Genomic DNA, 68,444 nt, shown 5'->3' with positions numbered 1-68,444 from the left:
ATTCCCATCATACTGTGGCGGATTGTTACAACTTTGGGTTGCTGCGTCAAGTAAATCTGACGAATTTGTGTTGTTGCGTCAAGTGAGTCTGACGACTTTAGGTTGCTGTGGGTAGATGGCGCCACAACAGCTGCATGAAGGTTGAAAGTTCATCATCCGAGGTCACCAATGTGGCGGATTCGCGATAAGCGAGGACAGAACCTGGGGCATTTTGATTCGCAGCCCAGTAACATGACCACAATACAAAAGCAACTGCTCGTGTAGCGGACCTGTTAACTGGCTTATAAGCTTTCACCACAATACTTTTGGTTTGATTCGAACTGTTAATTAATTGGATAATTGGTTTAGTTAAAACTGAATCGAATTTCACACCAGCCGGTGGTCTGTTTGATATATTATTTTAACGAGTCTCTCTTTTCTTCCTTTAGGAATAGGATTAGTGTTAAATAATTTCTATTGTACTTTTCGCCGGTTAGTGTGAAAAATGTGAACGAAATTATATTGAAGATATTCCAATTGTATCAAATTTTACATCAATCGGCCTATTTGGTACAAAAAAAATTAATTCGCACTCAATCTTTACGATCTGGTATAGGTTGATTCAACTTTAAAATTCCTTTAATTTACCAATGTGAAACAAGTCCATGTCAAAACTGCTTTAGCTATTCAAATATGATGAGATGAATTTTATTCTGACAGTTCATTCTAAAATGGTTTCAGTATTTAATTTATAGAGATACAAATATATTTCTAGTTGTAAAAAAGCTCTAAATGAAGTTTTGAGTAATATATTGCCTAAAACACAAACACATACTCTAAATTCTTACCGAATTTCCAGGCACTATTAATCATATTTATGCCGGGTTTACATTCGGCCAGTTTTCCAGAACTTATAATATATATAAGTTCGGAAGTAGGCAGCGCATGCGTAGAAAGGCGGAGAAATGCTGCTCGGTCTATGGCAAGTAATTGTCCCGACGGGACAACTACAAGCCGCTGTATTGAATTTTTTCTTATTGTGCATGCGTTTGTAGAATTTGGCTTTTTTTTTTTTTTTTTTTGGCTTGAAAAAATTGATCACTTATCGTAGATTAATTCCGACATTTTTTGCTCTTTCTGATACGAAGTTGTGCTTTAAAAAAAAAAAATTATTTGCCATTTCCTTTCTAAAGTTTTCCGAATTTAGGTATGTTGACCATTTTTTAAAATTTTATCATGTTTTTTTTTTGCGTATCTATCAATTTTAATTCGTTACGCAGTGAAGAAGAAAAATTCAGGGACACGAAAACCATAATTTATAGCCAAGCAAGGAATACCTGCATTTATCTTATGAAATTGTGGCAAACATAAATGAATCCCTTCCTACGCATGCGTTGCATACTTGCTGTCTTATAACTGGTCGAGTGTAAACCCGGCATTATTATAATAATTTTGACACTTTTTTTTCTGAAAAAATGTTTCACTCTCTAGGACTAAAATCCGCCGAGATGATTAGAATTCTTGAGAACAATCTTTAGCTACATCATAATTATATCTTTGGCCTCATAATTATTTAAATTTTAAATTAGCGGCATTCTTAGCAATTACAAACAGAAGATAAAAATTAATTAAGACATATTTTAACACATTGTAATGGCATTAGACAAAATAATTATTATATTTATGATACCATGTATTTCTAGTATATTTATCAACTAAACTAATTAATGCCAGGTTACAGGCAGCGCATGTGTAGAAAGGGATTGATTTACGTTTGCCACAATTTCATAATATAGATTAAGGTCTACCATGTTCGGCTATAAATTGCCGTTTTGGCGTTGCTGAATTTTACTTTTCACCGCGTATCGTATTAAAATGATGGATATTTATACAAAGAAACATGGTAAAATAAAAAATAAATAAAGATCAACATAGCTAAATTTGAAAAACTATAGGGGAAAAAAAGGGCAAATAAATGTAAAAAAGAAAAAACACACACATACACACAACCTCGCATCAGAAAGAACAAAAAGAAAAAAATATCGGAATTAATCTATTATAAGTGATCAATTATTTTACTCCAAAAATAATTTTTAATAATTTGATTGTCAATAGAAATAATAATTATATTTTTGACTTGATTAGATAAGTTTCATCAAAGGAGTTCTAACTGGGCAATTGATCATTTTCTATAAATTTTCAAAGAAAATTTAATTTCACATTTTTTTTATTTTATTTTTTTTTAGTTATCTGTTCTCTTGTTTTTACCCTAGTTTATAAAAATGTTGAAGTTGAAAAATAAAAAAAATAATGAAAATGAAAGTGAAAATGTAAAATAGTAATGCTATATAGTTGTTATTTTCGCATTCATTAAAAATTTCCTAGTACAGTATTTTTGCTAATTTTTATTTATCAATTATCTTTTGTTTTTACCTTATTTTCAAGCTCGTGAAAATTTTTCTGACATACTTGAAGCTCTGCTGACATCTCTATTCCGATGTCTGTTGGCTGTACCTTTATCTCTTCACAAATCATGTAGCAGAAAAGAAATAAGTTTATTTCTGCACATGCGCAATTGCAGGAATATGGTTCTCATATAAAGAATGGTATATTAGACGGGTTTTTTTTTTCTCTCTTTTTAGAGAGACATATTATGTTCCCCTGAATTTTCCTAACAGATACAAGTATCTTTAATCAGAATTGCATTAAATTGTTGATGGATTTAAATGCTAAATGTAAAATTAAATAAATTATTATATTATTGGGTGATCTATAATTTGCCAGTGTCTATCAGAGCCTGACTAAGGCAGGAGCATACGGGGCTGTTGCCCCGGGATCCCACATCAGAGGGAGGTCCCTAAATCGAATAGAAAAGTTTATTTTACGTTTCCTTCTTTAATGAACTTTTTTTTAAATAAAATATAAGTATAGTGAAAAGCCCGTCACTTTTATGTTAGCTTCTTTATTAATCTATCGTATGAACACAAAAAAAAAAATCTATATTTCGTAAATCCATGGCTTTCTATGGCGGAATTCAGCTAAATTTTCGAAATTACGATGGACAAATATATCTATAATGAGGTGAAAAATTTAAATACCTCCATAAAGTTCGGTTTTTCATTACTGAAGTAATGAAGCAGGGGGGGGGGCGAAGAAGTTTTTGTACCGGGCCCCAATTATGTTAAGTCGGGCCCTGATGTCTATATGCATGGCATGCTCTTGTATATGCTCAAAATTCAGAAATTAATTGGATACAAACATTCTGCTTAATGCATATTATGAATACTAATTGGTAACTAATCACAAGTATTTTAACGTAAGAATATTAAATATATTAATACTATTTTTTTAAACTTAACGCTTCTGTATATTCAAATCCATTCAATTATCCTGGAGTTTTATAAATCCACAGAATAAATGAGAATTTATAAAGTTTTGAGATTACTTTAGAGTCTACAAAACACAATAATATAGATCAAAATTGTATAGCAATAGAATAAATATCTTTCAATGATAAACAAATTTTTAAATGTTTCTGGAAAAAGAGAAAAATATCTTGCTGTATCGTGTCAGCTAAAAATAAGCAGTATGATGCTGCCATCTACAGTATAAAGGAAGAAACTAGATATTTTAAAAATTAATTCTGACATAGTTTTTTAATGCTTGAAGAAGTAGAGAAGAAAGGACAAATGGCAATTGAAATTATAATATGTTTTATACATCATCCTAAACATTATTCACAAATCATATAACAAATGAATATATATATATATATATATATATAAGGTAAATAAGCTTCAAATGAGTTATCAATTCACGGTTACACCATAATTTAGTTTTAAAAAAATTTTATGAATATTTTGCTTCCTTTTAACACGGGGTATCTATATATTTTCTCTGCCCCCATCACAACCAATTCAAAATTCTTTACAATGCTTATTAAATACGATTTTTATGCGAATTTCCTCAGTACATTAAAACATATTACATAATTACAATAATATTATTATTAAAGACATTTAATGATTATAATAATAATTTAACAATGATAATAAAATGTTACACTTTATTTTAATCTACAGTACATCTAACAAATAAAAAAGAGTTTGAGATTTTTTACTCTCAAGTTTGGAACATTATAACATAATAATATTTTAAACTTGATCTTGATTCATTTATTTTTATTTTATTTTCTATATTTACTCTCAATTATATGGCAGCAATAGAAGTGGACAGAAAAATACACGTAGAATCGTTGCAACGCCCTAGGGAGGACAAATATAGCGGATTGAATTGAGCGAGGATAGAACCTGTGACTTTGTGGTTCGCAGCCGAGTAACAAGACCACAAGACAAAAGCATTTACCAATGTTTCGTCGCTGTTATCTGGATTATAAGCTTTTTACCACAGCACCATTATCTGAGGGGGCAAAATTTAAGAATCAATTGGATCCATTTAAAAGAAAAAACATTTTTTTAAACTCTTATTATCCTTAAAATGATAATGTTTCAAATCAAACATTGCAGAACACACCGAATAATGTCCTTTTTACAACTTGGGAATCAATTCGACATAGATTTCTGAAAACAAAATTATAATTAGTTTTGCATTACAGAGATCTGTGGATAAAACTCTGTCTTAGAAAAGGAAAGCATGTTAATTTTCAGTCCAAAGATTTGTAGCTCAGTGTGGAGTGGACATCTACTTGATCCTTCTCAGAAATTTTTAAAGAATGGGTGATAATTTACTAATTAACACCATAGAATGTCTCAGATTTTCTCACAGTAAACATGGAGAAAAAATGTCACAACTTCTACATTTATAATTATCAATTTCTCCTGAATGGCACGATAAGTAATTTAGAGTTAAAATGAATTTCCAATTTTCAAATAAAAAAAAAAGGGCAACGAAATGAAAAGAATATTTCTAATTGTTTGTTATAATATGCGGGAAGTCTTCAAGATTATCTAGACTGGCACATCATTTAGTATATTTAGTGACCCCCTTTTTTGTTGAGTTTTTTAGTTTTAGTTATATTATGGCTATTTTGGGACGGACCTCGTAATTTTGAACCGCAGTCAGATGACGAGGACGACACCTGAGCTGGCACCCCCTCCCTCTCCACACCACACCACACCACACTAGCGGGAGGACGTTTGGCATGACGAATTCAACCTGCAACAGACCCCCTTACACGACGGTTCTTCAGTGGAATCGAGTCTCGAACCTGAAACACCACGGCTCACAAGCCGAGACCTTACCATTAGGCCACCGCGGCCCTCCCTTTTTTGTTGGAAGTGTAAGTTAGGGTTACGTAAAAATAAAATAATCGAATTTCCAGAACAATCACAGAATCAGATTGAGTGCTTATGCTCATTTGTAGGGTACTTTTTTTTTTTTTTTTTGTATAAGATACCGATGATAATTGAAATAGGCGCCTTTGACCAATAGACGACAAGAACTTATAAGTGGTACGTAAACCAGCGGACTAGTATAATAACACAATATAGTAAGTTTTGTACCTCGTAGTTCTAAATATATATACATATATATATATTCTAGAAACCTTTTGGTTTCAAAATTTAAAACTGGTCTAAAATAGCAGATTTTGGTGACAAGTCCAAATATCAAATTTTCCTTATTTAGATTTTGCGTTTTTCAGTTATCGAGTTTAAGAATGAATTGACATATCAACAGATAATTAATTACACAGATATATTTGGTCCAAAAATTTACAGACATTTATATTTCTGGTCATAACGCTATATGCCACATTTTATCGATATAATTTATTTCATTTCTGAGTCATTATGGACGAATAGATTGTAAACTTTTCGCCGATGCAGGGAAAAAACACTACATCAAGCTTGTCTATTTTAGCTATCATCCACAAACGGATACATAAAATTATTAAAATAAGGCTTTCTGATTCAGACGTCTCATACACAGAACACAAAGTCTCATATCGTATTTTTGACGCCTGCAATACCTTCTTTTTATATACAAAAAAAGAAAGAAAAAAATGCTTAAATGAGAAATATAATCACTTAGTGAACATACCAATACGGCGAGTCACATTTAACGCACATGCCACACTGTCGGTCTATTCAATTCTCTTTTTCTTGCTAAATAAATTATTTTTCTCCACATATTAAAAATTATTTTTATTTAACATTCATCTAAGCAAATTTACGGTTCAATATTCATTTAATAACTTGTTTCTTTCCTTGTCTTTGTTTCTTTCATAATAAATCATTTTTTATCATTAAAACTGATTGAGACAATTTTTTAAGTTAATGATTTAAAGATACTTTTTAAACTGTAAATTCTATCCCATTTCAGATTCGCAAATATTTTGACAATATACAAATCTTTAATAATAGCAAACAAACAAAAAATTAAGCTATAATCAACTTAACATTTTATTAAATGGCTTGAAAACTTTTTTTCATGCATCAGTAAAAAACAATTTTAGTTTTTATTATACTGAAAAACATAATCTAGGAAATACAGCCCCAACTGTATTTGCAAGAAATCTCAAACATAGAGAGTCGTTCGCGATTATTACCTTAAAACCGGCGAAACACCAAATCATTTTCTGAAAATTGTCCTAATTCTATAGACGCAGAAAATCGTCATTGTTTTCCCTTTTTACAATAACGGCTGTTTTACGACGATTCAAACGTTGGACTGTCGATGTTCAATGGATGATGGAGAAAAATATATTGTAGAGGGCTTTTTCGTCTCTTACTCCAGTATTAGCAGGATTTAGTTTAATTATATGAATGTCCCGTTTTAAAGCAATACTAAGGTTATTTTGGTTTTCAGGGTATTTGATCTCGCAATTTCGGACCGAACTCAGATGATAACCTAAGCTAGCACTCCCATCTCCACACTACATCAACGGGAGGACGTTTGGCCCATTTGGATTTAACGAGCACCAGATTCGCTTATACGGCGATTCTTCGTAGGAATCGGGTCTCGAAACTAGAACCCTTCAGTCCCGAAGTACTAGCAGGGAGCAAGGTATGTTAAGTCATGACTCAGCATGATTCTTACCGCCATTTTTTTTAAAGACTTTAACAATTTTATTGAAATTATATATTATCTTTCACATTCAAATCAGCTAAAATGCAAGTAATTGAAATATTTAGTGCTCTAAATATAAAGGGAACTGTAACTTTCCAGCATAAAATGCCTATCTATATTTACTTTCAAATTCAGCTTTTCTTTTAGAAATAGCAAACAACAAGCTAATAATTGAAAAAAAACTGAAATATGAAAATCTTAATTTTTTTTTTTTTTTTTTTTTTTTTGTCACATCTCAATACAATCCACGGATAAACTTTCTTAAAAGAATGTTTGAAAGTAAAATATACTCAAGAAATAAGATCAACTAATAAATCTTAAGGTTCAAGTATTAAAATATAATAAAATAAATAATACAATAAGACTCTTGACAATGGATAGTTTATTACTATAAACACTAAGTCGCTATAATAGCATTGATATGTCAACATAATGTAATACAGCTACTTATCCCTAAATAAGAATTCAACATAGAATTTAAAAAATGAAACAATCAGCACAAACAACACCCTTCTCTGATAAGAACAATAACGAAAAAATAGATAAATTAAAACATGGCTTGTAAATTTTTATAATCACTACAATGTTTTTCAATTATGTTGCAAAGCAATTATAATAAATTCATATATTCTTAAAGAATGGTTATTTTTAACATTTTTTTTCACATAAATAGAATGCAATGGAACTTCAATAACACACTTTCAAATATCATAACAATTTTAAAATGTCAAAGTTCTAAGCAAATATAAGAAGATATGACAAAAAATAAATAAATAAACATTTAAAATAAATACAGTTCGATTTTTAATAAACTCAAAGTGCACATAATAAATATTTCTTAATTTAAATCACATTCATCTCAATATATAAACAAATTATTGTAATAACACAGTTTAAAATTCTCATAAAATAATTCAAAAAAAAAAAAAAAAAAAAAAAAAAAAACATCCCTTTGGGAAGAAAAAAAAAAAAAAAAAAAAAGAAGAAGAAGTTGGGATGGCTTTTCAGAATATTCAATTTTTTTTTTATAACAGAGGAATAATAAATTTAAATCTAATTATATTTTTACCTTAAAAGAAGTAGAATTCTTTAAAAAAATTAAAGTACATACAATTCTTCATCCAATTTTAAAATGTAAATTTATAATATTCAGCCAATTATGCTAACATATTTAAATAAATTACTATTGGTAAAACATATAAATTATATCAAACTTAACATAGTCAATAGAATTAAGGATGAGCAAAAATATTACTCATACCCTATAAAAGCAGAGAATAAGTGAAATTGAAGTTCCATTCAAAGCATTTTCATTATTATAAATAAAACAAAGTAATAAATAATACTTTTAATCCAATGATATAAATAATTTTAATAAGCATTCACATCACAGTAAAAAAAAAAAAAGGCATCTATTAAAAGAAAAAAATGCCTAATATGGCTTATTTTGTTTTGCACAGAAACACGAAAAATGTACGTCTACATATCATTTACGACATCTAATTCTGAAATAGAATTACACAATAATTTTCGTGCCACTTATCTGCACATTTGGATAAGTGTGGAGAAGAGTTATTTTCACTAATATTTAGAAAGAGAGAAAAAAATACAACTTCACAATCCCCTATATTTTATTCCTTCTTCCATAAAATGGCATAGAAAAACCAGACGAAGTTTAATAATAGGAAAAATGACTTAGTTTCTCCTATGTAAAAGCAATTTATACATCCGTATAAAAGACAGTGAAATTTACATATGAGATACGAGAACACTTTAAAAATACTATAAAACTGTTCACTTAGAACAATGGTATCTAATAGATTTATGTACACACGAATAAGTCAACGATTGTACACAAGCTCAAATATTATTGCACTACTACAGCAAAATTTTCATTTGAACCTGGGGAAAATAATAAAAACCTACGGCCGACTAACATTAGCTTTTACCAATAAAAGAAAATCACAATCCCAAAAAGCACCAGTACCATTTAAACATCAAATCGCTTTTACCACACATAGCTTTTGATTTAACAAAAAGGTATACATGATATCTGAGAATTTTTGATCACATTACAAAATTATGTAAAAGAATAATTAGAAATAATCACATTTCTTCAATGTTACATATTACTGCCATGACTTATAAAGCTTCATTTTGCAACAAAAATCCGATAGATGACCTATCTATACAGTTTAAAGATGATTAAATCAGAAAATTTCATTTAGTATTCACATTATTTGATTTTCAAAGTTCCTTAGATTTTTTTTTAAATGTTGCATTATGGGCAGATTGTATTTATCAGAAGCCTAGCATTATTTGCATAGTTTAAAAGGACATATCAGAGATAATAATATTCAATTTATAATTCCTAAAGTACTATTAACATTACCAGTCCTAGTGTAAATGATTAAAAATATTTTATTCTATAATTCATAGTTTTTGTTTTACATAATTTTGTAATTTGTCAAAATTTTCTCAAATACCCTGCATTTTGACTAGTTTTTACATGCTTGGAATTCAGGAAGCAGTTTGCCAGTAAGGGAAAGTAAAAAAACAATAATTCTGAAAGACTTTTAATAATCACAGAAATCAACTATTCTTTAGACATAAAACTAAATAAATGGCAGTTCATTTTTTCAAAAAATATATATCAATGACATTCAAGTTAAAATTATAATTGTCACCAATCTTTTAAATAAATAATTTTCTCATGCTTAGTAACAATAAACTGTAGAGTGAAATAAAACAAACAAAAAATAAATTGCACATTTGCAGACATACAAATTTTGCATCAAATAAAATTATTAGCAGTATCAAAAAGTTTATAGAGAAGAATTTTAAATCAGATACAAAATTTGTTCCTGTATGGATTACATAAATTGGCACAGTTTTGTATATAGTGCACAAATAGACATTATTTTCAGACAAATGGAAGATCAATTTTTAGTTATATAGAAATGTAATATTTTAACTAAAAAATCAAAAAGTGGTGATAAGAATGATCAAAATGATAACTAAAAAAAAATCGAGAAAGTGAAAAAAAATATAATATACAATTTAATTTTTACTTTTAAAACTTCATATAAGCTTGTATAGTCAATACACAGCTAAAAGGGGTTTATTTCTGCAACTTAAATAATATACAAAAATTATTTTTTCATATAAATTTCAAAATGCTATTGTGATTTTTGCTAAAATAAAAAATATAAAAAATGATATAATCACAATTTTAAATTTGAAAAAAGAAGTTCTGCTAGTCAACAAAGAACTAACTTTCAATGACTTAGAAATTAATCAATTTAAAATATAGCAATTAGAGCAAATTGAAATACACTTAAAAACATTTGCAAGAGTTTATGAATTAATTTTCTTCATTAAAAGATAACATTCAACAAAGTCTCATCGAGAAACAAAATGTTTTAAAAAATTTAATATGGAATCTAATGATGTTAGTGAAAAATTTCTTTTAAAAAAATCACTAATACAAACATCAAAATTAAAAATATCAAGAGACCATAATAAATAACTTATGGTTTAAAAAATTTTTTAAAATTAAATCTCGGAATCTAATTATGTTAGTAGGAAAATTTTGAAAAAATTTCACCAATACAAGCATTAAAATTAAAAATATCAAGAGACCATAATAAATAACTTATAGTTTAAAAAATAAATACTCATAAATATCATTATACTTTAGATAAAATAAAATAAATTTGTAAGAAATATATTTTTAACAGATATTCAAAAAATGAAACAAATACATATTTGTTTATGGTCTGCATATGTTTAGTGACTTTCAATCAAGATATAAATTAATAAAATAATCACATTTAATTGTTTATGAACAATGCAAATAATACAAGCTTTGAAACATTATTAACATTTCAAGCATTTTGAAAATGACATTTTTAAAAAGAAGTTTTTTAAAGGTTGCATTAATAAATAGTGAGTAATATTTTTCAAAACTAATATTAATATAGTTTTCTCAGATAATTTTATAACACACAAACAACAATGCATATAAATATGATTTTTTTAAATATTTATGAATTATCATCACAAACATTTTTAAAAAATTCACAGATGGTAATTGCCATTTTAAAAATACTTTGAAAATAGTAGAAGAGAAATTAAATTTATCTTCAAACATAAAATACTAAGTAAGCAAATTATAGTAAAACAATATCACAACCATATCATATATAATGAAGCCTTGATCTATTTTTTTCTTGACAGCTACTAGAAGCAAATTTATTTATTTAAATTCTATCTTCACTAAAAATTTTGTTTTAACAAATAGAATATAAAAAATAAAATAAAGAATGCTTCTTTTATCTTTTCCTTTTCATAATTTATTAATAGGATAAATTATATACACAATTTGGAACTACAATAAAAAAAAAGACTTAAAATGTCCATATTTTTAAAGGAAGTGTATCGTAGAATTTTGTATGTATGTTTTGTATGTAATTTGTTCCACATATTCCATAAAACTTAAACATATTTTTCCAAGTACTAAGATGAAATCGGCATTTAAAAAAAATAGAAATGGTAAAAATTAAATAGTGTAATTTCTTCTTTTAGCATTTTCTATATTTATAGATAAAAGCAAAAAATGAATGAAAACCCACCCAATAACCACAAACCAAATATAATTGCCAGATTCTATGGCAAGAAAACTAAGCTTCTTCCTACCTAAAGGAATATAAAAAATATATTTTTAAAAAAGCATTAATAAAGATAGTTTTTTTTTCAGACATAAAGATAGTTTGTTTATGGTAAGTTTTACAAAACATAGTTAAGATTTCAAAAACATAAGTTATTTCACTGACATGAATATTTATGAGCTTGTATTCAATTTCAAAGGTGACATTAATTTTGTTTTATCTATATTCAACACATTTTTGAAAAAGCAATAGATCAAGGTTGTCAAACATGGCAAAACAATGGAAACAAAAAAGTATCTCTTATTTCTCCATTTGGAAGACAAAATTCTTTTTAGGTTTCATATCACTAAAAATAATATAATGTAGCACTGGAAGTGGACAAGATTTCTGCATCATCTATTTAATATGGTGGGAACAAAATCTGATGAAAATAAAGTATGCACAATCAGCATGGACACAAAGCCAGTTGAAGTGAATATGGTCACTCAGCCTTTATGCACTAAATGGATACATTGCAAGTTTTAAAAAATACACAAGCCATAGAAAATGAGACACCAAATTTATCTGGTCCACTGAAATATGTTCATTTCTCTGCTTCCTTTCATCAATGTGAATGGTTATGACAAGGCAGTGCTTTAATCTGAAAGTAAATAAATAAAATAAAATAAAAATAAATAAATTTAAATATTAAGTCCAATAATAACATTGATTTGAAACATATACACATTCAGCAAACTATCATGAAAAAGCACAAAAGTGGTAGAAGTAAGGTTAAATAGGTATATTTCCTTTAATGTGCTTTATTATGCTAAAATTTTAAATTTCTTATAATTGTTAAATAATTAGTTTAGTAAGATCAAAACAACATTTTGAATGTTGTAAACACCTAGTGATTTTGTAAAAGGTTAATTGAAAAAAACAACACTTTAATTGGTCTTTCTTCTAATTTTCTAAACCATACAAACAAGAGGATATGTGATTCTGACAGATTTGATATGCATCAGATATGACAGATCACAGATGGAATTTAAACTTGGAACTTTGCAGCTCCATAACTAAAATCCTTCTATTATGAGTATACTATTTTAATTAATAATCTATTGCAGATTATTAATTAAAAAGACATGAATATATTTGCATTTCTGACAGTTTAACTAATCACTTTACATTGAAGCATCCATAATTAATAAGAATTCTATGTTTTTATACAGATTTAAAAATGATTCTAAACTCTTTTGATATGAATATTTTTTTTTAAATTAACTTTTCACTTATACATCATTTATTTCATGTTACTCTGTAAATACATTTTTCTATTTAAAAAAAATCGCTGCATATTTGAAAAATATATAAAAATAATATTTTATCTGTAAAAATATTTTCTTGTTTTTATTCATTCAAGGAAGAAATGCACATCATATATCCCCTCTGGCTATTCATACCAGTTACAGTTAGTTGCTTCATAAATTAGATTAAAACCAGATTAAAACAGAGCAATAAGTTAAAAACTATTTTTTCAACTACTACTTTATTTAATGCCAAATAAAAACTTGCATATTTATGATAGTCATGATACTCAGAAACCATATCAGCATTTCCCTCATCAGTTAATAAATAATAAAGATTTAATCAATAGGTTACCACATGTCACCCATAATTTATAAACATAGCATCATATGTAACAAAACATTAAAATTATATATTTTTAATATACTTGAAAAAAAATAATGCTTTATCAATTCTGATTGCTAAAACTATACTGCACAAGGAATATGCAAACGACCAATATTATAAAATACTTTTAAAAATAATACACTCTATAAATGATAATTAAAAAAATATTCAATCAAGTCTATCAGACAAAATGCTTGGTAGAACTGTATGCATTTTTAGTAAATACAGTTAAGACACTTTTTTCCCCTTCGCTTTTAGTAACATAATATTCCGAAAAATTCTATGATTTGAATATTTTTTAAATAATATTCGAATAGTTATTACTTTTATATTTGCAAAATAATACACAGAAAAATACTGAAATAGAATAAATGCTTCCAATTAATAACTTTTTAAGAGAAATATATATTTATGCTTCAGAAAACTGGCATCAATTATCATCAAGATATTACTTTCCCACAATATACTTCCATATCTTTTTCAAAAATAATTCATCAACACCTAATATCTACAGTAATGGATTTCTGTTTAAGCAGCTGCTTGAGCCATTAGGCAGGTAAATCAAGTAAAAATGTTACTCTAGTTATCAAACAGATAATTAAGATAATATTAACAAACAAGTATTAATGGTCAGGATTAATACATTTCATTAAGTTTATTTAATTATTACATTAGGTTTTCACAAAGATTAAGAAATGTAAAAGAAAAACTAGAATAAATCATTAACATTGCTGAACTAATTTATCAGTTTATTAAATGAATGACCTTATAATGTGATTTGTTTAATGCAGAATAACGAAAAAATTTCTCCTTGAATATCCATAAACCTAATGTTCTAAAAAAATTGGATAAAAAGAATTACCTCACTATGAATCTAACTTGGCAAGTTCACTTGTGTAAATCCCAATGCTTTCCATGTCATGAAGAACAAAAAATATTTGTTTTAAAGAGCTGGACAGGATGTTTACAAAATAATTTGAGATTCCTTTGAGGATGATCTGAGCAGCTTGTTGCTTAGGAAAGGCAGAGCTAGCAAAATAATAAAAATATATTAAAATATTAAATTATATAACTGATATAAATTAACTAATGAAACACAATAGTTTTGTTATCTAACATTTTAGGTAACAAACACTGTAAAATTAATTAAAAAAAATCATAAATTGAAAAATATAATTTGTACAGTTCCCAGGTAGAGATATATTTTATTTGTGATTGTGCAACACATGAGTAGTGGGAAATTTAGGTAATTATACTTCTAAAGCAGCAAATAATGTTGCAAATCTTTCATAAGATTTAGAACATCTTTTTCTCCTTTAATCATATCATTTGTGTTTTAGTATATGAATAATATTTGCATTTTTCTCCAGCAGTTAAAAGAAAAAGTTCATTCAATTGATAGGAATGAGTTTGATGAACATACAAATGAAATTTGTAACTTTGAAACAGCTCAAGAATGAATTGAGTCTCATTAAAGCAGCCTTGAAATATAATGAATTATGAAAAATCACACATTTTCAAAAATCTAACAGTCAATCATTTTAATGGTGGTATAATTTTATTTTACAAGAATAACTTTCATGATTAATTTACAATTAATAAATTTTTTTATTTTGTAATATTTTATCATCAAAGACAATAGAGGCAAGACACAATAGAGGGGTTATTAACGGGACATATTACTCAAAAATGTTCAAAATACATACTTTTATTTTATTACACTTATTTCCCTGCCCTTAACCTATTACTTATCATGTCAAAACTTCTAAACTGTATTTTAATATTTAAGACTTTTATTTATAATAAAAAATGAAATACCTGCATAAATGAGAACATCAAAGGACTTTTATCCATATTAGATTTTCCATCATCATCATATTTTTAAAACGTTCAGACTTTTATCCAATTTAAGATAGAGCTTTCAATTAATTTGCACTTGGTTGTCATTATGTATATGATAAAAATGTGCATACGATAAGCATTCAGTAACTTAGTTTTTTTTTTTTAATTCACAAAATGAGACATTCTTTGATTATTCTCTAAATATTATAGTAAATATGTTATATTAATTATAAATAATATCAATTTTCAAATCCATGTACAATTTTGTATAGTATTATACAAGTAAATTTGCAGATCCAACTTTAAGTAAAATTACTCGTATCAAATACTCATTTTAAAAAGTAGAGTGAGAAATTTTAAAGAGTGAAATGAAAAAGGTTAAATTTTGACAAAAGAAACAGATCGAAATAATTTTTTTTAATGTTTCTCCTTAAGCAGCACATATTCTTTTTGTTTCACCTCTAAGTTCAGCATTTTCATTTATTGGCATCAACAATCCTTATTTAAATAATTAAAATTCCACAGTACTAATGAGAGCTTTAAATCGAAAGAAGTTTCCTTTGTTAACAGTAGAGAAACTATTTTGATATATAAGAATATTGAAATATCTATTTTTCAAATATAAGGTATTTAGATTAGTGTTTTAAACACTGCTATAATTTTACATGTTTATAGTATAAATAGGAAAAAAAGTTGAATCTCATATGAAAATCAATTTCCGGATTTATACATAAAATTTCAATAAAACTGAATTTTTTTAAAAAAAATATCCAATAAGTTTTAGAGATTTACTGTCAAATGGTCCTATATCAGTTATTAAGCAGAAGATGACTAACGCACAAAAACATATATTCACTAAAAAATAAAATAAATTAGACAGATGTTTAAAATAATAGTAAATGCCCAATAAAAATGTTAAAATAATAAAAGACAAATCATATAACAGTAGCAACATAAAAAAATATTTACTTCACTCTCTGATCAATATTTCATCTTACATAAATTTCATGTTAAAAAATCAATTATACTATGATAAACTAAAATAAAATCATTATCATTAATGCCACTGTTTTAATCTTGCAACTGCCTAAGAATATCTAAATGCATTAGAAAGAAAAAGAAAAATACCTTCCAGAACTTATTGAAGGAATAGCAATGGATTTTAAGTTCTTTTCATCAGCTAAAGACAATACATTTTTAACAGCCTTTTCCATCATTTCTGTAGCATTAGATGATCCATAGGGTGGTATATGACAATGAATGACATACTTAGCAGGAAAGTTATGTCCAGGTGAAATCACAGCTGCAAAATAAATAAAAATTTCAATAAACTTAACTAAACAATTTTTATATCAATATCAAAAATAAATCTTGATGAATATGATTTATAAAATAGTGGTGCATGATATTAAAAATTGTTTCAATCCAAACATTATAATTTAAAATTTTAGCATAAAGATAACAGATGAAGGAAATCAATAAAAGTAAATAATCTTCTTATTTAACATCATTGCAAAACTCTTCAGATGCCAAATTCAAACTACGGACTATGTTTTGATGTATAAATTGTTGTTAATATGATAAATCTAATCCAACAATATTCTATGAAACTTTCAAAAATTAAAATTTAATAATCCAAAAATTAAACATAAAAGTTAGAAAAAAATAATAGCATCAAGTAAATCCTCTACATACATTATAAATTTCAATCAAATCACAACTCATTTTGATGATTTTACATTTACAAACTACCATTTAACTTCAATTGAGGACAATTCATTAAAAATATTTAGAAATTCTTGATTATTTTTCTCTTTTATGAAGGAGTTAAAAAGAAAATTAACTATAATTTCTTATAGGTCAATTGTATTTATCACATTCCTTTTTTTGTACAATTGCATGAAACATTAATGCAGAAGATGTTTCCTATTGCAACATAACTTGTATTTACTATTTCTATAAATCACAAAAAGCTCAAATTTTTATATACTATGTCCCCTCTCATCATTGCCTAATATCTAATTACTAATATATATATTATTAAAAAAAATCAATTTTTTTTTCAACTAAAATTGACTTAGTTCTGAAGTTTGGATACCACTATTAATTTAGACAATTTTTCCTCACAAACACATTTAATGTTTTTAAACAACATAAAATATAATTCTTTATATATTTAAAAAATCTTTCCAATTGAAAGTTATACTTATTTCTTAAACTTTAGAAATTAGCTAATACAGCCAGACAAGTTTTGTGTGTGCATATTATTAAATTACTATTCAATAATAAGCTAATAAAAAAGATGTCCGAAATCAAGCAACACATAAGAAAATAAACAGTTATTTTGGTAGTTCAGCAATCTTAACATCTCAACACCAATTCTACTTAAATTACAATGCACTGTAAATACACACTGCCATTTAATCACCAACTTATACAAAACTGTAGGACTGTTTGTTAATCCTACAGTTCTCTCTGCCTCTATATTCTCCTCCCATTTTGGTTATTTAAAATTCTTATTTCAGACAATATTAATATTTATGGAACAAAAATTTTAAAAAAAATAATGATATTTTAATTAATCCGAAATAAAAAACATTAATTTAAAATTGTATCTAATATTAATTACATTTGAATAAAATATTAATAACATTTGAAACAAATTACTGCGAAATATTCTAAATATCATTCTGACTCCAACTGGAGTTGCGATTCAATAAATTAAAGCCAGATTTAGGCTAAAATATAGTAGTTTAAAGGAATAGAACTTTTTAACGAATATCAATACCTGCCTTTACATTTAAAAATCTCAAATAGAAAATATACAGAAAAATAATATAATAAATTAAAATGTGACAAATAAATGTTACTTAAAATGGATGTACAAAGCAAAATTTGACAAGTATTCTTTTCTAAATGCTAATCAAGATAATAATAGGACATAAACATAATAAATTAAATAATTTACCACTAGCAACATCAAGCTGTCCATTGCAAGTTAAAATATCTTTGATTTCTAGCTGAAATTCTTTTCCACCAGCCTTTTCTAATGCTTGACCTAAAATAAAAGGGTGTATGAATGAAATGAGCATACATTTTAATAGTTCAAAACTACATGAGAAAAAAAATATTACAACTATTTTATAGCATTCGAATTATGCTAGATATTAAATATATAACAGTTAAAGTTTCACAAAAAAAAAGTAACTAAAAAATTCAGCATGCAATTTTTATGCAATTGCTACTCATCCAACATTAATATTGACTATAAATATTTATAATAACAAAAATTATACTAAAATTTAGTCTTTTCCTCATAATAAATGATAGTTTAAGCTTTTTAAAAACTGCTAACATAAAACTTTTTTTTTTTGCTTTGATTTTTTATCAGACATGAATAGAAAATGTTTTCAATGCCATATTGCATCAATTTTTTTCCTCCTAAAATCAGTAATGTAAAAACTGCTGAATCTTTTAAATAGATAAGGATGAAATTCAACATTACTAAATATCTGAATTAAAATTTGTAAATAAATTATAACAAACATTATAAAAAATGTCTAAAAACACTTACTATTCAAAGAAACAATATGCAATTTTTTTAAATTATTACTATTTACTAAGGGGAAAAAAATTATTATATTTGTAAAGTAGCACTACTAAATTTACTCCTACTTTTTCCCTGTATTCAATTCTATATATAGGTATATTATTAACAAGCAGGTGAAAGAATCAAAACTCATCACGACAAAATTACGAACAAGAAACTATAGACAAAATATGATAAATTTTCTAATCTTACACAAATTTATCTATAACATTAACATAATTTTAAAAAAATATTACATCATATGTGATAAGAAAAAAATACAGCATGAAATTTTCAGTTTTCAGATTAAGTCTAAGTTGAAGAAACAACCCAAAATACAAGGGATAGGTTTCATAATTCTGAATTTATTATCCAATTAGATAACAGAAATATCAGCTATATCCTACTTTTTAAGGATCTGCAACAAACATGTCAAATTAGAACCCCACAAAAATTTATTTGAATTTCAGCCAATACAACAATAATATATATAAAGAAAAGTTCAACAGATGAAAATATTTCCAGATTTAAAATCTTTTGAAAAATACTGTTTTTAATTCCCTCCGTAAATTCATTCTTTTATGAAAGTATGTTGAATCAGTAACATTTTTAATTTTCAAAAAATTCTGTGATGTACAAAAAGCATGCAAATATTTTTTGCTTAAGTTTTAATACATGCTTAAATTCTTACATTGATTACTCAGAAATGATTTAACAGCTAAGGTATAACAAACAAAATTCAAACACCCCACACATTATCACTGCAAAGGAGATACACTGAAGAAGGGAAAAATAAAAAAATAACAGCAAAAAGATGTCAAAGGTTAAAAAAATAGCCTTTTATTACTGTACTAGTTATTTTTATATTTACTTTCAATTAAAAGAAAACCTTGCAGTATTCTTATAGATATGACTAATAATTTTTTTTTAATAAAAATTTTCAAACTTTTTTCTGATCACTGTTGGTTTTCAGCATATCTAGTCCATAACTATTCAAAGAATAGATCAAAAAAAAATTTTTTTTTTTTTTGAAGCTAACAAATTTTAAACAAAAGTCAAATTTCAACTTTAATAAAATTTAAGATAAAAGCCAAAATTTCACTCAATATGAAGTCAATAATTTTTTTTTTCCATGGTTTAGTAAAATTTGTCTCAATGAGTTTTGACTGTTTATATATAGATAGAGATAAATAGAGACTATGTTATGGTTCATGCATAATGAGGCATACTAACCCACATCACTGTTCATATGTAATGATGCATTTGTAGGATGAAGAACAGCATCAGCTGTTACATTGATGATATCACCTTGTATCACAGTTAACTATAATAAAAATACTACAAGTTCATTCACAGACAAAAGTATACACATTTTTATCAATGAACACTTTGTGTGTGTGTGTGTGTGTGTAAGTATGAGTGAACAAATATAAGGAAAAAAGATGAATGAGCTTTAAAGAACTTTAAATAAACAGTATTATGCTCTGTATTGAATAAGCAGATTTCCTGTAAGAATGAAAATGTATCACTACTCCTTTACAATATAGGCATATCTTTAAAAATTAAATAATATGCATATTATGAATTTCAGAATGACACTAGTATTAAATGCTGGTAAAAAATGCAAATTGAGAAAGATAAGAAAACATTTTTAATTTCAAAGAGATATTCATAACTAATGTAGATGGAAGGTGATGCAATTTTTATTTAGTCTTCATATTAATAAATAAAATAAAAAAACAAAAAAGATTTTTTTTTATCAAGTTCAGAAATTACATGTAAGGATAGAAATACATATTTTCTCTTTATAATGACTAGTAATGCAGAAGTTTTTTCTTTCTAATGAATTAATTATTTAAAACAGCACAGTACAACATCCATCCAGTTTTCATTATTCTTTTAAACAATAACTTATAAATTGCAAAAAATTTGTCTCTCAGGACACTATATAAAAAATATCAAGCAAATTTCTAAAAGCTTATGAATAATTAGGATATGTAATATGATAATAGAAGAATAAGAAAACTAGAAGCTGTGATAATCCATGTAAATCTGACATTCAGTGCAAGCAAAAATTATGCTTGTAATTAGACAGTAGAATGCAAATTCTGAAAAAAATAAATTACATTAACATGTTTAATCTAGCATTCATGCAGTAAAAAAAAAATAAGGAAAAAAAAGTAATATTTAAAATTACAAATAAATATCTTGTAGGGAAAAAAAATTTAAATCATTTCCCAAATATTATGTATAGGAAGTTATATATATGCATACATAATATAATTACATGCATACACACATTGAGTGAATGTGAATGGTTTCATGATATACAAGATGAAAAAAATACCTTTTGTCCAAGGAAAAGCTTTTTTTCAGAGAGTACTGTAATTCCACCACTTTCTTTACTAAGAGAATTAGGGAGATCTTTGCTGGCCTATCAGAATAAGTTTAACTAATCAGTAATTATAACAAAAATGTTTCAGCACCATATAAGATCACTTTTCGACAAAACAGCCAAAAGTAGCTCAAATTTATATTTGTGACCATAATCATAAAAGCAAATCAAGATTAATAAATAAATATATCAGGTTATATCATGCAAACTGATAATACGATAATTGGCAATAAGAAATAAATGAAAATGTCCTATTTAAGCATATATATTTTATAACTTAAACATATTACTAAGTTAAAATTAAATATGAAAATATTTTCATCAGCCCTTACATTACAGATGCAAAATTGAAATAACTTAATAAATTAATACTAAATGAAATACCACACCTTTCCTTTTCCCTTTCCTTTTGCGGCAGCAGCAGCTGCAGCTTTTCGGGGAATCTTCTTTGGGCCTGTATAAACTGGCTTAGCTTTTTTAGTTGTTGTTAGAGGGGCGGGAGAAGGTGGACCTGATCTAGGTGAAGGCATAGTCACAAAGCGGCCCTTTTTCTTTGCCAATAATTCTGGTTCAATTCTGGGCAAAACACCACCTGAAGCAATAGTGACATTTTTCAGCAACTGAAAAAACAAAATAAAAAATATATTAATATCTTTGTTATATACATTAACTCTTTATCAACAGGATTTTCCTTTGTCTAAATATGGTTGCTCACAAATATCAAGCTAAGTTTATAGTTATTCACACAATTATAATTCATTTTTATAATAAAACAATGATATTTATTTTATTCATCATATAGTATCTGTCAATGGAAAAACAATTAATAAAAACATATATATGCAGAATCTCTCTGAGTGTAAATTATGGGCATTATTACATGGGATATAACTAATAAGTAATTTATAAATAAAACTTATGCTAGATATAGTATTATCACAAGTAAAGCTCAATTTCTAGTTACTCAGTTTGAACTTGCATTGTTCTGCAGATTAAATTTAAAACATTTAGATTCTAATTCTTCTGAAAACAGCATAAAAAAACACATTTTGTCGTAAGTTAATAACAAAATGTTTTACAACAATTTCTCTAATATTGCACTTTTTTAAATTTAGCCACTGTAAAGGAATGCTATTAATGTGTTTCTTAGGTATTTCCCTTTCTTCTTCTTCTTTTTTTTCTTTTTTTTTTTGCTTCATAAGTACTAAATTTTAATAATTATTTACCCAGAAACTTACTTTTTTCTCAATATATTATCTAATATAATCTCAGTCAGTGTCGAATTATAATTTCTTTTCTTGCTGAATAATTGACTACAATTCAGATATTAATTTGATACAAAGTTAGTACTGGTGTTAATATGCATCTATTTAATATTACAGACAGGTAATAATAACTAAAAAAGTTTTAAATGAGTAATATTACATCAATTGCAGACAAATTCTATCAAATATTCGCTTTTAAAAAACAAATTTAATAAAATAATTTAACTTATTTTTTCATATATTTTAAATAAGTATAGTAATTTTATGAGATACTAGCTGTGTTTTTGCAATAATTTTTTGGCCAATAATAATAAGAGTATTTAATCTGGTCATGTCAGCTAACTTTAAAGAAATACATCTTATCACACGAGAAGAAAGTACTATTTTAATTTACACTTGAACAGTAAATATGTAGCTTTCTGGTTGATTAGTAATGTCTGAAATGTGGTGATTAAAATTAGTGAAATCAATCCATTTGTTAAACTTGGAGGGGGGGGGGAGCTTGTTTTATTTTATGATAACTCTCAAAGATTTAGGATGATGAGGCTGCAGTCCATTGATGATGCTCTCACATTAAATTAGAAAAATTGAAATTGGAACAATACTGGAGTTTAGGAACTATTCAAATTTTTTCCCCCATAGGAAATACACAATTAGAGACTCCTTTAGAAATTTCTTTCAAAAATGGAAGTAGTAATAAGACAATCATTGGTATTATATATATATATGGGTCATGAGCTTTCATATAAAATAAAAGTTTTCAAGATCAGTATAAGTAATCCGGCTGAGGAACTCTGCAGCATTTTTTCCCATACAATATTTCTCGTGAAAATGAAGCGTGATGAAGAGAGGACACAAATTTAAGAAACACGCTTTCAAATGAAATAAAAACTGTCAAATTTAGATCAGTGATTAGAGACTTGTGATTGGTTCTTTGATATTTGCTGCTTTTGTTTTTTAAATACACAGATACAACAATGATCAATATGTTAAATTTTTAAGCAAAATGATCATGCAAATATGAAATATATATCTCATTACAAATTAAATATGAAATGAATTCACTAATTTTCAGTAGAAAATAGTTAAATATCTCAACTATTTTAAAGTGGACTATAATCCCTTAAGTAGTAGATCATTGGCAGAAATAAATCTCGAGCTCTTGGCTTTAAGACAGAATAATTCAAAGGAGCGATCTTTCTGTTTGCTGCAGTTTACTTGTATAATTGCTAACATAAATGTTGTACTGGAATTCCTCCACATAAAAAATATGGATCTCAAACAGGTAATAAACACTCCAGGTGTTCAGATTATTATTTTCAGATCTTGTACACAAGTGATTTGTGCTATATTGAAGGAAACCTAGCATGCATTTTGAATGTTATTTTGTACACTGATTGGAAAAAAATAAGGCACAGAATACCCATTTTAGAAACAAAATCAGACATAAAATTTCATCCATCTAATTTAATGCATTTTAAAAGTTATCATGTTCACAGATACACAAACATAATTCCAGAGATGAGCTTTTAAGACTTAGAACAAAAAATTTATCAAAATCTCAGAGTAGAATTTTTTTGTCTCTAATAAAAATACTATTCCCTCCTTTTGCAGATAAAAATTATGGTCTTGAGTAAAGCAATGAAGACAATAAATATCCAGATTTTTGTTTTTAAAATCCTGGCATGTGAATGTGTTCCTCTTTTTTTACTTCATATGTAAGAAATGATAAAGTAAAATTAAGGTAACAATCAAAAGAGTCATTTAAGAATAATAAATCAATAAGAGAGAATTAATTAAAGAATTAATGTATGGCAAATATAGTTAATTATAATGAACCAAAAGAGGTGTCATTACTGAAGTGAATATTTAAAATATTTAATTTGTCATTAATAATTAATTTATTCATTTCAACCAAGAATAATTACAAATGGCAAGATTATTTTTTAAAATTATCCTTCAATACCTGATCTTTTAAAAATTGACTTGACTTTCATTTCTTTAAAAAAATTGTAATTTGTTTTAAGTATGATTTAAAGCTAAGAAAAAATTTATTGCTAGTTGGTAACCTTAAGCTTTAATTGTATTAATATATATAAACTATGATAAATATAGACTGAAATACCTTATACCTGAAGTACCTTTCAAGCAACAACTTTTAATTCAATATTGCAGAGTAAAATGTAGAAAAATTTTCAACCATAGAAACAAAAAAAAAAAACAAAAAAACCAGAAAAAACCAGAAAAAAGGCAGTCATAAATGAAAAATCTCTATTTTTCATCAGCACTTACGCTTCCATGTAAATGCTATAAATTGATGTAATAACATTTCAAAAACTACTGCTACAATAGATATTAGACCTCCAATATTAAGCTTATAGTAATTTAGAAGACAAAATTGGATATATTACTTAAAGGCAACACTCGGCATTTGAGAGTTACAGTTGTAGTTAGGAATTGAGATTAAAGATTCCTTTTACATTGAACTCAAAGTTTTCAAATACAAGACGAAAATTATGCATAAAAAAATTAAAGAAATTATGGTCTAATTATATTTTGATTCTGAAATATGCTGTTGCATAAAATTGATAAAATAAATAATCTGGCCAAATTAGCAATATTAATGAAAACTGAAAATGCAATAACAACTGAAGACACTAGTAATAAATTAGAATTTCATAATCCAGATGCTCTGTTTTAAAACCAAGTAAAACAAAACAAAAAGAAAAGAAAATGTAGTATAAAAAAATTGATATACCGAGAAAACTTAAAATAAATAACCAATCTAAATGGGTGAAGTATGAAAAAAACTGGCAGTTTCGATACTGTAGATATTATTCATTCAATGTAATAATGATTACATTATAAAAATACTGGTTGTTTTTAAAAACTAAATAACAAAAGGTTAAACGTATAATATCATAAGTTTTTCTTTTTAAAAAATATAACAATATGTTGCTCAAAAAACAAAAGAATATAATTTGTATTATCACATTTAAAAACATATTTTAAAAATATATTATTAAATTGGTTAATTAATTTTAAAAAGTTTAATTATCATACCAAGTGAAGTTCTTCATCATTGGCCACAGCCAAAAGAATATGACGGGGAGTGACTCTACCCTTTTTGTTATCTCTTGCAGCATTACCAGCCAGTTCAAGGATTTCAGCTAATCAAAAAGAAAGGTTGATGACTGAAGCAAAATGAAAGACTGCACAAGCACATTTACTTGTTAAAGTAAATATGCTTCTTGCACATTTAATGTGAAAAGGAAATGTTTTCAAAAAGGAAAGAAAATGAAAATACAAAGATGAATTTATAAGAACATATATCACAAATTTTCCTATTGATCCAAGTTAATACATAAATATGTTCCAGATTTACTATGATAAATAATTATATTAACAAGACTATATCGCCAATGAAATACAAAATATTTCAACAATATGGTATTATATGATTTATATCCTAAATAAAGAATAAAGCCATGATAATCAGAAAAAAAAAAAACTGAATAAAAATAAATTTTATAAAATAAATATATTCCATTGTATATAAGAAAAAAAAATTATTCATTTTCTTTAAAATTCAGTTTAAACTGATATACTGTTTACTTTAGATTTTAAACCAGTATTTACAAGGAAGAAATATTATTAATATTGAATAGAAAATTGTAATAATTTTTTTGCAATTTTGAGCTGTACATCCAAATTTTCATAAAATATAACAATATTTTTCATAAAAATTGTAATGCATCTATCTATATTTGTAAAAGCTGAATTTTCAGTAAACAAATAAAAAAAAATTAATTGAATAAAAAAAATTTCTACTGATAAAAAAAATTATTTCTGTTTTAAACTAAATATGTAACCAAAATTGAATACTTTTCTCCACATTTAATTATTAATAACATTATGTAAATTTTTAACATTGTTTATTTATACACTTTGCCTGTTTTTATTAAGCACAAATTTTCAAATGTATATAAAAAAGATATTTTAAGCTGCAAAGTAAGAATAAATTTTTTTTCATAAAATTTAACGTTAAAATAAAAAATTTTAGCATTAAAAATATTTTGCAAAATTTATTTGCGAAAGAAACATTAAATTTAAAATGGTATAGTTATTAACTCGATAAAAAATATTTTTATCAGTTTTTCTTAGTTGAATCCCTGGAAATAATTTCATGGAAGAAATCTGAAGGGGATCAACAATTGCATTTGAAAACAAAACTATGTAAACATATTTAAATATCAGAAAAAAATCATTAAAATAACATCAAAAAATTCTTTCATTTATTCTTCAATAGATAATTTGATATTAAGTTTTAAAAATATATCACGACGAAGTATAGAATGATTATCACCAACCAGTAAGGTACTCAATTACGGCTGCCATATAAACCGGCGCTCCAGCGCCTATTCGTTGATGATGAGTTCCATTTCTCAAATAACGATGAAATCGACCAACTGGAAATAAAACCCCAGCTTTAGCAGATCTAGACGTTGCTTTGCTCCTTTTTTTACCCCCTCGACCCGACATTTTAATTTTGGAAATGAACAGAAACAGAAACCTTCCTCAGCAGACAACTACCAAAAAAACCACATATAGTTTTCGAGTGAAATATGGTTACAGAGAGAAATAGACCATATGAACAAATTTCACAACAAACTGGTAGTTGGGGAAATTTCTTATTTATAACATCTCATTAAAGAAAATGTAAAACAATATGATGAGGATCAAATAATATTCGAATATAAAAATACATGTTTCATCAACAGAAAGATCACTGATTTTTGAGACATTAGCAAATAGTCTTGATTTAAAAGAAATGATATTTGTACTGTAAGTTTCAATAAAATATTTTTTTATTCTAGTATTTAAAATTTTAAATATTATTTTTTGCATCAAAAGGTTCTACTAATTTGAAGAATAATTATGATAATACAGAGAATGATATTTTGTATCTGTTAACTTTGACTGTTAGAAATGTTTGTCAACAAATGTAGAAAGTGCTTTTTTGAAAATATTTGTTTGGAACAAGCAGCGTTGTGAAATTTTAAGATCCTAAAAATGCCATTTCAGTTAGGAAGTGATGCTATTAGAAGAACTATTCCCTATTTAAAGCGAGGGAAATTATTACTTAGAAAGAATGTAAAAATTATGACTATTTTCTACAATGATGAAGGAGCTCATCATCAAGGAGCTAAGTATGATGTTTGGAATTATTAATGCATTGAGTTGAAGATCATCACTTTATTAATGTTTTTTTTTATTTTATAGAATTTTTACTTTAAATTATAATTTATTTTGTGAATATATAGTACAATATGCAAATCGCGAAATCAAATGTGGAATTAGAAACCAAATTGAACTATTTAATCTCTTGAAATGCTGATGAATTCTTTTTCATCGGCAAATATCATGGTGAATTAAAAATTCAATTTCAGTTAACTGTAAGAAGAAATTATCTTTAGTTCAACTGTTCAAAATGAAACTGAGAAGAAAGTAAGCTATAAGCTAGAAAAGTAAACAAAAAACTGAAGTAAAAAATATTTTAACATTTTTATTGTTCTTTCCTTTATTTAAATATTTTTTTAGTCCCTTTTTTAGTAATTTTAAAGAATTTTTAGTGTGCTATATATGTTACAACTTGTATATGTTTTTCATGAAAAATTTGAAACGTTACAATTGGAAATAAAATTATTCTATATATTCAACTGTATTGATTGAAAATTTAAATTATAAGTAATAAATTGTATGGAATATCTCTCAATTAATTGCATAGCATAGTTACCAAGTTGAGTAACCAAAGAACTAGTGAATGCTCCATGAAACTATGATTTGAGAAATTTTTTCCTCCCTTTTCGGATTAAAACAAAAAAACTTTTTATGAAGACTGTATGCCAGTTTGCCATTCTTCAGATCTGTTAATGGAGTTTTCCCTTGTTGTATATGTGTAAATGTTATGAATTGTGTAATATGAAATAATGTATTACAGAGAACCATGTTCTAATCAAGATATTTTACTTATGAATTCAGTAGGAAATGTCTTCTTTGGTATATAGATGCTATAATTTTCTTTTATGTTAATAAAAAATTTTATCATTTACTAAAATCATCATTTTACATCATTTACTAAAATTACTTTTATGATTTATTGGATAATTTTTGTTATATTATATATAAAACAGTAAGCTATCTTTAATATCAGATGTAATGCTTGTATTATTTATTTGTAAAACTTTGATTATAGGGATTTTGTATATTGGAACTTCCCTCAGGTGCAATACAAAAACCCAGATGTTCAAGTCCTTTTTTATAAAAATAAGTTTCCAACTCCATTCATTCGATGCTGGCTTGGTAAATTTCTTATTTGTTTATTATTATTTGTTGATAGTTTTGTTGTACTTTAAATAAAGGGCAATTAGTTGTTATTTTAATTTTAGTAGAAATGGATTAATTCATAAATTTTAAGGTGAATTTTTTTTTTTTTTTTTTTTTTTTTTTTTTTGCTACGGGAAGGGTGGTGATGATTAAAAGCTGGGAGAATTGGAGAAAAATTAGTCATTTGTGGGAAGCCATTTTATCTTTTTTAACTATGGATGAAATGTATGAATTATTGTTGTTTCTGATTCACTTCCCTGTAAATGCTTTAATCTCTTAAATTTGTTAACCAGACATCATTTTGTGACATTTCTGCATTTTGGATTAATTTGATGACTAATCTAATAAATGCATCCATATTTTCAATTTATTGTCAATTCTCAGTATTTTCAATTTGATCAAGACAATAGTAAGGAATAGAATTTTGAATTACCTGTTTGCATTAATTGACAAGTATTGTTAGGATAATTAATTGAAAATAAAGATTATATAAATTTTTATATTATTCATTGATATATTACATTAAACAGCAGTATTGTTCATTGACCTTAGAATTGTCCTAATTGCAAATGCTTTTTTTTTTTTTTTTTAAGAAATAGAAAATAATAATCCTTATTACATAGGAATTATATTTTCTTTCCACATCTAAAAATAAGCTATGGCAAAGAAATATGGCATTTCTTTCTAAATATATTATTAGTTTTAAATCAATTACTGCTTCAGGTTAAGCTTCAGAAGAAACTTTTCTTCTTTATTACTAGAAATTTTGTATTCTAATCATGCTACTATTTTATTTTATTTAAATTGTCAGTATTTTCTGTTGTTATGATATGTATTAATTTATTAGAATTTGCTGAAAATATTTTTTCTTTCCTTTTAATCTTAAAATTAAATAACAGTTTGAAAGAAAATATAAGAAAGTAATACTAATTTCCTTTTATTCAATGCTAACCTACATAATACTATTGTGTGACTGTGCATGTGTGTGTTTCTTTTTTAATTAGATTATAAAATTTTTATAGAAATTCATGTTAAAAGTTTTATTTATTTATATTTATTTCACCTCAGTTAGTTACTAAATGTGGCTCTCTTATTACAGATACAGGAGAAGATGTGTTGATAGATGTGTTTAATAAATCTAATGTTGAAATTATGAATCACCTTGTTAAAATTTTAGGTCTGCCTGAGTAAGTATTGAACATAGTTTGGTTGATTTCATTTTATTTAATTTACTAAATATTTAATTTGCTGAATTTGTTTTTTTAAAGTGTTATTTCAAATGAGAATTGTATTTTTGTATGTGTACATGGCAAAATATTAAAGTAACTGTAAAGTTGTTTACTTATGAATATGAAGATACTTAACTGAGAATAAAAACAAAGATTTAAAGAATTCTGAAGTGAAACTAAGGGGTTGATATTTCTCTTCTCAATAAATAGCTGTTGAAATTTAAAATAAAGGCAAAGTAATGAAACTAAGAAGTTTTTATAAACTATTGTTCTAATCTATAACTATTGTTCTAAACTATAACTGTTGTTCTAACTACTGAACTATAGAAACTAAATATTGTTCTTTTTTGTATAAAATCACTAATATAAATGTTATGCATTTATTTTTTTTATCTTTTTAAGTAATTTATCAGCAACTTTTAATATTGTATTGTCTTAACTTATTTGTAGAAAATTTTGACATAATAAAGCTGAAGACAAATAATTGTTATGAAAGTTCTACTCAAAGTTATAACTTCACTCTATAATATATGAAGAGAGATAGCTGGACACAAGGGGATTATCTGTGTGAAGACACATTATTATTATTTCCTTTGTTTTATGTCTAAATATTTTATCTCCATCACCATTTCTCCCAGTTCATTTATTTTCTAACTTTTGTGGTCTTCAAATTTTTATTCTCTACGTAGACTATACAGATATTAAACAGTATCTTTGTTTTTAAGAATAGAAAAAAATCAAATGATTAAATATTTGATGAAAAAAATAAAAAACAGTTTGGATTTCAGGAGAAATAATGAAATGTATTGTTAAAAGTTATGTAAAGAAGTATTTTTAAAAAGTTGTCAAAATTCCAAAAAATAAAATAAACTGGTACTAATGAAAAGACATTTTTTTTTAATAATGTAAAAAATCATTGTCGTGCAATAATATTGTTAGAAATCATCATGGATAAATTCCAATTTCTCCCTTAATTTTTAATTAATTGAAATTTAAAAAATCACTTTGAGATGCATGTTCCCAAAATTCAGAGTATATTTGCATTATTAAACAATCTCACTTCCACAACATTCCCCATACATTCTGATTTATTATTAGTAAAGATAAATATATTGACTGTCATATAAACATATTGGCTAAAAAAATTGCATGAATTAAATTTCTGTTCAACTTTGCTCCTTGTACATTTATTTCACTTTTAATTACAGCCACAATAATCTGTATTTACATCTTACAATTTGATATCATTATTTATGATGTAATATTTTTATTGATATAAAAAACAAAGATTCAAATTGTTTTTCTGTGTTTTAAAAACTCTAAAGAATAATTTTTTTTCTAATGGTTATAATTAAAATTTTAATACTTAAATTAGATTGTTAAATATTTTAAATATATAGCTGTATGCTGAAGGTAAACTATGTGTTAAAAAAAGACGGAGAAGGAATATTAAACATATTGGCCAGAAAAAAAGTATTAAAAATGAACTCATTTATTTAAAACCTTATAATGATTTTAAAAAATATAACTGATGATAAAATAATTGCTATATTTATAAGAAGTTAATAGTGTTGGTCAATTTTCTAAATTTTTTTCTGATAGAAAATTGTAAATAGTTTTCCTCTGAAACAAATTGAAAAAGAAAATACAGATTTATTGCATTTTCAATTCAATTTTTCAGTTCTCTTAGAAAATTGAGTATGTATCTCTTAATGGTGTTATCGTAATTTTAACACAAAAAAATATTGTATTGAATATGTAGATTTCTGAAAATATTAATATAAAATTTAATTTATTGATCATTAAAATACATGCTTGATAAATATAAATGATTTTTAATTCCTCATGAAACCATAGTTTTATTTTAAGAGTAACATATGAAATGTGAAAAAAATGTATTGCATGTGTAAAAAAGTTTAAATTGCAGTTAAATACTCAAGTTTTATTTTTTCAAACCAATTATCAATCTATTTTAGTATAATTTATCATCATCATTATATCTTCCATTATATAAAATACATTATTCTCTATGTTATTAATCTTTTCACTAATTCGGATGGAAATATTTACTTAATATAATTATCTAGTAATATAATTATTACTAAAAATGTTAAAATATTAACTTTTCTAGTAATGAATGTGTCATAAATTATCATTGAAAATTCATATACAGTTTTTTCTTTTAGTCCTAAAATACAGTTGTAAATTATTTTGTTATGCTAGTAATATATTCATGATACTTTTAAAAGTTATAAGCAAATAACAACAACAACAAAAAAACCTCCTTCCAATTTATTATATCAAATACCCATAAATTTAAAGGAATTATTAGCAAATCATTTTATTTTAGTTTTCAAGCTGTTACAAAAATCATATTCTATCTGATAGGTTTGCTTGTTGAAATTGTGACTTTTCTGCATCTGCACCAACTCATATGATTGGACCATGCATCTTTGTAAAATGAGCATAATTATTCCTACTATTACAACGTATAAATAATTTCTCAACAAATCAAGTCAGATTGAATTCTTATTTAGTATATTTTCATTAAAAAAAATGGATAATTTTGTAATCTCCCAAATGGTTACTTTGATATTTTTTTGTTGTGATATTCTTTTAATTTTTTGTAATGTTCTTCTTTATCCAAAATTTTATTAAGTTCTAATATACTCTTTTGTGATTATTTTTCCCTCCTTCCCCTTTCTAGGTATTTTAAATATTTAATTTTTGATATATATAATAATCATTGTAAATTTACAGTATTTCCTATACAATTACTTTCTATTTTGTAAATAACCATTAAAGTAGAGCAGATATTTTGGATTCAAGCTTTACTGTAATGCTAAAATATATCTTTCAAAGATATTCATTATTATTTTATTTTTTCAGTGTACAAGAAGCTACAGAAAAGAAAGAGGAACTTGAAAATTTATGTAAATTTGGAAGTGGTTACCCAAGGCATTGTATGTGTGAAATACCTGGTCAAGTCCCATGTCCTCAAGTTGTACCTTTACCTAAAGAAATGACTGGAAAATATAAATCAGAAAACAAATTGCATCCTCCTAGAGGTCAAGTGAGATATTAAATGAACATAATTTATATACCTAAGTTTATTGCTGTTTCAATAGGGGATGAATACAGTGTATTTTTTAGTGATAAGTGAATAATTAAAAGTTTTAGAAAAAATTACTGTCTCTTTTATTGTAATATAATCTTATCACACCACTTTTTCCAAAATCATTATGTAGTATAAAGGCATTAAAATTGCTTCCATTAAATAAAAACAAATTATACATCATCTGAATTATAAAACTTTTTATTATATGATTTAGAAATGGTTATGGGGAAGAAAAAGAAAAGAAAAGAAAAGAAAAAAAAAAAGATGTGCAAATAGTAAAATAAATAAAAAATGATTGTATGCAAAATACAAAATGATTTGTGCAAAATAATAAAATAAATAAAAGTTATTATAATTTTTTTATTTTTATCATTTTGATTGACTGAACTATATCTATTATTTAATGACTATAAAGATAATATTTATTGATGAATCAAGTGATAGAATGATATTATATGATGAATTCAGGTTTCTAAATTTATTATTTACATTGAATATATGTTTGGGGGAAATTATCATTTGCTCTGCCTTTAGAATTCTTGAGGAATTTTTGCTTCATTCTTCTTCAAAGCATCTTTTCTTGATAATCCTATTTCAGATTTTTGTTTTCTGATAAATTCCTATTAAGAAAAACAATTATTATTAATTTATGAAATAATAATTATTATTTGTTAGCATTGATTAGAATAATAATAATATATTTACTAGTATGTTGTGTTTTTGCTTTAATATAATTCAGATATAAATATCATTAAATTGATTTGCTTAAAAGAAGATCCACTTATGTTTTAAGGTAAAGCATGACTGAAGAATTAAGGTAAGAGGAAGGAGATCATCTTGCATATTCTCACTATTAATATTCTACAAAAACTGATGTGTTTTATAGCAAAGAATTAGTGTATTACATTAAAACTAGCTAATGGAGGCAGGCTTTCCTCACAGGAGAACAAAAACATGGCTCAGTTTCTCCCAAAATTCCCCCAGAAAGGCAACCTGTATCTGTATATAGTATTTCAATCAGACTTCTACTCTAGACAATATAGAGGTGTTCCCAGGTAATTTTGTTCTGAAAAGGCAGCCACATTTACCCTTTATCTTGACTTATGGACATGGCTAATTGTGATAGACTAGGTGCAATTAATCAGTAAACAATCAACAAGCTATATATTTATGAAAGTTTGTATTAGAAACCCTAATTATTTACAATTAAAAAATATATTTACCATAATAACTGTTGCTGTAATATGTATGAACAAGTAATGATCTTAAAATAATCTCTTATTTCTTTTAATATCATACCTTAAATTCTACTATCTGGGGGCACGGCAGTGCCCCCACCAAGTCGAGCAATTTTTTTTACAAGTTATGTTTTTGATGGTATTTAAACTGACTTATGATAAACTCACTTATGATTTTTAAGTTTTGCTATCATAAAAATTATTAGATTTGAACAAAAATTTTGATATAATTATTGAGTTCAAAATTTCCACTGTTCTGTTGAAAAGTTGAACAGTGGTATGCAAAAAACACTAAACAAACATATTAAAATAAAAAACCATCTAGAAGAGAAGAGTAATTATAATACATCATGTACTTGAATTTTTTTCCCTGTTATTACTAGTTGTAGAGTTTTTACCTAATTTATTAAAAAAGATGTTAATATGAGTTAATGTTTAAGAAAATAATATATATCATCAGTATTAATTGGAAAAATTGTTTTAACTGTAGCTTCACCCATCTATGCAGGAAATTGGGAACCTGTGTCCAAAGCAAAGAATTATAGTTCTATAAAATTTTTCATGGTTAATTATTCTGAATTCAATTTATGCAATCAATCTACTTTTCTACTAAGAGATAAGATAAAAATAAAGATTACATTTGAGATAATAATAATTATTATAATTTTTTATTAATTGAATATGATATAATTAATTGATCCCATCACATTGTGACAGTAAAAATGGAAATAATTTAGATAATAATTTGGTGTCAGTTTGTAGAGATCTGCAAATGGTTTTGGAACTGCATAACAATAACAATTAAATGAAAAATAGATAATTGTGATATTAAATTACATAAAAGGAAAAGAATGAAAACAACATCAAAAATGAAATGCATAAATGCAAATAATGGTTATTAAAAAATATGTTATAAACAAAATGTTATTGATGTGGCAAAACTAAAGAAATTATAATTTTTAAATTATTTTCTTCTTTTTAATCTGGAGATAAATTCTGCCTCACTTGCTATTGTTGGTGCATAATCAAAAGTTAATTCACTGATAATTCCATTCAAATTTAATTGATGATGAAATCCTAAAAAATATTGAAATAGTGTTTTGCCATCAAGAATACACAAGTTTACAATGAATTCTCTATTACATTAAAAAAATGAATGGAAAATCAGTAACAATATTCCGTTTCCACAAACATTTCTTAAACCAATTTTAATATATTTAAAAGGCAAATCATAATTATAAAATTTTAGTTACAGTACAAAATATGGTACAATCGCCAAATTGAATTTTTTGTTTTAGGTGATAACTTGCTGAATGTTATTCTTTAATCAATATTTGGCAGAAAGTGGCAAAAAATCTGTATTGTATTCTTTAACAATACAATACAGATTTTACAGTATTCTTTAACTAAAATTTTTCATTTTTCCTAACTTATTGTTCTGTTTCTCTGGAAATTCAGTTGTTCCTTTATTTATTAAGTCATTTTATATGATGAGATAATGTGTCATTAAAAATAATTTTTATCTTGTAAGTTTTCTTAATTCTATAATATGTAATTAAATATATTATTTTTTATTTATTATAATTAAATATGATTGTAGAAAATTTATAATTATAAAAACTACACTGTATTAGTGACTTCTGTATGTTGTATCACTTAAAAGGAGATCAATTTACCTTTTTTTTTTTTTTTTTTTTTTTTTTCTCTCCCTCTCTGTTCTATTTCAGTCGCAATGAAATTTAAATATTTCGCCCATTTAAATATTTTTATATTTGGCTTCAAAAATTGTCAAATTAAACTATTTCTTCTTTTGAGTATTTTTATCTTCTCTCTCTCAAAAAAATAAATAAATGTTTTTTGGTTTGTGAGATTAATTTTGTATGATAAAGATTATCTGAATTCTGAGGAAACTTGAATAATTTATGAAAATTTAAATTATTATATATGAAGTAGATTAAATAATATTTCTGTACATTTGTCTCCTAAACTGTTTTATTTCCAACCATGAATCTGTAGGAACAGGTTGTGAGTAACTCAACTCATCATCGCAAGTCATTGTGGTTAACACGTAACTAAATATTATAAATAATTGTTTTGTTCTGTATTTGTTTAATTGTTCATGTTTGTTTGCATAATTATTTTAAATATTGTTTTGTGTTAAATGAAACTTTTTCTGCTGTTGCATCTGGCAGCGAGGATTATGTTGTTATTAAAATAGGAGTGAGATAGTCGCTGTCACTTGGAATTGACGTAGTCTGTGTTTTGATTTTATTTTTTTTAAAACACTTTCAGTCGTTGGTAGTAATCTTCTAAAATAAGAAAAATGTATATTTTATGTCGTATCGCGCGTTTACAATCTGCACTTTAAAACGCAGAGTCATACGCCGATAAATCAAAAATATTTATTCAGAAGTTTGTTACCTTTCTTCAGGAAGTATATTCCACACATATAATACAGAAATTTGTCAAAAACTAAACTCTCAGCTTTATGATTTCTATCCAGATCCCTCAGTTGTGCTGTAAAAGTAGAAAAGAAATCTGCTTATATGACTTATCTAATTTTTATAAAATTTTACTATTTATGTAAAGGTGGGTTTACACTCGGCCAGTTATAAGACGGCCAATAGGCAGAGCATGTGTAAAAAGCTTGAAAAATGCGTTTCGGTCCATGGCAAGTACTTGTCTCGATGGGATAATAACATTACTGTATTGTATTGTATTTGTTTTCCTTCCTTGCTACGCATGCATTTGTAGAATTTGACGGGTTTTTTTTTTTTTCCCCTTTTTGGCGCGAAAAAATTGATCACTTATCATAGGTTAATTTTGACATTTTTTTGCTCTTTGTTTTTTGAGTTGAGTTGAGTTGTGTTAGTTTTTTTAGGGCACAAAAACCATCTTTGCCTAAGCTGCGCCACATTCTTGAGATTAAAATATTTGTATCAATTTATAATAAAATCAAAACATGGAATATTTACAAGATCCCCTTTGCTTTTTCTAATGCGATGTTGTGTGTGCGTTTCATTTTATTTGTCATTTTTTTTCGATAATTTTTCAAATTTCGGTATGTTGACCTTTTTATTTAATTTTACCATGTTTCATTGTGTAAATATCCATCATTTTAATACGATACGCAGTGAAAAAAAAATTCTTTGATGCCAAAACGGCAATTTATAGCCAAGCATGGAATGCCTGAAACTTTCTTATGAAATTGTGACAAACATGAATCAGTTCTTCTCTGCTTATGCATTGTCTTACTGGCCAAGTGTAAACCCACCTTAAAGTTAAACAAACTTTCATATTAGTGATTTGGAAGAGCTTTTTGGAGAGGATAATTTTTTGAATATCTAGAAAGGCTGGATGGATTTTCCTTGAGATCATATAAAGTATATAATTTAATTTACAATGAAATTCAGTCATGAAGGTATTGAGGCAAATAACCAGAAGTCGATAAAAAGAAATGATTTAAGTTTATCTGTTTGCTCAGAAAACTGATAATGATTGGCGATTATCATCGGCAGATTTCTTTGCTTTGCGAAATACTTGCGTGCATTTTTGTAAGAGCATATATTCGGGTCGATGTAAAATAAAAAAAAAAATGCATAAATTTTGTTTATAATATGAAAAGTTTTTAACCAAATAAAACGGAATTTACTGGAATATTTGGCTATATACATCCTATTCAAATTTAAAGCAATCATTTTGAATATTCGAGGGAATATAAGTTTTTGTAGTAAACAGTGTATAACTACGCATCTACAAACCATAGTATGTATACTATAACTATGGAGCCAGATATGTAGGGTAGCTTATACAAAAATTCCAAATTCAATACTATTAGAACTCAGAACGGTGGCCTGGTGGTAAGGTCTCGGATTCGGAACCAGAGGGCTTCAGGTTCGAGACCCGATTCCACCGAAGAACCGTCATGTAAGTGGGTCTGGTGCGCGTTAAATCCGTCGGGATCAAACGGCCTCTCGCTGGTGTAGTATGGAAGTTTGGAGAGATGCCTGTCTCTCTGTAGCGGCGATATTTCAAAAACGCTTTGATCTAGACGAATGAAATTTGTTATACAGGTTTTATACCAAATTTGTAAATTTCTATCAACTTTTCTGCGAAATCCGTTCGAAGGAAGTCTGTCTATCCGCTGTTCGAATATAATTTACCACGATTACTACAAAACGAAAAGAGCTAGATAGATGAAATTCGAGACATAGATTAAATATCTTTGATGTAGACACTTGTCAAATTTTGAGCCAAATCCAACAAGTGATTGTTTGAACCAAACAACAATAGATTGACCGTTTGTCAGTCTATATTTTTAGAAACATGCAAAAGCGTTAACTCAAAGTCGCAAGGATTTAAATGTATCAAATTTGATATGTGATTTTCTGGCTTTGAATGTTGTTTGGTATGAAATTTTTGTTTCAAATGATTGAAAAAAAAATCATCTAAAACACAAATTCGATTTTCGGATACTTTTGATCTCATGCCAGGGAATAATTACCAAATAATTTGCCTAGTATGGCAGGATCGATTCAGTCAAGATGCTAAATTCACTTCAAAAGTCAATATTTCGAAACTATTGGACGCCAATACTATGCAAGGCGTTCTCTAGTATAAAACCTTTATTGGAGAGTATTCGAAAAAGTTTTGAAGTGACCATTAAAGCTGATTTTTATTTGGAACTTCAAGTAGCTGTATAAAGGTTACAAATTAAACTCTGAATATCTCCAGCATACTTTTAAATTATATTCATTACTTATATTATCGTGAGACGGAAAACTTACCTTTTCTTGTTCCACTTTGTTAATCTTCGGACTTGGTTATTCGAGAGATAGTTTGTGGCTGAAAAGTCATTAGTAGCAAGATATTTATCCTGTAGAGATTCATATTTTTAGAAGTGTTTGCTTAATATGGAAATATTGTTCCCAAAAGTTATTAAGCAAATATTGTTCTGCTTTAGGTTATAAATAAGAAATTTATTCTAAAAATAGTCTAAAAAATATCACATCTTTAAAGTCAGGAATATCAAATGGATAAATCGTGCATATTTGATACAAATGAAAGACTATTTACACATTCTCCATTAAAGCAATGTCACTATTTCGTCGCTGTGGGTTAAAGTCTTCTATTTTATCATATTCTTCATTTTCTAAGCAACTTTTTCGGGGCATCGCATATCTCAGTTTTTCCCAAAACCATCGTTCGCCCCAAACCAGATATGTTCTCTTGGATATGACGTGTCTTATCTCAGTGTCTATGCCGTCCAATGATGTAGATTTGTCGGCCAAAATCACAATTAGTTTATTCTTTTTATCACCTGATACTTCAAAAATGGCTGCTCGAAGCTCTAGTCGGAACCATGGGCTTGCAATGAAATTATTCGAAAGTATCACGATAGTTCTTTTGCTACTTTGGACAGAATTCATAATGTTGTCACTTATGAATCTTCCAGGAAGCCAGTTTCTTTCGTGAATACAGAGTTGAAAATGAGGTTCCTTTTCTTCTAGTTCTTTGAGTAACTCTAACATAATATCTCGGTCACAGCTACTGTATGCGACGAATGCGTCAAATACTTTATCATCATCACTGTCGTTTTCTTCAAAACAACATTGGAATACTTCATCGCAGTGAATATACAGAAAGGACAAAATCAGTTGCCTCTGTTTATAATAGAAAAGAAGTAATGCTATCAGAAATATAAAGCCTGCACATAAAGATAGAACTGTGACTGTTGGGTCAAAACCTAATACAATAGGTATTGAACATAACATTGAATCTGGAATGGTATACAGTGGAAGCACAGTTATTGTTCCATTATTTTCAATCTCACAGACAATATCATCAATGTCTTTTACAAAAGCCTTATTATCTTTCAGGAATTTTTTCAACATTCTATTTGAACAATTGCACTTTCTGAAATTATCGGCAAAGTAAAATTGAAAATCACTCTGATTAGTAATAAAGTCCGTTAGAGACTTTGGTAAGTTTTTGATTTCGTTACCTTTTAGAGACAAGTAGTGAAGATTTTCAGGAACTTTCCAGTCTTCTAAGGTGGTAATCTTATTATAATCTACGTGAATTTCTGTCAAATTTTGCCAGCTTGGGTTATTCAATGAGTTCATATTTTTCAGATGGTTTTTATTAAAATACAAAACATACGTTTGATTTGGCGCTTCTGGGGGAACTTCGTTCATTTTAGTGCCAGAGCAGTTGACGAATGTTTTATTATCTTTAGCCCGAATACCACAAGTGCACGGTAAAGGACAATTTGCTTCGATAGAACAGCTAAACTCATCTTCTTGTAAACGAATGACTGGTTTATTCTGTAGATGAACTGGTTTAGAACAAGTTACATTTTCTTGATTTAGGAAGGTATCCAATATTATTCCTGTTGTCTGCTTCAAATACGTATAAAAGGGATACAATTCACAATCACAAATCAGAGGATTGTGAGATATGTCCACAAAATTTTTGGACATGCCATTAAAAAGACATCCAGCCATTGTTCTGTCTGTTCTGATTCTGCTTTCATCAGCCATTAAGGCGGTCATGTTTAATCTTGATATTTCATTGTATTGAAATGAAAATGTAACAGTTTGTTTGACGCTAGGAATACAAGGCGGAAGCTCTAAAACTGTAATGTGATTATAATTCATTTCCAGAACTTCTAGTGTCACTAGTTTAGGCCACTGAACATCGAATAATGATATAGAATTGTTTGAAAGGTACAGTCTCCTTATATTTACATATACAGAACCAAGATGAACGATGTCGATTTCATTTTTAGACAGATCGAAGATTTCGAGGTCATTAAAATTACTAACATGATCGTCAGAAAGATACTGGATTTTATTTTCACTAACATTTAGATAAGCTAAACTAGGAGCTTCTTTGCTTAGTTCTCGATTTAATGACAGAATTTTGTTTTGATACAAATGCAAGCTCGCTAAGTATGATTTGTTTTTGAAGTCAGGTATTGCATTCAATTTATTGCAAAATAAACGAACATGTTTTAAAAGTGCTTGTCTTTCGAAGGTCTTTGCAGGAATTGTTTCAATTTCATTGGTATTGAAATCAACGGCGGTTAATTTAATTGCTCTGCGAAATAGATTTTGCGGTATTTTAGTCAGATTACATTCATAACATAAGAATTGTTCTAAATTAATTAAATTATGAAGAAGTCGTTCTGGAAGAACACAAAGAGGGTTAGCACTCAAATCTAAAGATTTCAGCATGGCATTGGAAGCAAATGCATTTTCATGAATAGATACAAGCTTATTATTCGTCAAATATAAGAACATAATGTTGGTAAGTTCGGAAAAAGTATCGTTTGCGATTTCACTGATTTCATTGAATGATAGATTCAGAGTCTTCAAATCATGCAGGTGTAAAAACGAGAGATTTGACAGAAATTCTATTCTATTTTGGGATAAATCTAACGTTTCTAAAAAGGTCAAATTCGAAAATATTTGATCAGGTAACATGTCAATGTTGTCTTTTCTCAAAGATAAGTATTTGATTTGTTTAGAATTGCCAAAATCCAGTTCAGAAATGTTTAGTAAATAATTATCGAAGAAATTTACTTCCGTAAGAAAAGGAAACTCGTTTAATATTCTGAACACAGAAGAGTCTTCCGAATTATTTATTCCAAGCTTTTTAACACTAGTTTCATTAATAAATTCAGAAACTTGTTCCAAACAATTCTGATTCATGCAATGTTCCGAAAATATGAATGGATCTAATAAAATAAAATTTTTGTACGCACTTTCACAAATGAAAAATACAGATTCCGATGTAAAATTCGCCGAGAGAAAATTTTTAAAAATGGATTCACTGTCATTTTGAACTTCATATCCTTCCAGCCAGAAAATCTTCATGTAATAGAAAGTTTTATCTAATGGATCGTCTGCACTCGTACACTGCAGTCTTGCCACAGAATTTTCGTACTGAAACTGGCAGTCGAACGATGTAGTTTGAAGAATATCTTTGTCACATTCTTGTTGAGATGATTTGTTTACGAAGTGTATTAATATAATCCATATTAACAAGTTGGTCATGATGTGAAAAATATGAGCCAAGAATCATTCTTTGAATCTAAAAAGGAGAAAAAAGATTTGTATCAATAGTAAATTATTGAGATAATCAGAGGTGTTTTTCATGTTTATTCAATACTTCATACGTTCGCAAAAAGTATAAAAAAAAAAATTTAAAAAAAATGAAAATAATCAATGAACTAGTTATCCATTATTATAAAGCACATAAAATAAAAAAATATATATATAAAAGGTTATATAAAATTGAATGTGGTGTATAAATTTAAAATCATAACTCACATTAGTCATCACGTCATTATGAACCACAATGAAATTAATATTTTAATAAAGGAATTGAGCTTTAAATAAATTTTATGGAATTTCATAACATTCGATCGAATGTTTTTCGCTGTATAGCAATTTTTCGTATTTCTATCTATTGCACTCTACGGGTGAAACGGCTGTAATCAACGTGAAAGGCAATAACATTTGAATAAAATGCAAGAAATTTAAGAATTTCCAAAACGAAAGAAACAGTCTGAAAATAGTTTTCTTAAATTACTTAAATTAGGTAACACTTTCTTACATTTACATTACATTAAAATTTCATTTACTTTCTAATCTCTATCTCTAATAATAGTGACTGTGTGTATGTATGTGCGTGTGCTGGTACTCTGCAGGTCAGAATGTTTGATCTACTGTTACAAAATTTGTCATACATGTACCTTGGAGAAAGGGATCGTACAATTTGAAACGATATTTTCTAAATTTTAATTCATTAAAAATTACGCTGAATTTTGCCGTGTTTCCGCTGTAATTTCCGAAAATATTATTGCAAAAAATTAATTTTGTACTGATTCAGAATTTAAAAAACTAGTTTTTTCTTTAAAGATACCTATTTAAAAATCGTTTTAACCAATTTAATAAGGTTTCTCTGAATTTTAGGAATTTTTTATTAATTATTTATTTGTCTATTTTTCAACAATAAATGACATTGTGCCTTGAAATTAAAACCATTTTCTTTATTTTGAGAAATATTCAATCCCGTATTTTTTCTTTCGTTATTGAAAGCTAAAGAAGAAGGATTCTGTTTAATATCTGTGTAATTTATAGGATGAATATGAAACTGGAGTTTTACAATACCACAGAATTTAAAAGATAGATGAACCACACATTTACAATTTTTAATAACGCTTCACATGGGAGTGGCATGTGATCATAACGCTATTAAAACATATTAAGCTACATAGAGCTATAATAGTCCCATAATCGAATGGAACTGATCTCCATTAGAAAAGGTCACATACAAAATGTACAGCACTAAGTTAAAATAAGATAGGCTTTAATGTTCGGAAGGTTGTCAGAATCATGATCATGAAGTTATACTAAATGATTTAATTGGAATTGATTATAACCAATATCTCCAACGAATTAACTGGTTGCCAAAGGCGAGTATTAAAAAAAAAAAAAAGTGAAATCATAGTACCGCGAAAGTTAGAAAATAGATAAACCTAATAGCTACATTTTTTATATCATTATAATGGTTTAAAATTAGTTTCACTCTATTATTAATGTTATTAAGCTTCTTAAAATAATGTGTCTCTACTGTATTTAATAATTCGATTAAAATAATTTTGAGAGCTGGAATCATGAAATTTAAAACATAACATTTAATGAGAATTAAACACAATCAGTATTCTTGGAGAACCAGCTACTTGGTAAAGATGGTAATAAGATAATAAATAAGAATGCCTCTCAACGAATATTTTATTAATTCAAGATAAATATCATTAAATCTTAGAATGCGCTTATTAAGATTTAAATTTTTCGAACTCTCACAGGAACAATATGATATTCAGTTTTTCAAAAGACCTCTCATCGAAGTAAAACTGAACCTCTATATATCAAGCTTGAAGAATATTGGGGAAAAAAATCCAATAAATAAAAATTTCAATATATTAAAATGCATGCTGAAAATTTTTCAGCTTTTACTTTTCAAAGGCAATTACGTATAATTAATATTTTTAGAGTTAAAGAAGGTTTAAAAGAATTTAACTACCAAAGAAATTTGTTTTTAAATATGTACTGGTAATAATGGTTTTTTGAGACTCGCCACTTTTTCATATCGTTTTTTTTTTTTTTTTTTTCCATCTAGGTTTCTTTGTACTTTTTTTATATATATATATATAAAGCTGAGTTACTTCTTCACAATTAAAGTTTCAGTTAGTGTCCTTATTTTCTATAAGCTAAAAGCTAAACTGAATCGAAAGTAAGCCAGAGGGAATGATTCCCCTAATATTTGCTCACACATTCTCTTAGAAAGGTACTTGTATATAGTATCATTAATCTACGCCATTAGCGAACACTGGTTTCGAAAGAGCCTATTAAAGTACAAACTTTTTATAGGTTTTCTTTTCTTTTTCTTTCTTTTTTTATTATTTATTGCTGGGATACAGTTAATTCACAAATGCCAAAATATCGAACTTGTATTTTGGACGCCTTTTTTCCCGCCCGATTGAAACCAAAATTTGGCACAGAATTACAGTCATACCTGGTTTTGTATTTTGATACGGTCTTTTTTTATGCAGTATATGAATTCTAACGTTGTTGACATTATGACATTGATGTAATGTTTTCTATCATTGTGTATATGTACACTAATACAATATGTATGGCATGCAATATATTTACATATCAGTTCAACTAATTCCAATATTTCAAAATAAAATAAATATATTCCAAAAATAAATGATTCTTATACCTTCAAGTGAGGAAAATGAGTTCGGACCAGTGAATCACAAGAATAAGCGTATTTTAGATTACTGCGTGTAATGTTGAATTTTGTGCATTTTGAAATTTCTCCATGTTTAAAACGAGAAATTAAACTAAAAAAAAATGTTTCCATGTGTAATTTAATTATTTATTTTATTTGGAAAGCACTTTCTCGTCATTTCGCATATCTGCAACAGATTTTTTAAGTAAGAATTTTTTTAATGCGATCTTCCTTTATTGTATATATTTTTTTGTAATATTATGTAAAAAATTATTTGTTATAGTTGTTTATGAGGTAGCGAAATATTTTTATACTGTCCTTATCTACCGCACAATAACAGATTTGACCGTACAATTGTAGTCACAAATTCGGATACCAATTTTCATTTAAGTCGCTGCGCTTTTGAGTTATCGCGTTATGTGCATATGAAAGTACGGACCGAAAGACTCTCAATTCCTTGACGATTTGATATATTAAATCTTTGTCCCGTTAACTTTGATAAAAATAGCATAAAGAGAGACTTCCTCTGAATGGATTTCTCCCAAAATTTGATAGAATTGATTTGATTTACAAGTTTAGTATAAAGACCATATACCAAATTTCATCCGTCTAGCTGTTTTGAGTAAACTGTTACTAAGTAACTGTTTACTCAAACTAGGAAACTGTTAAAGGAAACTAGTAAACTGTTTTGAGTTATTTTATTCACAAATTGATAGACAGACATAACTACGAAAATATGCTTTTTCGATTCAAGCAGGCTTGAAACGCGAAGATTTCTTGAAATCAAGAATTCGCATTTTTTGACGATTACAATACTTCCCTTTTGTATATTTCATATGCTAGAAAATTAAAAGTTTAAAAAAGTCTATACCTAAAATATCGAAGGAACTTTTAAAATGAACGATTCATTTAAAATTTAACAAGATTTAGTAAAAATATTGATGATATTGATACAAACTTTAAACTGTTGAACTCGTTCGAACTTAATAGATTATTTGATTAAAAAAAGTTTGGAAAGGGGAAGAAATTTATTTCATTAGATATCACTTATTTGATATTTTTTTTTTTTTTTTTTTAAGTTTGGTTAAATTTGCGGAAGCAGAAGTTCGTTTTTGTCTCCTCAAAAGTTATATGCCAAATTTCAGCAACAAAAGACGAAACAAAACATTAAAGAAAATGTAGCTATATATTTTTAAATTATTCTAAATAAATGTATATCTAAAAATGCATGTATATATCCTGTGTTTCTATTATTTTTAGTTTCTCGTAAGAGGAAGCATCAGAATCACCAAAAAATTCGAACTCGAGATTTTGATAAATCGCCATGCTTTAGAACTGAGCCCGAAAAACACAGCATGTCTGTGACAAAGAGAACTCAAAAACGCTTTGAGCTAGACGGATGAAATTTTGTATATGGTCTTTGCAGCAAATTTGCAGATTTCTGCCAAATCTTAAGCAAAAGTCCGTTTAGAGAAAGTCTATCTGTCCGGCGATTCGAATATAGGTTAATACGATAATAACAATACGAAGAGAACTAGCTGGATGAAATTCGGCATACTGGTTTAATATCTATAAAGTAGTCACCTATCAAATTTTGAGCTAAATTCAATTAGGGAATGGCCGTCTATCAATACCATTTTTACTGAATTTATCGCATAATCCTTGGAGAATTTTTTGGCGATTGACTGGCACACATTTAATAGTAATCGAAAATCGAATTTGTTTTTCAGACGCGTTTTTTTCAACCGACTGAAATAGAAATTTGACCCAAGTCACAAAGCGTGTATTCACACGCTTGTAGCACAAAAACTCGTACCAAATTTGATATATTAAAGTCAATAGGTTTTTAAATTATCACATTTAGATGTTTCAAAAAGTACAGATCTATAGATGGTCAACCTCTTGTTGGATTTGGCTCGAAATTTGAAGATGAAAAACTAAACTATGGATGTTAAATATTTGTATCGAATTTTATTCATCTTTTCTTGTCATGTTGCATTTATCGTGTTATCTTACATTCGCACAGGGGAGAGACAAGAACAGACTTCGCTTAAATTTTTATATAAATCTAAAAATTTGGTGTAACGATCGCATACCAAATTTCATCCATCTAGCTCTAAGCGCTTTTGAGTTATCTTTGTCACAGACAGACAGATGAGCATTTTCCAAAATTGCGTTTCTCGAACTCGTGGACGTCCGGGTCACCAATAAGGTGGATTGTCGATGCGCGAGGATAGAACCTGAGACCTTGTGATTCTTAGTCCAGTAACATGACCATGATACAAAAGCAACTGCCTGGGCAGCGTAGTTGTTAACTGGCTTATAAGCTTTCATCACAGAGTCTAAAGCGTGAAAAATCGTCAAAATCTCGAGTTCCAGTTTATTTGACGACTACAATTCTGTCTCTATACTACATTTAAAAGAAAGTAAAAATTTAAATATGCGCTTCATCTATTTTCTAAATTTCACGATATTGTAAACCCACTTATTTATTTGTTTCGTAATTTACACAGATATTAAATATAATCCTACTGCTTTAGCTTTCAACAATGGAAGAAAATCAAGCTTATATATTTGATGGAGCAATTAAATATTAGATAAAAAATGAAAACTTTTTAAATTTCAGGGCTATGTAATCTATTGTTAGAAATATGGTAAAAAATATTTTTAATAATTGCCAAAATCCACGAAGAATTCGCAACGAAATATAAATTTAAAATGAATATTTGAGGTTTTCGCGAATTAGCTACATCATAGTAACACCTACATAATTATTTGACTGCGTACATTTTTCTTAAAATACACGTGCTGTCATTTTCATGTCTTATCTAAAAATAATTTTAGTTGTTTTGAAATCTGCCATTTTGTTGTGCTCTACGATTTTTAGTTGCTATTCATCTCATAGCATTTTGAGGTCAAAGTTATTAGTTATTTTATATCCAACTGCAACAATTATGAACCATTACTTGCAAATATGAATGGTTCTATAAAATGATACACCTTGCGTTAATGCGAATTCCTTGAGAATCTGTTCTATTTTCTTATAGATATATCTTCATCAATCATGAATCAGAAAAATCTTTTTGACATTTGGATTGGGCAATACTCTTAACTCAAGATTCCCGCGCTTGAATTATTCTTTCTTGTGTTAAGTAATAGGCAATAGATAGGAACTTAAAAGAGTATGATTAGATTCATGTGAGTGTTTGCACTGATTCATCGTAATTAATTTAAATGAAAGTTTAATTTGTATATCATTAAGGGAAGGACAAAGTTGTGATGAAACTTCTTCTCGTTAATAAAAATTCAGTAGAATTAGAAAAGGCCTTGAGGAACTACAGAGATTTGTGAAGATGCTAATTTAGAGAGAAAAAAATTTAACAACTAATTTAGTCTAAAATGTTGTCAAAAGTGATATATACCGCGAAGCCAAAAAAAATCTTTGAGAATTGCTTTGATATTGCATTAAAAATTAATTTTGAATCTAATAATAGTTTTTGTATGATACCAAGTCACCTGGCAACGACTGCTGTATCTTGAGGTTTAAATTGTCGACGTCCACATTTTTGCTGCCAAAATGGCTCTTTCTGCCAGCCACGCATGATTTATGTATTGTGTGCGTATATCGGGAAATATGCGGTCAATGAGAGCATTTTGCTCATTTCCAACTGTCATTGATTCCAACGACAGTGTAGAAATTAATGAGCAATTTTATGCATCCAGTATTTTCATAGACAATAACTTTTCCATCGTCGATATCTTACGATTGGTCCGAGAATGTGTCAATAGACGGATCTTGTAGCATTTGGACGTGCATGTTTATTTTCATCTGGACTTTTTCAACATTACGCCACAGTGGCAATGATTTCAAGCAAGCGTTGATCTTATCAACGTACGTTGAACGTGGAATGTCGGGATAAGGACACCCTAATTACTTATCGTTATGAAATATACTTTACGACATATTCTCATACCTACCAAAAACACATAAAAAATTTCATAAAAATCGGTCGAGCCGTTTCGGAGGATTACGAACACAAACACCGTGACACGAGATTTTTATATATTAGATGAAGCACAGACGTTTATTTGTGTTAAATTTGATTGTCCTGTCTACGAGTTGAATAGTAATTGTGTTTAATTACTAGTAAAGTTTTTATTATTAAAAGTGAGAAGAAATATTCAACAGTGGTTGCATATTATCGTCAAAGATAGTAATGTTGTAACAAGAAATCTTTAGAATATCGGCATCAAAAAGATTATAGTGAAACCATCTCTGAGGAAAGCTACTCCATGTAATTTCGTGGGACGCGATAATGCTTTTAACTTTTAAAACTTTCATAAATTTAAAATTTAAATTTCGAAAATTATTTTAAATATGACGCAGAAAAAGCCTACTGGCAAAAGTTCTTTTTGATCTACCTATTAGATAATTTTAGAATATTTGTTAACTCCACATTTCTAAGCAAATTTTCAACCGGTTATTTATTTTAATCTCAAGCTAATATATTCAAATATAAATTAAAAAATATACAGATAATTATATAAAAAAATTCTTAACAAATGTATAAAATTTAGTTTATTATATGAAGACAATAATTTAAAAGCAATTCTTTAAATTTTACTTCTGTTTAAATTTTTATTCTATCTTTTTTTGAATAAATTTTGCTTTTTTAATAAAATAGTTTTTTCCAAGTTTGAAAGCATGGAACAGTACATTATAAAGTTTCTGAGCTTTCAACTTTGACAAAAAAGAATGGAAATGCATTTATTGCCTTAGGAATATTTTTTACATGACAAAAATTTAAGGAACGGACTTAATCGTAAATTCTTTATCATTCAAAAGAAAGTAATTCAATTTTGTCACAATTAATGTGTAAAATAATTAAACTTTTCCATATTTGCATTTAGCATTCATTTATTTCTGAAGTTTGAATCTTAGAAAGAGCCTTGTGACAATATCCTGAATTTAAAACAAGAGTGCCACTGTTTCGAAATGTGATGCTATTCAAAATCCAGCATGTTTGCTCGTAAAATCCACAGGAGAAAGTATCAAACCGAGGCATGAATTTATAAAGTAGGTTACCGAATCAGGTGTAGTTCTTTTATTTAACAAAGGTTCAAAATTACGACCTCTGTTTTAAAACACGTCCTGTGCAATTCTAATTCTGTAAAATTTCGTAGCTTTAATTTTCCTACTCTAAAAGAGATGCTATTCTAATTAAGAGTAATCTACCTCATTGTATAGGAAAGCGATATCAATCTTTCACTTGAAATTTCGATGAAGAAATAACACTTTAAAAATAGCATTCTAAGTTCAGTCTTAGATTTTTATATTATTTAAAGATTTTCATTAATAAACAAACCAGGTATTTATATAATATTTTCTTCTTTTATTGAAAGAAATTATTAATTGTTCATGAATCGTTTGCTTTTAAGCTTTTCTTTTAAGTTATTCCAGAATTTGAATTTATAAATGAATTTATAAATCAAATATTTTAATTTGTGATGTATTTTAATGTTTTCGTATTGCTCTCTGATTTGAAAGTACCGGATATTTCGATGATAAACAAACCAACTATTTAAATAACCTTTTATTGTCTTCCTGACGGAAATTGTTAAATATTTATGAATCGTCTGCTTTGAAATTTTTCTTTTTGTATTCTTCTAAAATTTTAAATAAGTTATGGCAACTGTGACTCGCATTGTTTTTGTTCATGATATGTTTTGATGTTGTTTGTGTTTATTAACGAGAGAACTTTTATTTATAACTTTTAAATACAATACTTTTAAATACAAGAACTTTTAAATACAATAAAATTAGGACTTATATATTTATATAGCTTATAAAACTTAAATAATAGATATTTTGGTTGAAAATAAATCAGATACTTATATAATAAATACATGGAGTATCGAAAAAAAATTTGTTAAAAGTAAATAGTATCAAATTTGAAAAGTGTCATCTGAGAGATTCATACGTAGAAATTAAAATGTTTTCCATATAAATCATAGTAATATTTTCTCCTACAAAATATATCGTATGAATGGGATTCAAATTTACAGATAAAACAATTTTACCTAGAAGGGATTTTTAGATGAACGTAGACAAATTTACAATTCAATTTGAATAATATTACTAAGGCGGAAAACAGCTTTAGGGTATATCAGAAAGAATTTAATCTATGCAATTTGGATATATCTGTAAAAATTATGCTTGGACAAAAAAAAAAAAAAAATCATTTCATTGAAATTTCTTCAGCAAAATACTCAAACTTACACTCATGATGAAAAATAAGTTTAAATTTAATTAGAATTAAAGTATGCTTATTTAAAGTAATGCAGAGAACAGATTCAGAACTCATGGGAACACCCAAAAAAAATTCCAAAAGTGGATAGCAAGAATAGATGTATAAGCAACAACCAAGAACATAATTCATTCGTTATCTCTAAGAGACTGTTACATTTTTTTGTTGACTTTCTACTTGTTAAATCACTTGATCTAGAACCATAAACTTTGGAAAAAATAAGCTTTGGAGTTTAAAAATGGGCACTTCAGAGATTTTTTTTTTGAAATTTTAATTAGAATTTGAAGTAATTAAAAATTATTTAAGATTTTCGAGGTTTCCAACACTAGCTTCCAAATATATTATTACATAAAAATGATTTTTACTCTATTCTAGAATTTTAAAAAACAGTGATATTTATTTACTGATATCTATTTAATTGCCGTCTAATTTACATAGTTCTAAAATAGAAAGAAAACGATAGCTTTCGCCAGACGAATCTTTTTTCCCCCATTTCTTTTGTTTTTTTACATCATGCATCTTTTCATATTCTAAAATGTATACCTGCGAGATTAGGGCATTGTTATGAGCATTTTTCCCTTCTTTACACTATTCTAAAAGACAATAACTTCCAATTCTAACCATCTATATTTTTCCATTTCTAGAAAATACAAAATTTACGAACGACTCTATACAATATACGATAGTATGACGAATAAAAAAAAAGTCCCTCCAAATCAATATGGCATCTCTCAAACGAATAAAAATCTTTTATCTGAATGATTCTTTTTTTTTTATGCAACGAATTACGTTGCAAAAACATTTACTCTACACGCTGTTCCATTCATAAAAACACCTGCAAGGCCATAAACCATAAATCAGATCGAAAATGTGGGATACGAAGTATTAAAAAATTGGTCGAAAATTGCAATAAAGAAATATATTTTCATAGCTTTTTAGCCGAAAATAATGAAATATTAATACAAAAATATCAGGGGGAGGGGGAGGATGTTCTATTTACTATTAATAAATTTTCAAACGGTAACATATATGAAAAGAAAAAAATATAGGTGTTCTAATAAAGGCTTAATAACATGAAGCCGGTCCTTGAATGCTTTTGACTATTTAGAAGACTTCCGGAACAATTTGAAAATCAATTTTTTTAAACACTTCTTGGTAATAAAGTGTATGCAAAATCGAAATAAACTAGAGGGATGAAATTTGGAATATTTCTTAATCGCTAGCATTAAAAATGAATGTGGATATTTGGTTCAATGTCGTCATGGAAAGAAGCGATGCTCTTAAAATAATATTTAATTTCTTCATTATATTTTGAAACAATAAAAAACAACAACAGAGGTCATTTTTACAACGATTATTTTGTTGTTGTTTCTTATGGCACTTGCCATGGGCAAGCCCGCGGTTACGAAGACAGCGATTTAAGCCGGTGGGAGAGCGTCTCTTGTTTGTTCAGTAGCACTAACTAGGCGAAACAAGAGTACGACTTTGCTACTCACGCATCACTCATTCGCTTGCACAACCCCTTTTTACAGGGGGGCACATTCACACATCTCACAGATAGAACAGGGGAAGAACAACTATGCCCAAATCGAGATTCGAACCCAGGACGCCTAGATCACAGGGAAGATGCGCTACCCCTCTCCAGGACGCCTGCGCGATTACTTTAGATTGCATTCAGTAATTCATCACTAAAAAACATAAAGTAGAACGTGTGTGTATCGTTGAATATTTTGGTATGCATGTGGACAGGACAGATAATTGTAATTTAGATCTAACAAATCGAGTACAGTTATATTTTGTAAAATGGAAATGTCCACATTGGAGCGAGTCTTTTGAAATTTAAGAGCTAGTTTTAAAGTATATTTGAGAAAGTAAAGTTCGCAAACTTTTAAAATATCAGAATTTTATTCTTATTTATTATAATTAATATTTTAATTAATAAAAATTAAGCAAACTTTTGAAGGTTTCTTTTTTCACAGTAACTTCTAAAAATTTAGCTGTTCAAAAAAATTGTTCTTTAATAATAATTCCACATTGGAATTTATAAAATTATGTTTTTAATTATATTTAATTAATGTGCAAACTTTGCTGAATTTTAACAATTATTTAAAAATATTTTTTGCACAATTTTCAAAAATAGATTTTATCATTATAGTGAGATCCAAGCCATTTCATTGTTTCATATTGAAAATATTATTGGCATGACTTTTTTCCAGTATTGAAAGCTAAGGTTCAAATTTTGAAGCTATTCCATTGAAAGATTCCATGCAATTTCAAAACGCGTGGTTGTATTATGACTTTTTGTCAATAAAATAAACCTTGCTCCTTTTAATCATGAAGACAAATCTTTGCCAAAGACAATCCATAATCAAAAATATTCAAATTCGCATTGCAATTCGAATTAGATGTATATTTTAGTTCATTCCTCTATACAGAGAAATTAGGGTTTCTTTTTATCTAGAATTTTAACATAAATATTATAAACAATTTAATATTAAGTACTGAATCCTTTTTTTTATTGATAAATATAGTTATCAAAAATCACCTTTCATCATCTCAATGTAATTTACTAATCAGTTGCAAATGAATCTCAATGACCATCATTTGACAACAAATTATTTAGAGTCAATGTTAATTTCTGAGAAAATATGAATACTACTTTTACTCTTGTGAAGCATTTAACTACAGCTTTCACTTTTTTTTTTATTCGAGGAGTAAATAAATAAGATAGGAATATTGCGGAGTTTAGCGTGAAGCGTTTTTTGAAGTACTCGAAATCAAAATTTGAAAAGAGAACTTCAATTTTTAGATGGCAAAAAAAGAAAGAAAATTAGCTTGGATGAATTAGACGAACACTCTTCAGTCTTTAATTAAAATTTAAACTATTTTGGATTTAAAATATTTACTAATAATGAAGATGAATGTGTATATGTGTTGGCGCTCTACACGTCAAACCGTTTGGCTACAGCTACAAATTTATCATATATATAATATGCATTTCAGACTGATTTTTAAAATTTTTTAATTACAATTTAAATTAATAAAAATTAAGCTAAATTTTGACATTTTTAGTGGTAATTTCCGAAAATTTTATAGTCCAAATACAAATTTCACACCGTTTCGAAATTTAAAAAATTGTTTTTTAAAGACATCAATATTATATTTATGCCAATTTTTTTCGAATTTTGGCAATTCTTTAAAAATATTTTTTGACTCCATTAATGGATTACAAAGTTATCCTGAAATTCATACTGTTTTCAATTTTTCATTAAATATTTAATCGCATGATTTTCTTCCATTGTTGAATGCTAAAAAAGAAGGATTTTGTTTAATTTAAAAGACGAATAAAAGAGTGATGTTACAATACCGCGAATTTAGAAGACATATGAACCGTACATTTATTTTTTTAATAGTGCCACGATTTTATGAGATTGTTCTCCAATAAAAAGGTTCGAGTATACAATAAATAGAACCTATGTAAGACAATTAAAGTAGGACGATTTTAAATATTTGGTAGTTTGGAGGAATCAAGGACATAAAGTTATATGTAAACTATTTAACTGAAATTTAATACTACCAATAATTTGATAAACCGCCAAAAGGTAGCCAAAGACGACTAGTTACTAATAAATAAAGCTTTTTAGGAGGAAATAAAGTAATTAGTGGATGTTCGTTGCTCGTACCTTAAATTTTAAGGGATTAATTTCGATTTTATAATAAAAATTTGAGAATTCTTGGAAATTAACGCTTGCTATCTAGTACTTAAACAACGAAGATTTTGAGAAAATGTTTGTTCTACAGATTGGAAGAGATTAGATTGAACTTCCACTTTTTTATGGAGTGGAAATTAATATAAATATTATTCTATTTAGCTCTATGCCTTTTATTTTCCTCTAACTGGGCATGGCAGGATCGTATTCCTATCTTATTCTGATTATCTATCTTTAAGTTTATCTGATAAAATTCGCAAAAGTTTCAATTTTGAGATCGTCACGAATAACTTTTGTGAAATTATGAAAACAACAGTTGTTATGTTTCATTTCGGAAGTTCCGGAATAAAGAATGCTTAAAGAAAAATCACGTGGGGCATTACAGATAAGAAAAGTGCGAGAGAAAGATCACGTGGATTTTTGCACGTGAAACATCCGGTGATAGCTATAGCTAACAACCGATTCTATCAAATATTTACATGCTTTAGTTATCGATATAATAATCGCCTTTTGCCAATGTCCCTTCTGCAAGCCTGTAAAGTTGTATGTCTATTTTAAGATGGGAAACCTGAATTGTATTTGCCGCTCTTTTGGTCCTGTTTAGGAATGTTTCATTCAAAACATTTTAGTTTAAATTTTAACTATGTTGAATAATTTCTTTTAGTTAACTTGCATCTATTATTGAGTTCGTCCGTATTGGTTAGGTTGGCATCGGAAGGATAGTTTAGTGCAATCATATACTATCTGCACTACAATGCTAATGTTTATTGGTTGCGACAGAAATATTGAAATGCTCTACAATTTCGGAAGTATTTCTATTATTGAAATGCTTTACGATTTCGGAAGTTTCTCTCTATTTGTTGGATTTAAAGCTACCAAATTTGACAGATTGCTCAAAAGTTGCTGCTCAGTAAAAAACTGTTTTAAAAATTTCAATTTAGATTCTAATTAAAAAAACAATCATAATTTTAGCTTTTATCTTCAATAACTACGGAGCATATCAAAAATCGTTTTTAAACCACTTCAAAATTCAATAAATAAATAAATTTTACAATAACACCAATTTGACTTCCGAACAATTTTTCTCTAATTCATTCTCACACATGTTCTAGTAATAAACATCCCATGCATGGACAGCGCCCAACAGGAAAGGACAGTTGGTGTAAATATCAACGTGCAATTTCCCGTGGAAAAAAATTCAAAGATACAAATGCAGGTCTTCCAAAGAACATTATTAAAATCATTAAGCCAACATACATCAGCTATGCGATCAAAATTTATTGAAAAAATGCTTACACGGTAAGACTCAAAATGCCAATGAAAGCTTTAATAATCTTTTGTGGACAATAATTCCCAAAAACACATTTGTGGAGCTACAGACTTTACGTTTGGGAGCATCAATAACTGCAATAATTTTTAATGATGGATTTTATGGTCTCTTGGCAATTTTTTTTTGAACTGGGAATAACTCCTGGGGATTATACCCTGAGACACTTCCTTTCTCTCGATAAAGAAAGAATCATCACGTCAAAAAGGCAGTCATTAAGTACAACAAAACTTGCCAGGAAAAAATTAAGAGCTATTAAAAAGAAGAAAACAAATAAAATTGTTAACAAAGAAGGTGTATCATACAAATGTGATGAATATTAAAAAAAATAGAGAGAGATATTTTTTATAAAACACAATTAAAAACTTTAAATGCATTTTTTGAGGAACTTTAATTTTGTAAAAATTTTGATACGCAAAATATGATATCTCAAAATATTATGAATATTTTTTAATGAAATTTTGTATGTATGTTATTTATATTATCCTAAAGGCAATAAACTTGGATTATAGTTCTGAGATGAATAGTTTTTTATTTAGAGCTCCTTAATGTTGTTTATGCATAAGAATTTTGATAAATTTTCAATTAGGAAATACTCGAACTGCTATAACTTTCTTATAAACGCAAATATTTCTTAGATCCTAGTTCATTGCCTTCACTAAAGCTGTAACTATATTTTGTAGAAAAAGAATTTGAAAATTTTGATTAGAATTCTTGTTAGGATGTTTTGCGTTTTACACCAATTTTCACAGTTTTTACCCAAATTTCCCCATTTTACTGAGTTGCAAATTAGATAAAACTTTTTAAATGGTATTATTCATTGTTTTGAATTGCAATGACCTAAAAAATAAACTAAAAATGAAAATTGAAAGTTTTTTTCAAAAATTTGTCTTCGCACGTAGACAGATACCTTAAGCTTTTTGATATTTTTAAGTATATTTTATAGCAATACTTTTCATTGTTGAAGTACGCTCGATACACCTATATTAATATAAAATTAAGGATCTTTTTATTAATTAAAAATCGTTTTTACACCACTCTTAAATTCAATAAATAAATAAATATATTTTTCTAATATCAATTTTATTTCAGTACATTTTTTCTCTAATTTTAATAGAATTTTAAATATTTTTAAGTATATTTTATAACAAAACTTTTCATTGTTGTAGCACTTCGTTTATACTCGTACATACTTTCGATGAACCGATATTAAAATACAAGCTTTTTGTATACGCCATCGCTACTATATAAATTAAGAGCAAATTTTAAAAATATAATTCTAAAAAAAATTCTAATTCTTTAAAATAATATTTTAAAAATAATTATAAATAATAAAAATAATATATAATATAATAAATAGTAGGAAGACAAATAAAGTCTTAACACTATTAAGCTACAACGTTCTAAAAAATTCTTTTTTCTTTATAATTTCGTAGTATGAAGTTTCTTTTTTATTATTTCATTTCGATACGTGGAATGTTTCCCAATCAGAAGTTATCGAACTTAAATTGAAAACTATTTTATTTTAAATGTTAGAAATGATAAAAGGGATTTGCAATGAAAGGAAACAGTGACTTGCAAAACAGTTAAAATTTACGTCATGGATACAAGGGCAATAATTCTCGAATGTTCCTATCCCACCTAACAAAACGCATATTTATGTTCGACACAGTCATAATTTTCGGTATCCGAAAAGTTGCGGTTTCTATTGCCTCCGGGCGGAAATTTCTGAGTGCTATTTTTAGAATGTTTGGACAATAGCGGATTCAAGGTCTCATTCGATAGACTTTGGTGATAGACTTCCTTCCAGTGATATGAACCCTCTTCCTTCCAGTGATATGAACTTATATGACTCTTTTTTGTTTGTTAATTTTAATTGCATTTCTGAGTGACGTTGTTGCAGTGCAATTGCAAGACGAAGCGAGAGCAGGTGCTAATAAAATAGCGCGAATGTTGCAATAGAAAAACAAGTTACAGAGAGAAAACGTCAATTCGAATTAACTTATCCAGTGACGGATTTAATTAAGAGGAAATATTGAATGGATTGAATATAACGGAATTAATTCAGAGAAATAAATGGATACAACAAAGAAAATATTTCTTTGAGAATGAAAGTTAATGCATATTATAATATTGAATGGATTGAATCTAACGGAATTAATTCAGAGAAATAAATGGATACAACAAAGATAAAAGTATTTCTTTCAAAATGAAAGTTAATGCATATTATAAACATGATTAAACCATTTTTCAAACCTGAAATTTGGATTATTATTATTATTATTATTATTCTCTATTGACATAGTTTCGGTTCCGGAACCAATGGATCTTAGAATTGAGACTGTACCTAAAATGGAAAAATAAAGGTATTGTTGCACGTAAAATCCTATCCTTCATGGTTAAAATATCGTTCCACTAGTGTGGTGTGGAAATTTGAGGTAAGGACTTAATTGTTGACCCAAGTGTTGCCCCGTCATTTCACAGTGGTTCAAAGTGAAGCGATATGCTCCAAATACACGTTATGTAACTTCAAAACGGGGCAATGACCTAACTTAAATAAACAATGCATTCTTTTTACTTTCTTTTACACAAAGTATAGAAGAAGAAGTATTGTAATTCTCAAAAAATTCGAATTCGTGATTTTGGTGAATATCCACGTTTTAGATCTTTCTGAGTCCGAAAAACACATTTTTGCCAATTTGTCTGTCTGTGAACGCGATAACTTACAAGCCTTTGAGCCAGATGTCTAAAATTTCGTACATGAACTTGTGATCAAATGTGTTGATTCCTTTCAAATTTTGAACGAAATTCCATTAGCAGGAAATCTGTTTGTGTGTCTGGCTGTTCAAAAACAAGTGAACTCGATAAATATAAGACGCAAAGAGCTAGTTAATAAAATTTAGTATATACAAGATTACAATCTACAATATAGACATTTTTCATATGGTGAACCAAATCCGTCAAACGGTTGATAATCTGTCGGTCCCTACTTTCGCATGCATGTAAAAGAAATAACTCATAAATGCAATGACTTCATGAAATTAAATTTGTTATATTGTGATTACAACTATATTTTGGTGTCAATCTACAGGCCAAAAAGGTTTCAAAATACACATTTTTGTGATGGATTCTAAAATGCTAAAAAATTGCCTTAGATCTATATTTTGTAATTATCTTTCATCAAGTCCAGCAAAGACCATTCTGGAGACCATTCCAGCAAATTTCTTCATGTTTATTGATAGTTCCCTTCGTATTATATTTGCTACTTATCGATAATCAGTTATGTATACTATTTTCTTGACACCATCTTCTGAAAAATAATACAATGTAGGGATGCCCCAGGTTGGAATCTAGATGTCGCCGATTAGGTAATTTAGCAACTATCTGCATAGTACTTTATAATGATAAATCTGAATAGGACAATGGAAAAAAAACAATATAATCTGAACACAATTACATTAGTTATGTCATGGCCAGAAAAAATTGTCTTTTTTAGATTTTCTTGTAAATTATGTCATGTATTATGCGATATCCATAATGTAAAAATGTCTGAAAAGTTGGGGAAGGCAGATAACATATATAGATCTATTGAATTTGGTGCTTAGATATTTTTTGAATTTGCAATATCTAACTCTTTTTTCACAAAAAAGAGATAAATATTACTTTTTTACAAAATTTCAGATTTTTTTAATTAAAAATTATAGAAATATTGATTATTTTCCTCAATAACTTTGGAATATATTATCAAAGAAAATCTATTTCTTTGTCACCTACAGTTACTATACTTTCAAGGATAATAATGTGTGTCTGGAAATTTCCCATTATTAATTAATTAAAAAAATATTTTATATTTAATGATTTTTGAAGTAAAATTAAATTCGATTTTCAATATTGGCAATAATATTTCTCATCTTTTTTTCTTTGTTGATAATTTGATTTATTTTCCACGTTAAATAGGTTTTATGCTTTTAATGGAATTAATGATTCTTTTTTTCAATTAAGATTTATCTTTAGAATTTGTGCAACGATAAAAATTTTTTAATATTGACTAATTTTTAAACCTTGCTGCATTTTTCTGTGATATAATTATTTGCATAAAGATATTAAAAGAAAATTAGGGAAATGAATAGTGCCATGAATAGAATATTATATGGCTTCTGAAATTGTATTACACATCAAAATTTGAAATTTAAAAATATTTTGCTCAGGAATTCATTAAGACCAATTGCTCAAAATCTTTAGTTAAATTTTTTAGCTGCTATTGATCCCAGAAAACAAATTGATCAAGATGATTAATTAAAAATTGATTAATAAAATGTGTTCATAGAAAATTATTTCGTTTAATGTAAAGAACATCTTACATCAAGACAATTAATATTTTCTGAATATCCTAAAATGTCAGTCTAATTACTTCATTCAAAATAAGAACATTAAAAATCTGAAAGATCATTCTTTTAAGAAATAAATAACAATATATTCCAACAAAGTTTCTATATAATACTTCGATATATTAAAATGCCACATTACCAACTAGAAAAAATATATTGCAAATATCTTTTAAGAAATAATCCAACTCATCAATAAAGTACAGTAATAGCCTTTGACCACAGTGTTTACTCTCCAAGCATATTGATTCTGCTGATCTTTAGACAGACATACACGCACACATACACAGACATATACATAAAGAGACTTTAATCATTAATATAGATTTATGCCTTTATATATTCCAAGGTTATTTAACTATATGCCTGATATCAAGTGAGGGTGCGAAACCTCCAACAACAACTGCTTACACCTTTGAGAATTTTTCAACTGTCAGAGAAATATCAACTGTCGCAGGAGAATTGATCAAACCACAAATAACAACTGGCGAATATAAAGAAACAATGGTAGCATGGAAGTAGATACATTCTAAAACCAGCGAATATAAAAAAGCAATGGTAGCATAGAGCTAGTTACAATCTGCAGCCAGCAATATAAAAAAGCAATGGTAGCATAGGCACTATCTTTAACCAGCGAATATAAAGAAGTAATAGTAGCATAGAGCTATGCATAATTTACAACCAGCAAGTCTTCACAACAATAAAAATTGAAAATAAACATTGAAAGAAAGTGCTGATAATATGCTCTTTGCATCAGTTGGCGCCATTAGTTTTATTCAGTTTTTCATGGGTATGTTTGTCTATAATTTTAATATTGCTGTTCTTTGATTTCTTGAACCAGCATGGATTATTATTACTACTGTACTCAGATCTTCTATTTTTCTCTAAAATTTTACTAAATTTGAACTTTATTTCTGCCCATGTTTTGGCTTTGTTAGTATATTCGTTTTGAAATTTAATAAAAAATGTAAATGAGCTGAGTGCCGGGGTTTTAGTTTTCACCCCGGTAGCTTTCAAGGTTTTACACCCTGTAGGACAGGCCGGTTCGTGATTAGGCCATTACCTCATTAAAAGAAAACGAGAATAAGACAAGTTCGTTATCTCTGATTTACTGTTGTGCCAGGAATTTGCGAATGGATTGTGTTGTGACAAAATGCTCTCTTGAACCTATGAACATAATTTGAAAACATTGCATCTCAAAACACTTTTCTCTTACTCATTTGTTTGCTGTCATAAAGATAAGATTAATTTATCAGAAGCCGGTATTGTGATGAATATGAAATTTTGCTTCAATACAGTAATAACGTCAGTATTATTCAATTCAAAGCCTTTTAAGTCAAATTTCTTCATATTTTAATAGTTCTTTAATTATGGCATTTGTTCAAGTAAATTTAGTGCGTGTCTCTATTGTGCATGTGGCTATTTTTTTTAAATAATGACAAATATAATGAGGACAATTTTAAATAATGAGGACAAATGTATAGCTCATCGTGGCTTGCAGTCACATGAAGATTTTAATGTATGTTGCGCTGGATTATTTATCATGATTTCTGACAAGGCTTTGGAGCAATGACCTGGAATTGTTTTAAAAACATTTTCACAAACAACATTTTAAAACGACATTCGTGCATCACAATCCTAATGCAAAAATGTCTATGATGTCAAACATTGGATCATGAATGCATCACACATAAGATTACAAATCATCTTCTGATTAAAGAAAGTATAAAAAGAGATTGTATTAGCTAGATATTATATTTACTCATGGACAACTCTATGTAATCTTTTCAATTGTCACTAAATTTAATATTTTTTTTGTGTATTATTGAAAATTACAAACTAATATATAAAGAAGATTTGCATTCAAAATTAAATAATTTATACGAATTGTGAATTGATCACATCAATGAACAACTTTGATATTTTATGTGTGCACACCCTTGAGTATTTCCTTTAAACAATCCAAGGGAAGATCAAATTATTTATTTTACAGGGGAGGGGAATTAAGAGATTCCGAAGTTTTGCACGGTTTTACTGGTACCTTTATTTTGTAAAATAGAATAATTTATCGCATTTTAAACCAGGTACCAATGGTATGTTGTTTGCATTAATACGTAGTTTTGATGTATGGTCTCTTGAACGAATAACTAAAAAGGTTTTTACTGCACGTATGCGTTTAAAATATGAAAAACTGTCCTTTTAATGACACCAATTTAACAACTATTTTTACTGCATTTTGACAATTTTTAATACAATTAATTTTTTTACATATTTTTTTTATCTGATTAACAATATATTACATCGTAAATCTGAAATTTAAATCCTTTTCATTATTTTATGAAATTTTTAATTGTGTGAATTTTTTCCATTGTTGAAAGCTAAAGAAGAACTGAGGTTACTATTTTCTGAGGTTTACGAGAAAAAAAATAAAATTACAATATCGCGAAATTTAGAAAATAAATTAACTGTACATTTGCGTTTTTAAATGTACTATTGTTCGGTAAATATCATAATCTAAATCTGTTAATAGACATTTAGCAGACGATTCCTTTTCAGACATTTTATAACTGCTACTATTTTATTTTGTTAAAATAGTATTAAAAAGTAAAAGCAAACGATTTTTTCTTTGATAAACATATTTTGTTAATATTATTTCGTTTATTTTTTGTGTAATAGCTGATGATCCATTGTAAACCTTCTGGAATCTGGCAATGTTTGTAAGATACGCTGTTATGTTGAAAGAGTAAACAAGCCGATGGAATTCTAAATTGCTTGGAGTATTATTTTAGTTTTAAGAAATTAAGATGCTCGGAAAGCTATAGTTTAAAGCTTAAGAAAACGGGTAATTTTTTTTGAAAGCATGCAAAAACTATCATGTTATGAAAATAGCCACATAATAATTTACAAAAGTAATAAATAATATGTAATTATAATAGCACTACTTTAATGCATGACGGAATTATGGGTATGAATTTATATATACACAATTTAATTATAATGAAATATAAAAAACATCTCCGTCGTGTCAGCTCATCGTCAAAGGCGATTAATAGCAAATACTTTCAACATGATACAGATTAAAGTTATAAAATATCAAATCTGCTGTTGACTGCTGTGTGAGGTAAACATCCAAGTGAGAAATCAAAAGCATACTTAATGTTATCACTTGACTGAATGCATGCCAGTACACACATGAGTAAACAAACAGTAAAAATATTTAATGAATCAGATTAAAGTAGAAAGATAAAATTGGTAATTGTATTTACACTGCAAATATTCTTATATAAAAATACTTTTATATAAAATATACGTTTCCCTGCATAAAATCGGGGAACTTGATCAGGACAATGAACACCATGAGTGCTCAGATTTTCATTTTTATAAATAAGAGGTGTGTTTCGTAGTATAGTAAAGAAAACCAGTATTTGTATATTAACTGCATGCTATTTGTGAACTATAGTTTCGGAAAATTGATCTTTGCGTGAACCTAGTGAGCGATATTTGGGAACTAATCATTGACATATATTTAATACAAAAATATCAGAAAATCTAATATTTTGAATGCTTTTATTAGGACCGATTGACATAATTTGACATTCAACTACAATTATCATAAGATCACATTCCAAATTTCATTTATATAAGCCACTGAGTATTGTAGTTATAGCATTTACATACTTGAGAAAGTACAGACCAACTGACGGTCAAGCTTTTTACAGATTTGACTCAGAATTTTTCTATACACTTAAGAACTTAAAATGTGAATTAATTTTTTTTCGATGATTCAAAACAAAACTTGTTTTTGAATTATCGTGTTTACATGTATGCAAAAATACAAACTAACAAACAGTTAACTTCTTGACGATCTACAATACAGAATTTCAATTTCTGAGCCATCTATTTAGCTTTTTAAGATTTGCAGTTTCTGTGTTCACTTGTACTCGGATAGCCGGACAGACAGAAGTTACACAGATTGGAATCCGTTCAAAATTTGATAGGATGTAAGTATCAAACTTGATTGAAATGTTTGTAAGTACCATTTTTTTAAAATTTCATTCGTCTAAATCTAAGCGTTTTTTGATCTATAGTGTTTACAAACACTATAGAAAACAATAGACCAACAGACAGTCACGATTTCTAAAATATGTTTTTCGGATTCAAGGGGGTCTAGAAGAAGAATTATAGTCAAAATTCCGATTTTTTTTTCAACGGTTACAATATTTTCACTTCGTGTGTAAGAAAGTAAAGATCCGGGCATGAAAGATCTAAAATAAAAGATCTATTGTCAAAACTTCGCAGTTAGAATTTTTAAAAGCATTACAACACTTCTCTCCTCGTATATGAGAAAACAGAGAGAAAAAAAAAAAAACTACGTATCCAGAGACTGGACAATGAAAATATCCGTAACAGCCTTACCTGAAACTCCGAGAAAGGCGAATTCGTCAGATGCGAGTGCGAAGGAAACGCTATATGACAACGTCTGGCTGTCAAACGGAAACTGTCAGCGACATTGCGTCAATACAGCGAAACCGCCTTACCTTCCTCGCTACAGGATGCCCAGAAGAGAGTAGAAAACATTGCGACACCTGAAGACTGCACGTCGCAGGAAACGTGGAATACTATATATCAAGAGAAAGCACGAATGAGTCAGGGAAATTGAATATCAAACGTTTGTTTGTTATTTATTTTCCGGCATTTCTTTCGTGTTCATATCCAACATCGAAAATAGTTACAACCGATTCAGAGTTTCATTGCGTAGTCAAGTTATTTCCTCATAGAAATGTTTAATTTTAGCTGTTTTCGTGTACAAATAATGAATTTCATAAAGTCACTATGGTTTGAACAATTTTTAGACTTTCGTATGCGAAGTATGAAGAAAAAGCACAGTAATATTTCAGCCTTTCGGACTTATTGCTACAGGCTAGATCCAGAAAATCGAATATACGGATAACTGGACGATTGGGAGACAAAGATTTTTACTTTCGCGCATTCAAAGTGTACAAACAGAAAGTATTGTAATCATCAAATAATTCGAACTCGGAATTTTGTCGAATCTCAACGTTTCAGACCCCCTTGTGTACAAAAAATTAATAAACGGTTTTTGTCCGTCCGTGAATACGATAACTCAAAAATATTTCGAGCTAAACAAATGAAATATGGAATTCCAACCAAATCTGTAGACTTCTAAGAATTTTTTGATGAATCCAATCCACAGGAAGTCTGTCTGTCAGCTGTTCGAGTACCGATAATTCAAAACGCAAAGAGCAGAGTAGATGAAATTTCATACAATGTCAAATTTTGAACCAAATCCGTCCTACGGTTGACCGTTTGTCGGTCCGTTGTTGTTGTTTATAATGGCACTTGCCATGGACAAGCTCGCTGACGAAGTCAGTGATTTTAAGCCAAGGGAGCGTCTTTTGTTTTAGTAGCGCCAAAGTACGTCTTAGCTACTTAGACGTACTTTGGCGCTTGCACAAACCCTTTCTACAGTGGGGCACATTCACACATCTCACAGATAGAACAGATGAAGAACAACCATGCCCGAACCAAGACTCAAACCCAGGACGCCCAGATCACGGGCAAGACGTGCTACACCTATACCAGGACGTAGGTTTGTCGGTCTGTTATGCATGCATATAAAAGTAATAACTCAGAATCATAATGTCTTGAAAGAAGTTCGATATGTTATCTTATGATTACAGCTATAGTTCCGTATTGAATTTTCGTTTTAACGGATAGGAAAAAATGCATCCAGAATGCATATATAGTCTCACAACAAATCAAATAAGAATGATAGATTCATGCTGAAGGTCTATATTTCGTAACTATCGCTCCCAATGCTATGCATGACATTCGCGGCTTCACCCAATGTAGCTCGGTGTGTGTGTTTAATCCAAGGAAAGATGCTTTCTTGTCTTTTTCTTATTTATTTTCGCGCACACACACATATAACGACACACATGGACGATGATTAGACACATATAAGGTAACACATAATATATACATTTAATGTAGAAAATGCCGCTAACAAAGAGCGAACGGTGCCTGCTTGCACCAATTTAAACGTAGAAATTGCCGCTAACAAAAGAGCGAGCGATGCCTGCTTGCACCAGTTTCACACCAACTCTCAGATTGAAGTGTTTACAATAAAAAAGCGTAAGTGTGCTTCCCTCACATTCCAAACATACATATGGTTTAGAGCATACTGCACCATCTATGTCCAGTATTAAATTTTACTGTATGAACAAGTATACAAAGAATAAAAAATACAAATAAAATAATTAAAAAAATTACAAATAATAAAATCACATAAACACCCAAGGTTCCCAATTTTGTGCTACGGCAGAGAAATGAAAAACTTATTGGGAGTATGCGAGAAAGTTTCGAGGAACCCATTCGCGGTGATTGGAATTATGTCTATTATGTCTATCTGTGAATTAATAGGAAAACTCGAAAGGACCCTGATCTAGATGGATGAAATTCGGTATATGGTATTAACAACAAATTTGTGGATTTCGATCAAATTTTGAACGATATTCATTCCGGGAAAATCAGTCTGTACGAATACTCGTTGACATAATGATTACAGAACGAAAAAAGCAAGGTACAAAAAAATATGCTACATAAATTTATCATCTAAAGTATTGAGTTATATCAAATATGGAACGGTCTATATAGATTATCCTATATATACCTTGTCTATCGGTTTGTACTATCAGCATGCATGTGAATACAATTCCAAAACGTGCCAATTTGAATAAACGAAATGAACATTTTTAGCGTTTAAAGTGTATATATTTATGAAATTTTGAATTTAATTCGTCAAGAAGATAACTATCTGTCGTCCTTTACTTTCATAATTTATGTATACGTGAAAACAAAAAACCAATGATTTAAATAAGCGAAATTTAGTATGTGATCTTGCGACTGCAGTTGTAGTTTCGGTTTTAATCGGCCAGGAAAGAAAGCATCCAAAATACATATTGTTATGAATCTGTGATGCGGCTTTCCAGCAGCGACAAACTTGGCGACCATTTGGCGACTTGGCGACGAATTTGGTGACTTTGGCGCCAAAATAGATTATACCCGAAACATCGAGAATTTTCCCGATCCGTCCAGTAGGAACGGAGATACGCCTCGAACATTCCTGATTGGTTGAGAGGCTTCTAGCTCCGCCTCCTGAGACCTATAAAAGGAAGCACCCGCAGCTGCTGGGGAGTGGTGAATTGAGTCGTGGACCAGTGGTGTCGAAGAGTAGTCGGAAGCGACGGTGAAGAACTCGTCTTCCAGGGACTAGCGGAGCAGCGACGGTGTAGAGCTACTGTGTATACTGTTGTATGCTTCACGTCTCGGCTGAAGATAATCGTCTTCTGTGCTGTATATAGTTGTTGTCTTTGTGCTGTCCTGTGTGTCTTCGTGTAAATAAACGT

The 68,444-nt window shown here is 27.8% G+C and overlaps 3 protein-coding genes across 4 annotated transcripts; 1 reads left to right on the top strand and 2 right to left on the bottom strand.

Moving 5' to 3' along the window:
* Positions 1-11,457: 11,457 nt before the first annotated feature.
* LOC129988471 (core histone macro-H2A.1-like) lies at positions 11,458-27,125 on the bottom strand. The gene is made up of 9 exons (XM_056096705.1): positions 26,874-27,125; positions 25,567-25,673; positions 21,628-21,858; positions 21,191-21,277; positions 20,077-20,167; positions 18,223-18,312; positions 16,383-16,557; positions 14,275-14,441; positions 11,458-12,378 (listed from the first exon to the last, which is right to left on the bottom strand). The coding sequence occupies exons 1-8, from the start codon at positions 27,043-27,045 to the stop codon at positions 14,279-14,281; spliced, it is 1,116 nt and encodes a 371-aa protein (XP_055952680.1). The 5' UTR covers positions 27,046-27,125; the 3' UTR covers positions 11,458-12,378; positions 14,275-14,278.
* A 375-nt stretch (positions 27,126-27,500) lies between these two features.
* LOC129988505 (probable 28S ribosomal protein S25, mitochondrial) lies at positions 27,501-33,299 on the top strand. Its single transcript, XM_056096752.1, has 4 exons — positions 27,501-27,713; positions 28,760-28,866; positions 29,990-30,077; positions 33,009-33,299. The coding sequence occupies exons 1-4, from the start codon at positions 27,577-27,579 to the stop codon at positions 33,202-33,204; spliced, it is 528 nt and encodes a 175-aa protein (XP_055952727.1). The 5' UTR covers positions 27,501-27,576; the 3' UTR covers positions 33,205-33,299.
* Positions 33,300-33,566: 267 nt separating this feature from the next.
* Positions 33,567-65,590, bottom strand: LOC129989160 (protein toll-like). Of its 2 annotated transcripts, XM_056097511.1 has the most exons (4): positions 65,431-65,590; positions 39,263-42,572; positions 36,897-36,992; positions 33,567-33,857 (listed from the first exon to the last, which is right to left on the bottom strand). In XM_056097511.1, exon 2 carries the CDS (start codon positions 42,533-42,535, stop codon positions 39,548-39,550), a length of 2,988 nt encoding a protein of 995 aa, XP_055953486.1. In that variant the 5' UTR covers positions 42,536-42,572; positions 65,431-65,590; the 3' UTR covers positions 33,567-33,857; positions 36,897-36,992; positions 39,263-39,547. The 2 variants fall into 2 exon arrangements, with proteins under 2 accessions (XP_055953486.1, XP_055953487.1); XM_056097512.1 differs by lacking the exon at positions 36,897-36,992.
* Between the last annotated feature and the right edge of the window lie 2,854 nt (positions 65,591-68,444).

Source organism: Argiope bruennichi, chromosome 10, assembly GCF_947563725.1.
Source record: "Argiope bruennichi chromosome 10, qqArgBrue1.1, whole genome shotgun sequence".
Taxonomy (NCBI): Eukaryota; Metazoa; Arthropoda; class Arachnida; order Araneae; family Araneidae; genus Argiope; species Argiope bruennichi.
The sequence above is the reverse complement of the archived record's forward strand: the minus strand, read 5'-3'. Positions and strand labels throughout refer to the sequence as shown.

Coding starts and splice junctions, on each gene's coding strand:
- LOC129988471 (XM_056096705.1), bottom strand. CDS start 27,045: ATGTCGGGTCGAGGGGGTAAAAAAAGGAGCAAAGCAACGTCTAGATCT. Junction 20,168..21,190: donor AGCTTTTCCTTGGACAAAAG/GTATTTTTTTCA, acceptor TTTTTATTATAG/TTAACTGTGATACAAGGTGA. Junction 18,313..20,076: donor ACATATGAACAGTGATGTGG/GTTAGTATGCCT, acceptor CTTTTATTTTAG/GTCAAGCATTAGAAAAGGCT.
- LOC129988505 (XM_056096752.1), top strand. CDS start 27,577: ATGCCATTTCAGTTAGGAAGTGATGCTATTAGAAGAACTATTCCCTAT. Junction 28,867..29,989: donor ATTCATTCGATGCTGGCTTG/GTAAATTTCTTA, acceptor CTCTTATTACAG/ATACAGGAGAAGATGTGTTG. Junction 30,078..33,008: donor AAAATTTTAGGTCTGCCTGA/GTAAGTATTGAA, acceptor TTATTTTTTCAG/TGTACAAGAAGCTACAGAAA.
- LOC129989160 (XM_056097511.1), bottom strand. CDS start 42,535: ATGACCAACTTGTTAATATGGATTATATTAATACACTTCGTAAACAAA.